Here is a 72089-nt window from a genome sequence, read left to right as displayed (position 1 = left end):
TCAGGCGAGTCAACTATAGCCCTCCAGGGAATCTGCAGGGTACGTCCTTTGCTTTTAGTTTTTTTTTTTAGTTATGACCATAACAGTAACAACAGATGTGGTCAACAAGTTGTACCTCATACTGAGTGTATCACTAAAAAGTACTTTTAGAAAATTGTGCTGTTTTCCTAACCCCACAATATATAAACTAAATGAAACTCAAATGCTAATTTGCAAATTTAAATTCAAGGCAAGTTCTCAGGTCTTCTCTTGTAACTAGATGGCCAACCTAATTTTCTTCCTATATAAAAAGGCCAGCTGGGTGTCATGGCATATGCCTTTAGTTCCAGCACTCGGGAGGCAGAGGTAGGAGGATAGCCGTGAGTTCGAGGCCACCCTGAGATTACAGACAGAGAGAGAGAAGAGGAATAAAAGAAAGACAGAAAGAAAGATAGAGAGATAGATAGACAGATAAATAGAAAGAAAGAAGGAAGGAACAAAGGGAGTGAGGGAGGGAGGAAGGAAGATAGAAAGAGAACAGTCAAGCAACGCAGTAGAACACAGGGGCCCAGGTGAAGAGAAATCTCTTGACTACTATTAATACCAATTTACAATGTTTTAAAATTGTCTAGAATTTTGTCATATCAGAGAAGTCACTAAAAGTGTGAAAGATCTGGCGAGGAAATAAAGAGAGGCACGAAGGCTATGCATAATTCATTTTCTTAAAAAGGCAAAGGTTGAAATTCTTCAATCAGAGTGTCAATGGAAAGTTAGATGGCATTTTAACAGAGAGCAGATGAGTCGCTGTAGCACACCCTATCTCACTCAGCAGCTGTGGTTGTTACCTCCTATACAGCTCCTGTGCTCCAGCCTCTGAAGCACTTTCTGACTCTGTTTAGAAACCAACTGCAGCTAAGTTAGACACAGGGCCTATGGACAATTTTTCAGCGACCTTTACTTCGGCTAAACTTGTCCTCACCTAAGGCATTACATGGCACACTCAATGAGCAAATATCTAGAGCGCCACCTCTATGCTGGGCACTTCTCACTGTGACTGTAGACAATCAAGATTTTCGAGAACTTAATATTGGAAATTTCAGAAAATAAGTTCCAAGTAACTGCAAATATGTAAAGAAAAAATAAATTTTAAGACTATATTGCATAAATTAAGGAATAAATTATAAAAAGCAAAATTGATAATAAAGGAATTGAAAAGGGCTACAAAATTTGGAAGAGTCAGGAAAAGTCTCTCTGATAAGTTCCAATGTGGCTGAGGACAAGGGGGCGACAGGCAACCAACCGTATGTGAAAGAAAGAGGCCATGTGGTCCAAAGATCACAGGCCACCATGAGCTGGATCATAGCAAAGAGCTTGTAGGAGGGTAATATACTTCAGAAGGACGAAATGATGTGGAAAGGAGCACTAGATAAGGGCAAAGAAAAGACAGGAAATCATTTTTTAAATATACTTTACTTATTTATTTATGAGAGAGAAAGAGGCAGAGAGAGAGACAGAGAGGGTGAGAGGGAGAGAATGGGCGCACCAGGGCCTCCAGCCACTGCAAACGAATTCCAGACGCATGCGCCCCCTTGTGCAACTGGCGTGCGTGGGTCCTAGAGAATCGAACTCAGGTCCTTTGGCTTTGAAGGCAGATGTCTTAACCACTAAGCCACCCCTCCAGCCCCATATTTTGAAAGGCTGTTCAAGCTATGATAAGTGGTCTGAATACTATCCTACCTGAAATGGGAAGCTGCTAAAGGGTTTCAGCAGAGGTGTGACATAGTCAGATTTCTATGTCAGACTTTGACTTTGACTTGAGACAAAGTGACTCGGGGAAGAAAAAGGGAAGCTATTCTTAGTCCAAAAGAGAGCTCTATTGTCTAAAAATGGTAAGTGGACCGAAGTGGATGAGCGAAAATTGTTTCCAGAGAAAAAATTGACAGGACTCCGATACTATTGAGATGTGGGTAGGAAAGAAAATGAGAAAGCCCCTGCCACTGCAAAGTAACTTCAAATTCATACATACACTGCCTTGCTCATCTTGGTTTCTGTGGGTACTGGGGAATTGAACTTGGGCCATTGGGCTTTTTGCAAGCAAGTGCTGTTAACCAGTGATCCATCTCTCCAGCCCAGGTGCATAGTGTTGGTGAGCAGAATGTTGATCCAGTTAAGTCAGGGAATTGTTGAATGCAAAGAGCAACTTGCTGACACTGATTGTGCCAGCTGTGATTGTGAACCAAACCCTTTTCACAGTGTCCTCCAGTGCCCCTTATCCCAGGGGCAGGACCTAGCTCGTGGCTGCATATCATCCATGCCACCTCCTTTTGTCACTGACCAATCCAATATCTCCCCTCAGATTTTATTTGAAAAATATCTTTTTTTTATTTTTAGAGTGAGTGAGAGAACAGAGAGAGAATTGGCGTGCCAGGGCCTCAGCCACTGCAATTGAACTCCAGATGCTTGCACCTTGCACTTACCTTTGTGCACCTGGCTAACCTGGGATCTGGAGAGTCGAACATGGGTCCTTCGGCTTCACAGACAAATGCCTTAACTGCTAATCTATCTTTTAGAATATAAATTCCCTTCTATATTGCCACTGATGTCATGCAGGTCCTTCAAGTCTTGTTTGCACCATTGCTTAGCACTTTCAACATCTTCTGTGCTTCTGTTTACTTTTCTCTGCACATAAGTTACAAACTACAATTTATTGTAAGAGTCAAGCTTTATAAATCAAAGCTTGGATGTATATATACATTATATAGAACAAGGGCCAGGTAAAAGTTGTGATGACCCCTAACACACGGTGAGTTATGAGTAAATTCCTAAGCACCACTGATAAATGTTACCACTGCTGGGGAGATGGCTCAGTGGTTAGGAACACTTGCTGCACAAGCCTAGGGACCTTGAGTTCAGTCTTCAGAACCCAGGTACAAAGCCATGTGTGGCTGTGACATCTGCACTCATAGCACTGAGTGATGTGGAAGATTGTAGGTAAAAAAATAAACAAAAGGCTTCAAGTCAGTGGAGAGATTCGTCGTAAGGAAATATGATGGGTGAGTGATGGACTAGGCCCCCTGACGTCCCCTCCTGGCCTTCATTCACCCATCTGCCCCCAATCATGCATACACCTCATATCTATACTGTACATACTACGAAAACAAAACACACAAACAAAATTTACCAAAGCTACATGTGTAACAGAGTATTAGTCTTTGATAGATTTTAACTGGCCTGACACAGAGTGAGAAGAACAGGATAATACTCTTTTGATAGAAACATCTATGTGTGCTACAGATTGTCTAGCTCTATTTTTTTCTTGAAATGAACTGAACGTGATTTTGTTATTATGTCCTTTGAATCAACTCAAGGTTTCTAGTTACTGGACAGAATATACTATCTATTCATATCCAAGGTGGTTTTAAGTATGGATGGCTGGTCAGAGATCTGATGATAGATCCGACTCCAAACACAAGTTGTATAGGACAGAGTGACTTCAATGCTGAAAAGGATTCATTATGACAAACTCAAAGACTACGGGACTCTCGAACATTGTGTGTGTCAGCTTCAGAGATCAAATACCAAGTGACACACTGTTTTAAGAGGGATTTCTTTTATTTAGGGGTGTGTGTATGTTCACGTGAGGCTGAAGGTTGAAGCTTGTGTGTAGAGGTCAGAGGACAGCATTTAGGTCTCTCCGTGCCTTTCCACTTCATCTGAAGCAGGCTTTCCCCTCTGGATCTAGCTTTGCTATTTTTACCTTTGCTGAACTTCCTGCAAGTGTCCCAGAAACTCTCCCGTTTCTTACTCCCATCTTGACATCCATGTCAGTGTGCTGGGGTTATAGGATCCTGCCATGCCTTCCAGCTTTGCCTGTGGGGTCTGGAGAGGATCAGACTCAGTGCTCAGGCTTATGGGTTGAGCATTTTTTCCACTAAGCCATCCCCACACATGTTTATTTAACTACAGTCTAGTGAATCATTTTACTCATCGTAGGATACTTGAAGGTTCTGGTGGATATTTGAATTACTGTAAATAATGAATGTATGTTGTATATAACATATGTAAGTTGAATCCTTTTGTTATACTCAATCATATTCTTACATTTTCATGTGAACTGCTTTACATTTGCAATGTACTTCTCCAAAAAGTTTATAGTTTTGATTATAGGGCACAGATTTTATGTACCATTCATCTATTTTCCATAAACATCAGGAAAGCAAGTAAATATATCTTTAAATATTTGGTGCATTTAAACTATCTATTTACAGCAAAGTTGGTAAGAATATTTTAAGGAGATAGAAGGAGGATTTCTGGGTTACAGCACAGGTTCTATTAAGAAGCAGGGGAAATAAAACATATCCAAAATTGGGGCTGGAGAGATGGATCAGCAGTTATAGGTACTTGCTTGTAAACCTTGACAGTCAAGGTTTGTTTCCCCAGAACCCACCAGATGTATAAAATGGCACATGCAAATGGAGTTCATTTACACTGACCAAGGAGGCATTGATGCATCCTCCCCACCCCACCCCCCTCTCTCATCTCAGATAAATAAAGATACTTTAAGAAACACAGAAGACATAAATTTACTAAAGTCAATAAGGTGGTAAGGGTTGAGCCTTGGGGCAGCCATGCTACCTTGTCTTTCTTAAAGGACAAAACATCAAGAAAAACTTAAAAATAATGAACTGATAAGAATTATATAAATGGCCTTCTGAAGGCAAAGTCCTCATGTGACTTGTTCTGAGTTCATCTCATAAAATTACCCCTTAAACTGGCAAGGCATGATGGCACATACCATTAACCCTGCACTCAGGAGGCTGAGGGAGGAGGATCCCTGTGAGTTTGAGGCCAGGTCAGCCCGGGTTAGAGTGAGACTCTACCTTGAAAAAAACAAACAATAACAACAACAATAAAAAACCCTCTTAACTGAAAATTTCACTTCACTCCCTCAAACAGTGCACCTTGGTGGTGCACAGGATTATTTCTGGTTGTGGCATTATATACAGTTGAGATGGAACCCAGACAATGTAGTGTGAATTACTATCTTGAACTTAACTTTAACTACAAAGCCTATCTCACCAATGCAGTTAGCAGGCTGAGAGAACCCATTATCTACAGGAGAGTTTTTTTCCAAATACCACTTCACTCATCATATATTGACTAAAAAGCAATCTAGCCTTGGGCATGGACTCATTTTTCTAAAGTTAATCTTCAGATCAAGTAAATTCACTTAAAAACTTAGTGAAGCTGGCAATTATAAGCATCAAACACATGTTTCTTGGGCACAGCATGGCATGATGGTCCAGAAAACATCTATTTCAGTATCTTGGTGGCAGCCAATATTGCAATGGTATATTTGCATTCAGAATGTGCAGTCAGAAGCCGTGATCTAAAGGCTTGTCATGTGTTAAAAGGCTCATAGTGTCTTGCAGATTCACTTGTACAAAGAACGAGAATTAATGTATTGAGTAGATGACGCGTCTTAAACTGATACATCAGGAAACTGAGCCCTCATAACTGACTTGTCATACTTGATTAGGCCCTGAGAAAATGCCCCACATGCAAATGTGACTTTGTTTATTAAATCTATCATACTAAATGCAGCCTGCTGCTAGAAATTACTCCCATTTTATATATAGGAGGATGTATTTTCATAAACTACATAATGGAGAATAATTTAAGCAACATTAAGTATAAAGAGTTTGGAGAAAATATTGTTATAAGTTGTATTAAAATGTCATGAGGTCAGAAAAGGCTTAAAACAAATGATTTGATGGCATCTTATTTTCTTGTAAGTCCATTATATTAGAAGCAGGATAAACACTCCCTTATAATATTCTGTCTCATAAACAGACCAACTCAATATCAAGGTGTCTTAATGCAGACATTCTGAAACTGTTCATTTGGAACAGAGGCAGAAAAACAAGAAGGGAAAGGGAACCATGTGTTGCTGAGGCAGAAGAAATTGCCAACTGCTTCCTCTGTGAGTGCTTAAGTTGTTGCAACCAGTGTGACAGTGAGATCTTGCCAAGGTTTAGAGGATGGCGCATGTTTGCACAAGAGGATTAGCAAACCCCCTTGAGAGTGCATGCATTGTGTCAGCATTAGGTCTAAGGGCCCAGTGACCCATCCAAAGTGTTTCAGTGGTTGTTGACCGGTGAACACTGAGTAAATGGTTCATGTTGGGTCCAGTATTGGGACACCATTTAAGTGTAGAACGTGAAGACCAAGCAGTCCTAATGTAGCCAAGCCTGAAACTAGACAGGTTCAAGTGGGAGTGAATGTGCAGTGTGAGAAGTCAGAAGGAACCACAGACCTGTGATTTCCAGCTAGTTACTTTTCAAAGTACCCTTGCATAGTGACGACTGATACTCACAAATGCAGGGTCGATTCAGTGTGCAGTGAGAGAAGAGGTTTAAGAATCACAGGGGTGGTACTCTGCTATGCATCACAAATGCAGAGTCAATTCAGTATGCAGTGAGAGGAGAAGAGCTTCAAGAATGAATATATATATATATATATATATATATATATATACACACATACATATATATATATATATATATATATATATATATATATATATATATATAGTACTTATTCATTGCTGTTAACAAATACGTTACCACAAGCAAGTTCAGAAGGGTTTAATCTGGCTTGCAGTTTGGCATTACCGTCCTTCATGACAGGAGAGGCCAGTGAGCATCACACGAAGCAGCTGTTACTGTGCTTCCACAGTCAGGCATCAAAGACCGCACTAAAAAATGAAAATTAAAATAAAAAAGGCTGGAGAGGTGGCTTAGCAGTTAAGCACTTGCTTGTGAAGCCTAATTACCCTGGTTCAAGGCTCAATTCCCCAGGACCCATGTTAGCCAGATGCACAAGGGGGCACATGCATCTGGAGTTCATTTGCAGTGGCTGGAAGCCCTGGTGTGCCCATTCTCTGTATCTCTCTCCCTCTCTCTCTCTCTCTGCCTTTTTCTGTCGTCTGTTGCTGTCAACTAAATAAATAAAAATAAACAAAAAATATTTTTAAAAAGACTAGTACTCAGCCAATTCTCCCCTTTCCAGGATTTCTAGGATGCCCGGCGCATAGGACACTGCTACGATATTTAGGATGAGACTTCTCACCTCAGTGAGACGAATCTAGAAAACTGCTCACAGATATGCCCAGAGATTTGCTTCCATGGTGATTCCAAATTCCACCAAGTTGAAAAGATTGACCATTACAATATGCAATTTTATTTTTATTTATTTATTTATTATTATTATTATATTTTTGCTAGTGCTTGGAGCTCCTTACATTGCCCTATATCATAGGGAATGAGGATAGGGCCAATGCCTTCTCCCTGGATTCTGCCTGGCTCTGTGTCTCTTAAGGGCATGCAGAATGCCTTATGGAACTGTAAGCTATAAAGTCTTTCTACCAATAAGGTCCTCTCTCTTGGCTGTACTTTGAAGAGACATGAATAACTATAAAAATTGATTACTTTATGAGGCATATCATAATTTTGAAAGCTCTATACATGTGATTTCATGGCCTAATGTGATAGTATGATGACACTATCTTGGTATATAGCCAATGAATGGAAGGCATCTAAATGATTATGGATTTCTGTAAAAGAGATTTAGTTGTATAAGCAATGAGTTATGATAGCCCAGACAGGAAGATATCCTTACAAGAAGAAAATCAGTTATATAACACCTGAAAGTTATATTTTCTATGAATACGTGAGAAGTTGTACACTGAGAGATAGATATTAAGGATAGAGATACCAGTAACATGCCACAGAGAAACATTCTGCTATGGCTGTGGGTTGAAGTATGGACGCAGCAGTGCCTGTGGATAGAGCTGTGGTAAGGTTGTGCTTGAGGCTATGGCTTAGGTTGTGGATGGACATGGGGCCATAATTGTGGAGGTAGTTGCAGATGTGACGTGACGTGGATGCAGATGATAGCAGAGATGGTGTAAGGCAATACGTTTGTAAGAACAGTCTTAGGAATGTGTAATTTCAGAGTGCACCAAGCACTTTAATCCACATTTCTTAGGAATTATCTATAATCCTGAATATCTCTGAGTTTGGGTGGGAATTTGACTATAAATCACTTCATGCAGAAAAAAGTAAAGAAATACAAAAGACATTCAGAAACAACATAAACTCCAATCATATCAGCAAGCATCACACAGGAGATAGTTAGATACGCTAAGCAACATGGATGAAGGAATGGAACTAGAACATAAAAGGTGGAGTTCTTACTGTATATGAATTAAAAAAAAAAAAAAAAAACAAGGAGGGAAAAGAGTAAGGGGTGTCTTGTGCCGAAATCATTCTCTGTGCTCTGGGAGGAGGTTATGGTTAGGATGAAAACCTCCCCTCCAGCGTTAGGAACGTAAGTGTTTCTTTTCTTAGCAGCTTCAGAGGGATTAGAAGTCCTTCCAAGCACATTTGTCTTTGAGAATCCACCCTAAAGCAACCGTTCTGCAGGGATAAGTCAACAGAGCAGATGGGTGTGTTATAGGTGGTGTCCAGGTGTCCCAAGTTCTTGGATTCTGGTCAAGGAACTGAAAAAGCTGGACGTAAATAGTGAAGCCCTGAGAAAGTTTACCACAGAGCTACAAGTTTTGAACATACCGCCAAGCAAGGCAGCGGCCCACCTGAGTACCCAAGGGCGGTGGGTCGTCATTGTTCTAGCTTCTCTTGGTAGGGTGTAGGGGAGCTGGTGACCAGGTGGAGTGGGTTGGGTGGTACCCCGTTTTGATCAACAGGTTTGGTTATGTAAGTGTTTATGTACTGTGAATACATCCCTTCCTATGATGCCTCTGATCTGAGTCATATGTATGCCCAGCCATGCATAGGCATAAAATTGTAAACACAGGATTTTCCCTAAAAATTCACTCAGCTTGCCTTACTATGCCTATACCCAAAACCAGGCCAGGCCAGATCAGCCTCGTCTCTCAATCACAGATATGTCCCCTACTCCTGAGTCTGTGTGAGTAGAATACATTAACAAGGAGGTGCGAAGGGGAGTGATTCCACTGTTCAAAGGAGGTGCACATGCAGCTTGAAGCAAGAAAGTGTGTAAGGTCGCCAACAGGTTGCTCTGTGCGCTGTGGGGTAGGAAGAGGTGTGTCTGCTGCCAAGCCCAAGCGGTGTCCTAGACCGTTAAAAAATTTGGCATGTGTGTCTGCCTCAGGTGCACGTTCCTCCAAAAGCAACTTGGAGGGCTCGATCTGTGCCTCAGTTTTTAACGAAAAAGGAAGTATTCACTGCTTAATCTATGATTTTAGCAGCCAAGATTTCTTCTATTGATAGATTGTTCTGCAGTCCCTAGAGTTTTAAATCTAAATTGCAAACAATAACCTTGCCTCTGTGGTCCATCTCACTGCCCCAAGGTCATTTGAGATTTGCATAATTAACAGTTTTAATTTATTTTTTTCCCTTCAAAAATCAAATTGTGATAAAAATAGAAGTAATAATATTCCTGTTCTTCAAATAGATTTTCATTCTGGTTTGCAATTGTTTTTAGGTACTGGAGGAGTACAATAATTAGTATCTATTATCAGGATGATTGGAACACTGAATCACTATAATGGTGTCTGTCTATGTAAATCATAGTGGCGTGTTCATAGAAATGATAGTTTTATAGCCATTTCTGTATTATAAACTCAAGGAAGCAAAATAATGCGATCTTGCTGAGACAGCTTCCACCTCAAAGAATATTAAGTGGACTTGGCATTTCTAGGGAGAAAATTCCAAGTATTTTCAAGTGGCAAGCGTAGGGTGTTCACACTCAAACAGGGTCAGCAGATGGCAGAGCCCACCCCTATCAGTTGCTCCAATATCCTAGGCACCTAGTGAGAAAGGAGTTGAGGGGCTTCATACATCATTTGCCAACTTCTCCACTCAATCATTAACTTTTCAAAGCTCAACGCCCATTCTCTATCTCTCTCCTCTCTCTCAGAAGAAGCCCAATGTAAGGAGTGATTTTTCTTCCCCCTCTTTTATAGAGTTGATGCATGGTAACATGAGACATTATGCATGAATGTTTTTCAACTTAATTTTCTTTCCCAGCCACTTTTCTTAGAAGACTTTCCTTTAGGACACTTTGGAAAGGTGGCGGAAAGTGAGCAAGAGCAAGAGGTCAACATTGATCGCCACTTCATTCCATCTCACTGCCACTGCCTTTTGCTGAACCTCAGCTTCTTTCTTCACAGCTGGTCATTGACTAGAGTGCACAGACGCGGTGCTATCACGTGACAACGGTCTCTGCGAGGATGGCCTTAGTCCAAACAGGCTGGCCTCATTTCCCAGAAGTCTGAGCATACTAGCCTGGGGGAAAATCTAGTTTTTGCCACTTGCCCTGGAACATTTACTCATTATTGCACTCCTTTTCGCTCTGTGAAGGTGTTCTGCTTAGACACAAAGTATACGTGACTCTACTTTGCAATTTATCTTTACAATACCATCCTACTCCCAGCGCCAGTGTTCAAACCTGCCCTGCACTGTCAGGCTTTACGGACGAATTTGAAGAACTTTAAAAGAGTAAAGTGCAGGTTACAAAACTAAAAATAAAACACTGCGTAACTTTACATTATAGCCTGTGGGGAATGTTGGATTTTCTTGGCAATACATTGAATTCCTATTTTTGCTTCTAAGTTCTTAGGACAGCACTGTATGGCACAGAACCAGGGTCTGTGTGGTATTTTATGTACCTGGGAGTTTGGTCAGTCTCCGTCAACTTCTCTTACCAATATAAAAAGAGTCATTATGGAAATGCTTACATATCATATATGATGCATAGGTAAGGCTTTATGATATGTCCCTTGGGCTCTTGCAAAAAATTTGCCAGAATGTGATCTTATAATGCAGCAACGCCCTGGACCCTTTGCCTTTGGCATTCCTCCAAGAGCGTCTTGCATTCTCGCCAGTGCTTTATGCGACACGTCTACTCACCAGAGAGTCTTACGCCAGTGTTCATCTCTCTTTCCTCAGAACCACACAGGCTTCTTGTGCACTTTTCCAAGTTTGATCTTACAAGTTTTCACTTTAGAGGGAAACAGAGTGTGTGCTCTGGGGCACCGGCTGAAGAAACAGTCCAGCATGGATCTCAGTGTGCTCAATCCAGTCTTCTTTGAAGATTTCGTATCAGATGAATTTATCATTTTTATATGCTCCCAGAAAATAATTATGAGAATATATGTCCAGAGGCACATGCATACAAAAGCATCCCACCAGTTTTCAAAATAGCACCATCAAAAATCAAAAGAAGAGACAGAGAAAAAAAAAAAACAAAACAATTTTCCAACTTTCCTGTTATTGGCAAAGTCCAGAATGCTCATAGCAGAAGAAGCAGGCTGTATATTTTATACTGTGTGATGCCATTTATGCTTCCTGTATTGCCTGTTTGGGGATTTTGCATTGTATTTTGTTGAATTGAAATCTCATTATTTTCCAGGCTGTTGTCAAATTCACTATGTAGCTGAGACCTGTCTGTTTTTGCAATGTGTTCTTTGAAGGCTGCACAGGATGAGCAGCAGACAGAAACACAAACAAAACCCCATTAGACTCTGAGTCTCTTCTCTAAGAGACTCACAAAGACACAGATAAAGACTGCAGCTAACCTTGGAAGGACTCTTCCTCTCCTGTTTCTGTGAAGGTATAATTATTTCTGTCCAGTGCTAATGTATTCTTTTTTTTTTTTTTAGTAGCAGAGGGAGAGTAAAAATCTTATTGTTCTCTTCCTCTATTTTATTCTTTTATTTTTGCACATTGGGTTCCATTTAAACAGTTACCACCTTTTCACAAAATCTTAGGTATAGACAAGAGGCAATGCTATGAAAAATAAAAAAAACTTCCCAAGTTAATGGTGTCATTTGTACAGAAATACAATGATATAAAGCACATGTCCAAACAGATGAGTCAGCCAATATTTTAACAGAATTTTTTTTCTGCTAAAAACATGATTCAATATGACAGAGTAAATAAGGTAGAATAAAATCAGGATGTCATGGAATTAAAACCCTAGGTCGGTTACTTCCTCTGTTATATTGTATATGTTATTTTAAGATACCTAGGCATTATAAGTGAACAGGGATATGTGAATGATTATTCATAGGACAATGAATAGAGAAAACAAGTGAGTATGTGATATCTGTTACTTTTATTGGCAAGGAAGTCACTGCCAAACACTAAAAGGATATTGTAGTCCTTTTTTCCTAGCCACATCTTTAAACTCAACACAGCCAAAATTTAGTTTGGCAGCTTTGTTCCAACCTACCTCTCCCTGAGAAAATACCTCATGACCAAGATTTATTATTCCTCTCTTACATTGCATTCAATCGTCAAACCCTCTGGAATTTTGAAGATTCAGAAAGGTTCCAAACAACTTTCACGTTTTTTTTTTTTTTCTCTCCTTTGGTTTCCATGGTTACTGCTTTAGCTGCAGGCTGGATGATAATCTGTTCTGGATTATTGCAATTTTCATTGGTCTTTCACCCTCCAGTCTACCAGCTTCAATTCACCTTACCCCCACCCAAACTTCCTTGATTGATATTTTTGAACTATAAATGTGATCCTCTTTTCAGCCTCCTTGAGAAAATTCAGTGATTCTCTGGTGTCCAGTTCCTTTGCATGCTGGACACAGATTCTGTCTGATGTTTATTTTCCTGCTGTTTCTGAACTGAAGTCTCCAGGCATCTCCTAGCTTTTTGCATGCATATGTTATACTAGCTCAAGCCTCTGGACCCTCTCTGCATCCTTTACAAAGCCTTTACAAAGCTATGCATTTGGTTTCACAGTGGTAGAGCCTAAGGTCCTCATTGAATTCAGCTGAAGAAATGTCACCAGAGTTAATTGCTCAGTACCTTGTAATCATAACCCACTTACAAATACGTTAACCATACCAGGATGCAATGATATATTTAAGCACTGCCCTCCTAATTGAAGAAAATGTTTGTGCCATACAAACCTCAGATTGTTGCAAAGTCTGCCACCTCAGGCTCTCACCTCTGCTGGATGAACATGTGAGTGGATGAGTGGGTGGAAATGGAAACACTCATTTATCTTAAATGATTAAAAATGATGTGTGTCATAGGCATTAACGGTAACAGAAGGGATAGTAGTAGTAAGCTGAAAATGCTGTGGACACTTAAGCTTGACAAGTGGGACGAAGGATAACTACCGTCACCGAAAAGAAACGTCAACAGGAGTTTGCAGTGGCAGTGTTTATTTTTAAATGTGTCCAACCTGTCTCGGTTCTGGGAGATACTGGTATCAAAAATATATATATCTACCAAAGAATACATAGGACTGCACCAATTTTTCTGGATGATGTTCTAGAGAGCCATTTGTTAGTGGAGAAACACACCAATGACCCAAAGGCCAGGTTAATCATCATTCATTCAACAGATACTTATCTGAGAACCTAATGCATACTAAATTCTGAGTTCTGTAAGGATAGCATTTGATGGGACCAATGGGAGTTGATAGAAAGCTACAGCGAAAACATCCCAAAGGGCTGGAGAGATGGCTTAGCAGTTAAGGTGTTTGTCTGCAAAGCCAAAAGACCCAGGTTCTACCCCCCAGTACCCACGTAACACAGATACACAATGGGGAGCATGCATCTGGAATTCGTTCGCAGTGGCTGGAGGCCCTGGCATGGCCATTCTCAATCTTTCCCTACCTGTTTATTTCTGTTTCTTTCTCTCTCTTTCAAATAAATACATAAAAATACAAAAAAATAATCCCAAAAGTAATATATCCACAGATTATTTTAAAAGTGTTTACATTTGTATAAATTAATTTTCCTACTGATCTGAGCATAAATCATCTTTCCTCTAATTTATCCTCATGGGTAAAGAAAACATGGGATATCAAAGTGGACTTGTGTGTTGTGATTCCCAAGGCCAGCCTCTCATAAAGGCGATAGTACAACCTGTTCTCCTCTTAGAAAAAGCTAAATTTTATACAAATTTTACTTCCCATGATTAGGGAGCTGCTAGGCAACAGATACAATAGATTCAGCAATATCTTAAAGCGATTAACTTCTAACAACTTTAACAGGAGTGAACAAATGAGAGCCTGAAGAATAAATCTGACTCAAAGCCTACTTCAATAAGTAAATTTTCCTGGACTGCAATGCACACCAATTCACGTATACATCATCTATGGTTGCTTGTTTTCCTCAGTAGCAGAATGGTAGCCCCGGAAGTAAGGTTTTGTGACACCTAACACTTTTATTATCTGAGAATTTACAAAGGTTTGCCCATCTGTTATTCTAGGAGCCAAACTACAAGTTGAGATTTCTTTCTAAAATACCATTTCAGAAAGGAAAAGTACTACAATGTGGAATATATCAATAGATTAAAGAAAATATGAATATGCATTAAAGCTTTACCTAACTTCAAAATTGCATACTATATTAAAATGACAGCAAGAGCTCTCACTTTGGGGTAGCACATTTCTTTTTTAAAATTTATTTTTGTTTTTTATTTATTTGAGAGTGAAGAACAGAGAGAGAATGAAGCAGATACATAGAGAATGGGCGTGCCAGAGCTTCCAGCCACTGCAAACTAACTCCAGACGTGTGCGCCCCCTTGTGCATCTGGCTAACGTGGATCCTGGGGAGTCAATCCTCGAACCCTGGTCCTTAGGCTTCCAGGCAAGCACTTAACCGCTGAGCCATCTTTCCAGCCTGGGCAACACATTTCTTAGCACAAGTGGACCCAGTTCTATGAGAGAAGAGCCAGTAAATCTGAACTCACCTGCTGGAACCACACACCAAGAAGAACCTTTTCTCATGCCCCAGGAATTATAGGGTACATTAAAATAAATATATATTTTAAAATATAGTTATTATAAAAATTGATATCCATTAATTGCCTCACAAATATTTTAGGTACCAAATTCAGGAGAGACAGCTTCTCTTGTGTTCTTCAACTGCTCCTTGGTAGAAGCATGGTAGAATACGGTCCTCGGTTAGCTCAGTGCATGTAGTGACACTCTGTGAACTTTGTGGATATTATCATAGTGCTAGTAATTTTTTCAGGTTTCATCAACGTGTGTACATTTAAGAACTCAAGAAACAAATCCACGGGCTGGAGAGATGGCTTAGTGGTTAAGCGCTTGCCTGAGAAGCCTAAGGACCCCGGTTCGAGGCTCGGTTCCCCAGGACCCACGTTAGCCAGATGCACAAGGGGGCGCACGCGTCTGGAGTTCGTTTGCAGTGGCTGGAAGCCCTGGCGCGCCGATTCTCTCTCTCTCCCTCTATCTGTCTTTCTCTCTGTGTCTGTCACTCTCAAATAAATAAATAAAAAATTAAAAAAAAAAAAGAAACAAATCCACGAGTCCCGTGAGGGAGATCTCATGATGCGCTGCTGCATTCATGTGCTCACAGCCACCACGGTTTTCCACACAAGGTTTGCACAATATCAGCTTGTCAACGTGGCAGCATGGATGGCAGAGGAGGGCCAAGAAAGAAAAGTAACATCAAAAAGCAAAGTTTCTGGGCGTGGCGGTGCACACCTTTCATCCCAGCACTTGGGAGACAGAGGAAGGAGGAGCACTGTGAGTTCGAGGCCACCCTGAGAATACAGAGTGAATTCCAGGTCAGCCTAGAGTGAAACCATACTTCAAAACAACAACAGAAAAGTGCACAAAATTGTTAATAAAATGTTCTTAAAAACTGAGTCATCCTCATCCTGGAACTCCCCTTGAGAATGGGCTTATCACATAGCATGGCTAACATTTCCAGGATCCCTGTCTATGACTCACATCTTTCTACTAGAGCCAGGCTTTCATATCTGTCTCCTATATCCTGTTAATTTTTTTTTATTGTTATAGCTGCACATCAAAAATGCTGTGTCATGAAACAGACACTAGAGGAAATTTTTCTGTCCTAAAGCATAATTCAGACATGGTGCTAACCCACTTTTGCCGTTGCGCACACCTTGTCTCCCCGTGTCTGTCTCGGGAGTGAGATACTCCATCACTCGCACGCTGCTGCTCTGTCTTCTCGCTGGCAGATCTGGGTCAGCAGTTCTGGGTTTGGGCTTCGCTTACTCACACGAGGCTAGAAAACAGCCGCTTTGCTGACACATTCAGAACTCTGACCATGGGCAAGTGCTAAGTGGAGACCTTTCTCTCAGGGATCTACAGAACATCTACAACTGCTGCCGAGCCCTTTACCCTTGAAATGGGCACACTGTTTCCCCAGAATGCTTCACAGTGCCTAAGAGAGAGCATGCACGGACATGAGCAAACATCTCCTGCAGTTGATGGGGGCCATCTTAGTAGACAACCTCAAGGAAACCAGTGAAAATTTAATTGTTTAAAGAAAAAAATGTTGAAATATTTTTTAAAAGAACATAATAAGTCTGGGGAGATTGCTCATTGGTTAGCAGTGATTGTCACCTATGCCTAAGGGCCTGAAATCACTCCAGTTCAATCCCCTGAGCACCTGGGTAAGAAGTTGAGCATAGTCACACGTGTCTGTAAGCCCGGCCCATGGGAGGTGGGAGATGCGCTGCTGGTGAATGGCTAGGGGTCACTGGCTGGAAACAGGAGCTCTGGGTCGAGGACAACACTCTATCTCAAGGAAGGACAAGTCTGGGTGAGAGAGAGGGGAGCGGAAGAGTTTCTCTGGTCACAGCATGCATACACACATGCATATTGCATCTGCACCTGAACACACATGTGCATACACCACACATAACACACCATACCACGCACACTCTGCACACACACTTACAAAACAGACAAATAACAATATTATAAACCGTGATGGTGACAGTGTCCAGGATGTCCCTACGCTTTGCCAAGCACTCTGAACAGTGAACTGCATCCACATGGCTGCCCTCTATGTTTTGTCGATAAAATTCAATCAAAACCCAGTAGCTATTTGCAGGTGGCTTGTGACTGTTCCGCTTGTACAATGGTATGCACGCAGTACCTGCAACAAAGATGGTATGACTCGCAAAGCCTAAAATACTGACTCTGCAGAAACAATTAAAATAAAATAAAAAGCTGACCAATGGTGTAGATTAGCTCAGCTCTTATGGGAACTTTGTGTAAATATCATAATTACTCTCATACAATGGAGGAACATGAAATTCAAAATTTTCTTATGTTCACAATGATGGTAGCAAGGGCAAGACTTTGAAATGTATCCATGCTACAACCCAGAGAGTCATCTCAAGGTTCAATAGTAACTTTAGGTAAATAATTTCACCTCTGTGACACTCGTCGCCCTCCCATGCCAAAGAGGGATTTGCGTTGAGCAATGGCCATGTTTCCCGTCTACGATGTCGGGAAGGTCCAGCCTGCCTTACCATTTCATATAGAAGGGCACGTTCCCAGTTGGCTACAGGACAGATGAGATCCATTGATGACAACAGAGATTTTTCCAAAGGCCTCAGGAAAGGTATTTCTCAGATTAACTGAAAGAGTGTTTTAACAAAGAAGCAAAGCCAAAGACTACAATGTAAATATCTCGTTCTCCATAGCTCCAGGAATAAAACTCAAATACTAGGACCACAATCTCAAATCCTACCTAGAAATACACAAGTTAGCTTTGAATACCATAGACTATATTATTAGAAAAGCTTCTTTGCGGCTGCAAACCATGTGATCCTCCTTGACGTGGTGACTACTGGCCCTGCACGGCACCTCTGTGACGGCTGTGTCCCATCCGCACGTTCCCGCCAGTCTCTCCGGAGTCACAAAGGTGGCAAGCTCGGCACCTTTCCGCAGATGTTTCCTATATCCAGCGTGACTGTTCCTGCAGGCTCCCCCACTGGTGGCTTCCTGGGTTCACTCCAAGCCTCCTCTCCTCCTGCCCTTTGTTCCGCCCCCATCTCTCTGCCTGAGGCAACATCTCTGGAAGTGATTGTTTCTTCAGCTCAGCTTCCACCAGTAAATGACCCTGACGTCAGTCCTGGACTCGGGGAGCCCATTCCCTCCTGTTTCTACACTGGGTTGCCTCATTAACAAGAAGGTTGAGCTTCACTAATTACATCCCTCGTGCAACTAAGTCACTGCATCCCATGTTTTAAACATTTAAAAGCTCTTAGGTTTTACTGGATTTCACAAAACAATTCACAACATATTTGTCAACTTCAAATTAACCTAGCTCTGTCACAGACAGCCTCAGCAGATACACTTTTTCTGGTGCTATAATAAGCATATATAATATATCACTCTCTGCTGTCAGTGATATTTTGTTTGATATGAGGAGCTAAAATATAAGCAAAACATAATGGCCTCCCCCTGTCTCTCTCTCTCTCTCTCTCTCTCTGTGTGTGTGTGTGTGTGTGTGTGTGGCTATAATGCGGATGCCAGGAAGTGCTATACTGATACAGAGTCATGACCGCATTGTGTTGGACAGGGAGTATGTGAACACAAAGGACTAGGTCCAAATCCAAGCTGTGGTAGAGAACTCTTAAAGAGCCATGTGGATCATAGTCTGCGATGTGATTAAGAACTTAGGTCAGGCATGAGTTACCACATGGAAGGCTGCTGGGTAAGAGGACGGTTGTTATGTTGCTGAGAATGAGTTTGTGCACAAATGTGGTTGGTTCAAAGGATTGGGGTGGAAGTGATTGAAAGCACCGGGCCTGTGGGGGGGACATTTACCAAAGAATGTAAAAAAAGGATTTCATTGTGGGGGGTGGGGAGGAATGCTGTTACAAGTTGATATTCACACAGATGATTTTAGATGAGCTCTGGGGCTCTGAATATTCCACTTTTAAGCCTCCTTCTCAGGGGACAAACATAAGGGGCTTAGAAATCAGTTGTGAAGCCGGGCGTGGTGGCACAGGTCTTTAATCCCAGCACTTGGGAGGTATGCGTAGGAGGATCGCCGTGAGTTCAAGGCAACCCTGAGACTACGTGGTAAATTCCAGGTCAGTCTGAGCTAGAGTGAGACTCTAATTCACCCCCCCCCAAAAAAGAAATAAATCAGTTGCGAATATAAAGCAAAGCCAAGAGCCTGAATTGGAAGGTCTATTCCAGCCTCTGTAAGACTAACCCCTCAGTAGAGCCAAGTGGACTTTAGCTCTACATTGTTACTCCTGCCAAGAGAAAAAAATTATTAGCAATTATGTCTTGCCTTTTGTCCTTTAACCGTACCTAAATGCCCCTTGTGTTATAACTACTTTCATTTTTTGATTAGGCCAGTTACTGTGACGCCATCACTGCAGCTAAGAACAAGATAACACTACTTCATCAAAGACGTCTATTTCTAAGAATTAATGGAGTCAATTCCTGTGCATGCCAAATCTAGCAGTATACATAACTTCAACATGAGAATATTTCTTATTTTTTTTTTAATATTTTACCTGGGCTGGGGAGATGGCTTAGCGGTTAAGTGCTTGCCTGTGAAGCCTAAGGACCCCGGTTCGAGGTTCGGTTCCCCAGGACCCACGTTAGCCAGATGCACAAGGGGGCGCACGCGTCTGGAGTTCGTTTGCAGTGGCTGGAGGCCCTGGCGTGCCCATTCTCTCTCTCTATGTTTCTCTGTCCCTTTCTCTGTCTGTCGCTCTCAAATAAATAAACCAAAAATTAAAAAAAATAAAATAAAATATTTTATCTGTTTATGAAACAGACAAAGAAAGAGGGAGACAGAGATAGAGAGAGGATGGGCACCCAAGGGCTTCTAGCCACTGCAAACAAACTCTGGGTATATATTCCACCTTGTGCATCTGGCTTTACATGGATACTGATGAATCAAACATGGGTCCCTTGGCTTTGCTGGCAAGAGCCTTAATGGCTGAGCCATCTCTCAAGCCCCAACATGAGAACATGAGAATATTTTTTTTTTTAAACTTCATGTGTTCTATCTATTTAGGAATAAGCTGGTTTGTCTGGTTTTCTTTCCTGTTTTAAAAATTATTTTCTGATTTATTATTTATTTATTAGAGACAGAGAGAAAAACACACAGAGAGAGACAGAGAATGGGCATGCCAGGGCCTCTAGTCACTGCAAACAAACTCTAGATGCATGTGCCACCATGTGCTTTATGTGGGACCTGGAGAATCGAACCTGGGTCCTTGGGCTTTGCAGGCAAGTGCCTTAACTGCTAAGCCATCTCTCCAGCCCTCTTTTCTTTTTAAATTGTTTTATTTTATTGAATTTTTAAAATAAGAACTTTGATATATGAACATACTATGATCTGATCATGTTCCATACTCTCCCACCGTAAGTCCACTGAGAACTCCCCTCTTTCAAGGTAACTCTGCCTCTCTTTACTCATTCCTTTTGTCCTCCATCCACTAATCAAAATGTTTATGGGCTCAGAACAGTTCAGGTCTTATAGACATATTGGTAACCACTGTGGGATCATGAATTCATCAAATGGATCCTGTCAGGAGCACCGTGCTCCGAAGGACTCCTTCCTCATGTATGACTGTTACACCCTTTCTATCTCCTCTTCCGAAACTTTTTCAGGTCCTTGAAGAGCATAATAGTGACGTCTCATTTAGTGCTGAGTTCTCCAAGGCCTCTTGTTTTTTATTTTGAGTTTTAAGACTCCTCAGCATCTATTTCCAGCTCCATAGAGAAGATTTCTCTGGCTAGCAGGGAGAGCAATGCTCGTATTCAATACACCCCTTCCTCTGAAATGTTAGCTGAGCCCTCGTGGGCATGGTAGAGATGACTTGTCCAGGGATCAGCAATGGGGTTTCTCTTATTCTTATCATGTTCATGAGTCTTAGGTCTTCTCAGTACTTGTCACCACCTGTAAAAGAAGGTTTGCAGACCAAAACTGAGAAGAACATTAATCAAAGGGCATAAGCATAAACATTTAGAAGGCTTCTTATGGGCATAAGGTCTCCAGTTAGCCAAAGAAGCTTCTCTGTAGGGTCTATAGGTTTGGCCTCAGTTTTCAGGCATAAGTTCCCTCACACTGATCAGGCTTCATATCTAATCAAAAAGCAACTGGTTCCTTCAACAACTTAAGTGTCAGTTTTGCACCTACGGGTACATCTTGCATAGATAGTTGATTTTGTAGCTCAGACTGTTGATGACTTTTGTCCCTCAGCAGGCCATGGTTGACTTTTCTCACCTTGCACATCTAGTCACCAAATGATGGCTTCCATGTCAGGTCCTGCTGAATTCTCAATTTCCTACAGTCACAGCCTGAGGGCCTGAGGTATCTTCAGCAATGTGGTCTTCCCATGTAGTTATGATGGGTAAAGAAGCACTTTGGCAATTGACTGCGTTATTATGGGGGCCTTGAGGCCTTCCATGTGGGAGTGAAGGGTGACCCATCTCCAGTTCTGGGATTTATCGGCAGGAACTTATGGCTTCAAGGTAAAATTCTGACCACTCCAGCAACGTCTGCTAAAAGTGTCTCTCTCAAACACACTCTTTCTCTCTCTCTCCAAAAAAAAAAACAAAAGAAAACAAAAACCTCAATTAGCCAATGAAAAATGTGGTTTCCTTATTAATTATAAACCATATTTTTTATTTAATTTTAATTTATTTATTAGAGAGAGAGAGAGAGAATGAGAATGGGCATGCCAGGGTTTCCCTCCACTGCAAACAAACTCGATATATTTATGTCACTTTGTGCATCTGGCTTTACATGGTTACTGGGGAACCAAACTAGGACCATAAGATTTTTCCATCAAGCACCTTTAACTGCTGAGTCATCTCACCAGACCCCCTTTTCCTCTGTACATCTCTCTCCCTCCGTTACCCTTAAACCCTTACATCTTTTCACCCCCTGAGTTATGTCCGTCTATTTCCCTATCTACTATGCCCAACCCTAATTCTTCCAGGCTTCTCCTCTACCCAAATCTCATTTTACCTGTGTGACCACTTCTACTGACACACACTACAACTTGAGAACAAATAGAAGAATCCCAAGCCTACGTCCACATACTAGAGAGAACATGTGTTATTTGTCTTTTTGTGCCAGAGTTACTTCAGTTAGTATAATTCTTTCCAGATCCATTTATTTACCTAAGGATTTTGTAATTTCATTTTTCTCTGTAGCTTTGTATATATGTACCATATCTTCATTATCTATTTATCAGTTGGTGGACATCTGGGCTAATTAAAATTCCTAGCTATTATGAATAAGCAACAACAAACATGGCTGAATGACGATCTCTATAATGAAATGTAGAATCACTAGGATCTTTTGTGCAGATTGAAAGAAGAAGGCATAGACCCCTGCTTCTACATGTGGTCATCCACTTTCCCAGCACCATTTGTGGAATATGGGGTCTTTTATCCAGTGTGTGCTTTTTTCCTCTTTGTCAAAATTCAGTTAACTGTACTTACAGGAAATTACACCTGAATTATTCTATCCTAGTCTATTGTTTAATGTGTCTATTTTTGTGCCAGTACCATGCTGTTTTTATTACTATGGTTTTGCAGTATATCTTGAAAACAGGCATGTTGGTAATGCTGTTAGTTGCATGGTTTTTGTTAAGGACATTTTTCACTATCCTAGCCTTTTTATGCTTCCATGGGAATTTTAAGATTACTTTTTTCTATTACTGTGAAGAATGGTACTGAAGTTTTAATTGGAATTGCATTGAATATGTATATTTTGGGTAGAATATCCATTTCATGATATTAATTTTTCAAATCCATGAGCATGGGAGAGCTTTCCATCTTCTCATGTCTTCCTCAAATCTTTCTTCACTGTTTTAATGTTTAATGTTTTCATTGTAACGGTATTTCCCTTCCTTGGCTAGGGCTATTTCCAGATATTTACATTTTTTTGACATTGTAAATCAAAGTGTTTTCTTGATTTCTTTCTCAGTATATTTATCACTGGTATATAAAAAAGATATTAATTTTTATGTGTTAATTTTATATCCATCCACATTGCTCAAATTTATCAGGTCTAAGAGTTTTCCTTTTTTGCTTTGCTTTGTTTTGTTTTAAAGTTGGCTCTCCCTTTAGCCCAGGCTAACCTGGAACTCACTATTTAGTCCCAGGCTGGCCTCAAACTCATAGTGATTCTTCTGCTTCTGCCTCCTCCTTGCTGGGATTAAAGTTGTGTGCCACCATACCCAGCTATAAGAGGGGTATTTTATGGAGGCGTTAGGGTCTCTTAAAAACATAAATGGTCTGCAAATAAGGGCAGTTTGACTTCTTCCTTTCCAATTTGTATTCCTTTTACTTATTTCTTCTGTCATCATTCTAGCTAAGACTTCAAGTACTATGTTAAATAGAAGGTGGGAGAGTAGACATCCTTGACTTATTCCAGATCAAAGTTTGAATGCTTCAAGATTTTTCCCGTTTAGTATATTGGCTGTAGGTTTGTCATATGTAACCATTATTAGGTTGGGTTGAGATATGATTCCTCTATCTCTAGTATCTCCAATGTTTTATTTTTTATTCATGAGGGGACATTATATTTCATCAAAGGTCTTTGCTTTGCATATCATGAAATAATCATATGATTTCTATCCTTAAGTATATTTATATGATGTATTATTATTAATAATAATTGTATGTTTTACCATTCCTGCATCTCTGGAATGAAACCTACTTGATAAAATATTATGAATGATGTTTTTAATGTGTTTTTGAATTCAATTTGAAAGAATTATATTGAGAAATTCTACATCTAATTTGATCAGGGATATTGTTTTATAATTTTCATTTTTTGCTACTGGTGTAATGCTAGCTTAATAGTGGGTGTTAAGAAAGAGTCCTTCCTTTTCAATTTTATGAAACAACTTGAAAAACAGGGCTTTAGTTCTTCTATAAAGGTCTGGCATAATTCAATAGTGAGTCTAAGTCTGGGATTTTTTTTCTGGTAGTTGGGAGACTTTCAGTTACTGATCAGTCTCCTTACTTGATATAATTTTACATTACTTTTTGTTGTCTGGGTCAATTTTAGTAGATCATTTGAGTTAGAAAATCCATTTGTTTGCATGTCTGGCTTTTTCTTAATTCAAGTATCACCTCCTCCCAATCTACAACCAACTGCAGTGCCTCTGAGTACTAGGAATTACCTACGACATTACTTTCCACTTTTTCCTTCATATATCTTAATATAACCAGTAATGGCCTTGTTATTTTGCCAGTGTGTAATTCCTTCTGAGAAAGTACCTTGTCTGTCTTACGTAGCTAGCTGTTTATGGAACAATCTATGTTCTCAGATTTTAGAATGACAGCATAAAGATACAAGTTTAACAAATATGTGTTAAATGTATATTCAGTGTAAACATAATGTATGCACAGTTACCTAGAGTGTCCCAAATGAAGATGTGGAACTCACTGCTACATCTATCTGTTCTAAGCATGTAGTAAGGGGATCTATGTGGTCTTGTTTTGAGAACTATGCTCTAGATTGTGAGAGCAGTTTTACTCTATAGTGGTAATTGCTTTGTTGATGTCGCACACCTGTGACAGAAGTCTCATGGGTAACTTGTTCTTAGAGTGCTCAGAAATATCTTTATAATTCTGCATTTTGTACCTTCCTCCCATTTTCATTTCAATATTATTTCTACTCTGCATTAAACCACATTTTCCTCTCTAGCCTCAGTTTAAATTTATGCTATCTTGTCTTATTTTATAAATTTTTGTAATCCATCTTAAAACCTTCCTGGAATACAAGAAGTTTGCATTGAAAAAGAAATTCAATATTCTGGTTAATATTCAGTTAACATAAACTGAATGTGAATGTGAATGTGGAAATACAGCAAGAATTCTGAAAATCTAATCTAACTAATGTCATACACAAAATAGACATTGGAAATTATGTTTATTTGATTTGATCAAATCCTGTAGGACATATGATTTAAAAGGCCTTACATTCATTCTAACCTGATTTAATGCATGTGCATGAAACCTACAAGATAACTTGTTAAATGCTAAGTGTAAAAAATCGTAAATTAGCCCTCTTGCCCCTCTTATTTGAATCTAACATTCAGCAAAATGATGAGACATAAAATCAAATACTTCACTACGGTATACCGATTGCTCTGACAGCCCAATCATAATATATTTGCCACCAGAAGAGCTTGTCTCTAATGGGTGATTCCCAACTAGTAGCTATGCTAATTGGTCTGGGTTGGTTTTGATTCAAAGGCAGTCTATCTAAGTCTGACAGTTCACTGTAAGGTGCTCTGTTGAGGAAAGCTTTGGTTGAGTTATTAAATGGCAATTAGCTGAGTCATTAAGGCCTCCTTTCTAAGGAGTCTGAATTTGAGATAGAGAATATAAAGCAGTAGTGGCCATAACAAGCAAACAAACAGACAGAGAGGACTGACGTTAGTCAGCGAGAGCATCCAGCCGGCCAAGGCCTCAAAGAGAGAGGCCAGACTGAGGAGCAGAAAGGGCATGAGAAATCTTCCATAAACACCATGAGAATAATGTTCTTTAAAGTTCTCAAGGCATCTCCTCTCCTTGAGATGATGGAGTGACTTCTGGGTGGGCATAAAAGTTTGCTACATATAGAAGATATCTTTATAGCAATAAATCTCTGTTTCTTCAGGATCCAAGTAAGCTTCTTTTTCTTGCAGCCAATAGGTTAACCCAAAGAAGGATAGTCTATCCAGTTGGTATGCACAGAAGTAGAGATGTAATTTGACAAAATGGTATGCATTAATCAGAACCTACCAACTCCAACAGAAGAATAAATTCCATTCTTGGAAAGGTATTTTCCTTCTCCAAAGTCAGGAAATTTCTGCAGACACAAAGTGTGTGTGCAAAACCAAATTGTAAAACTAGAAGGAAGCATTAGTTATCTATCTGATCACCCCCATAATCGACCAGTCCTGTCTTAAACCAGATACTTTTGAAGCCTTGTCACTGATTTACGGTACTAGGAGGTACAGCCTGGGAGATGACTGGATTGTTAGAACACCGTTATCACAATGGGATCCATGCGTTAAGGAAAGACACCACAGACCTTTCCACCAAATGAGGCCTCTGCAATAAGGCAATTCCTAGAAACCAAGAAATTGGCTCTCACCACACAAAAATTGAATACTTACTTGATTGTGGACTTCCCCAGACTTCAGATGTGGAAGGAACAAATTTGTGTATATAAGCCACCCAGCCTGTGGCATTTTGCTATATCATTTCAAATAAAGGCATAGAAAGATGACTGTATCTTGTTTAAATATTAAGCTTTTACAAGAAGTTTTCCTATGTTTTGTGTGATTTTTCTTGGATTTATATGAACAAGTACACATTTGATCCAGAGACAGGTCAATAAACAAAATTATTCTACCCAAGTCTAGCTTGGAGAACCAGTGATTTTTAATAGGACCATTAAAGGAAAATGTGTGAGGCAAGTGCTTTCCCAAAAGCCCACCCCAGCAAAGCTGTATGGTCAATGCAGGCAGCTCCACTGGAAATGCTCCTCTTTCCCCAGCTCAAATATTAATATATGCATATTATTAGTATTAATCTATATCTTACATTAATATATATTACTGCTACTATATTAATATATAGTATATAATATATAATATAATAAACATATAATATATTAAGGAGTGTCCTTGTGAGTCTTTCTGATCTTCCTGAAACCCAAGATGAGTTTCCTGAACCTTATGATAGCTTCCGTTCTCTATCCAGGAGCTAATACTTCCTTTTGGAAATATATAAAAGTACCACATACTGCTCGCATTGTCTTGAAATAAAAAAGCATAGCCATGTGCTAATTGTGAGAAAGTTTTTTCTATATTGTGTTAAATCCTGTCTTACTAAATTTTATATCTAATCCTTCTCTGCTACACCAAGCAGACTGTTCCATTCCTTCACGAGAATATTTTTAATTATTGAAAACATCTACAAATAACTCCAAATTCCTTATTTTTAGGAAAACAGCTTTATTTTTCCCACAATCCTTTGAAATAGCAATTTTCTAATCCCTCATCAGTTACATAGTGCTGGTAATTTATTGGTTTATCACTAAGTAGAGTTAAACAAAATTGAGATAATTGTATTTTTATGTCCCTACCAGTATGCTTCAATCACACTAATTAATTCATAAAAGATAGACTTTCTGAATGCTTTCAGAAAATGTATCCTACATCTATGTACTCCTTGATGGGTGTATGGAATAAATTAAGTGTATGTGTGTGGGCACGGAAGTTACATCAAGTTTAAAAGCAATAAATATTTTATTTTAGCATCATCGGATCTGTCTATGGATTTTACAGATATGTGAGTTTTATTATTTTACTTGAAAGAGAGTCAGCAGTAAATCAATCAGTAACAAAGCAGCCAAGGTCAAGAAGCACATGGGTTTTTATAAAGCTATAATAGAAGCCCTCCAAATTTCTCCTGATGGATTAGTGAGTGTATTGAACATTACCCTCAATTTTAATTTAGCAACATTCCCATTAGGTAGCCTACATAATTAAGGTATCTGTTAAAAGTCCAGAATGTTAGCTCAGTGAAAATAATTCCAACAGAAGCCTAGTATATTTTTTCTATTAACAATACACATTTTAAAGAAATGTGTTATATACTATTATTAAACATTTTAACTATCATGAGATTACTTTTGTTTTTAATTATCTAATGTAAAGTTACAATAGAAATGTACAGTTAATGTAGTATTACTGATCATGCTGTGTGCTTGGATGCTGCCACAGAAGAATTTAATTCAAAAAGAAATGAAAGTATTGTTTGGTTTTTAGCTTGGTAACTAAGAGGTGAGTATTTCATCTCTTTTGATCTTCTTTGATCTCCTTTACTATGGTGTCAAATGTACAAACTTTTGGTGGTAGTTTATGTAATGCCAAACTACTAGAAAATTTCCAAATATGCATGTTTAAGATCCTGTCAAGAATAATTATTTAAATACCTGATATTATAAATGTTGTTTTTAGAAATACTTGTACTTATTTATGTGAAAGTAAAAGAGAGAGGCAGAGAAAGGGTATGCCAGGGCTTTTGAGCCACTCCAGATGCATGTACCTCCTTGTGCCTTTGGCTTTACTTGGGTACTGGGGAATTGAACCTGAGTCCTTTGGCTTTGCAGGCAAGTAACTTAAGTGTTAAGCTATCTCTCCAGCCCCCTGTAAATAATGTTTTATATGAATGTTTTGATACTATGGTAGGTCATAAGACAACTAACTACTTGGTCTAAGGCTTTCCTTATGTCTCAATTAAATTGATTCAGATTAAAGAAGTCATCTTCCCATTCTTATTTATAAATCACATGCATTTATTCCTCAATTACTATTCCATTATAAGAAGTACCAGCACCATTTCCATTCTCTCTCCCCCACTCTCTTCTTATAAATAAATAACTAATTTTTTTTTTAAAGAAGAGACAACAAAAGTTTTTAAATACTAAGAAAAGGGGAGGATCAACTAAAGCACACTGTATTTGAAAATGTTAGGATTCCTAAACTGCATGCTAACTCGAAATTAAAAAGCAGACTATGGAATATGTCAGCACATGTGCTTGATGTTTATATATGAATGGTACGTAGGATTTGCTCTGCCCACTGGTGAGAAGACTCTGGGTGTACACTGGGATTACGTCACATCTGCTCAGTGCAGCATCTCTTTCCCTTTCACCCAGTTTCAAAAGCCCCCAACTCACGGTAGAGTGCAGTCTCTGCTCTCCCCTGGCTTACTTCTGTGTACATAGTTCTTCCTTTTCCAATAAGGCTTTCTTACACAAACGTATCTGTGGAGAGTTAGTGCAATTAAATCCTGATAGTATAATCCATAAATCTATTCTGCCAGCCTGATTTCTGCCCTCAGATGCAGAAAATAAACAGAGGGGTGAAGGCAGGTACAGGCTGTCATTCATGAACCTATATTTTTTAAATTAAAAGGATGCTTCTTGGTTTTCAGATATTTCAAAATGAAATAAATCATGGTCTTCAAAGTTTAAATTGATTGTGTGAGTTTCTTGGCACCAAGGAAAGTTTGCTTGTTATGTTCTGTTGATTTTACTTGCTATTGATAACAAATGGGCATCTTTTCATTTCCACAAAAAGCCAAAATCAGCCTAACAAGCAACTTTCCCTTAATGTTTCTTACCTTTTGTCAGCCTTCCAGATGTGAGCCATGGCCTGTGTGCACACTCTCTGCTGCTTACTTGGTCTCTCTGTGCTCTGCCCTCTTACTGATTCCCACACGCTAAAATAGCAAAACAACTGACATGACCTCACTGTCTCATATGTGTGAGGCATAGTTTTAGGGAATTACACTGATTATCTAAAGTAATCCATATGGTTAAATTTCCTAAGAGTTGAGTTCTCATCCCTGTTTAACACAGGAATTATTAACGTCAAAGAGCTCCAATAACTCTGGAGGATGACACCACCATTAGCAATCATCTTCCTGAGTAAAGACTCTGCTGTTCCTGAGGCATGATCCTGCTTGCCCCTTCTAGGGCCTGACACACTTCTAATCATTAAAAAAAAAAACCACATTATTTATTTATTTATGAGAGAGAAGGAGACAGACAGACAGACAGACAGACAGAGAGAGAGAGAGAATGGGGTGCCAGTGCGTCCATCCACTGCAAACAAATTCCAGATGCCTGCACCACCTTGTGCATCTTGCTTATGTGGGTACTGGAAAATCAAACCTAGGTCTTTAGGCTTTGCAGGCAAGCGCCTTAACCGCTAAGCCATCTCTCCAGAGTCCTTCTGTTGTTTGTTTCTTTGTTTGTTTGTTTTAACAAGAGCACAAATACACCTTTACTTACTGTCCTTAAATCCTTGAAGGGTCCAGCATCACACGGATTCGGTGTCCACTGGCCTTGGCAGGAAGGTTGCTTCAGAATTGGCTGGAACCATGCCACTGTTTCCAGGAGTCCTAGTTACCTTCCCCCAGATGGCTCTTGTATTGCTACATTTGCAACCAGGAATCACTGTGTTGTTTTATGATTTGTCCATATAAGCCCAACTCTTGCCCAGTAGAATTCATTTTCATCTTGGGCATAAACACCTTCGGTTTTAAGAAGAGCCATGTGCTCCCTTTGGTTCAGGAGACCCAGCTACTAGCCAGCAAAACCGGCCTTGCCCCAGAGCCTTCCAGACACTTCTCCCTTTTAGAAAGGCTGTTCCCAGCAGGCCTGCACAGGAGCCAAGGTGGCCGACAAGAGGCCCACAAGGCTCCATCTTCTAATCCTTTAAAGAATGGATAAATGCTCTTTTCTAATGCCATTATGCTATAAAACATTGTTAATAGAGAAATATTCTATGAGTGCATATTTTTCTCCAGCTTAATATAAACTTAATATAATGCATTTACTTCCACTTTTGCCAATCTATAAATGAATTTAAAAGAAGATATTCCAAATGCTTACTTTTCACAAAATTACATTTAATCAGATCATTTATTTTCATTTATGTCACTCTCATTTCAAACTTTATCTTTGTTCTGTTACCTGTAATATGTGAATAAGTTGATTGAGCTCTATGCCAGGCTTTTTGGTACAGGATGAATTTATGTTTTTCAGGCAAGCACTTTAACCACCAGGCACTCTCTCCAGCCCAGGACTTATATTTTATAGTCAATGCTTAGTATGACTCTAGATATAATTGATTTCTTTTTTCCTCACTTTAAAAAAAATACATATTTATTTATTTATTTGAGAGGGAGAAAGAAGCAGAGAGAGAAAGAGAGAGAGAAAGGACGCGCAAGCATGCCAGGGTCTCCAGCCACTGCAGTCGAACAGCAGATGCATGTGGCCCCTGGTGCATCTGGCTTATGGGTCCTGGAGAGAGTCAAACCAGGATACTCTAGCTTTGCAGGCAAGCACCTTAACAGCTAAGCCATCTCTCCAGCCTTTCCCCCTCACTTCTATTTATAAAGAAATAATCTAAAAGAGACTTCTTGACTTATCCAATCACACGAGCTAGCAGCATATGATAGGCTTTCTGTCAACATTTTTAAACTATATTATTTTTATTTATTTATTTGAGAGAAAGAGAGAAAGAGAGGTGGATAGACAGAAAGACAATGGGTACACTAGGGTCTCTAGCCACTGTGAACAAACTCCAGATGCATGAGCCACCATGTGCATCTGGCTTATGTGGCTTCTAGGGAATTGAACCTGGGTCCACAGGCTTCACAGGCAAGCACCTTCACCACTAAGCCATGTCTCTAGTACCCTGTCAATATTTTACACTACTTTATTATATTGGCATAAAGAACAATGCATATTTATTATAAGATATCTGTCAATCAGGGTGACCATCCAATAGGGTTACTTCTTAGACTGAATGGGTTCTAGTATAACACTAAACTACAAGAAAGTCAAGAAAAACTCTTAAAATCATGACAGAAGAGAACAAGAACAGATTATTTCCAGAATTGTGACACCATGCTCGCCCTTCTTCCTGCCAGTCCTCTTCAGAGTTCATCTCTGTCACGACTGCTGTCATTTCTCCCTCTCCTTGATTCAGTCTGACTATGACTTGCTTTAACTCAAAATTGGGAACAAAATTAAACTATAGGATGTTTGATTCTTGGACATAGAAGAATTTATGGCTTCTGTTTGGGCCATCTGGGATGGCAGTTACAAAATAATGACGTTTTCACTATCTAACTGGAAATAAAAATGCCAAAAGATAAGAAAAGAGAGTCCTTGTGTAATATTTCTAAAGCCCCAGGCATTAATGAGCCCATCTAGCACCTTGTGAAGAGACAGTCCCAGCCTGCTCAGCCCGCCTTGCCTTTTAACTACACAAGCCGTGGCTCTCCAGGTATCATCATCTATACAGAGATGAGCAATTCCTACTAGCCTATGTCTAGATTGCTAATGTCAGAATCATAAATATTATAGTTTTTAAAGACATCATATTTTAGGATCCTACTGTTTTGGCTGATTCAGATGACATCTACTTGATGTCTTCCAGAACCACTCCAACTTCTTATAAACAGCTCTTTATGTCCACTAACCATATTAAGACATTTATCTTATCATATTTAATGTGTATATGCTTATCCATGTACAGTTACTCCTCAGTATCCCTGGTGGAATGGTTCTAGAATCCTCCATGGATAGTAAAAGTCATGGATGTTCAAGTCCCTTACATAAAATGATATAATGCAATTTTGGATATCATCTATGCATATACTCCTATATTCATTGAATGATTATTATATATAATATAAATGTTAAGTAAATGGTTGTTTTATTATATTGCATAGGGAATAATGACCAGGAAAAGTATACATGGTCTGTATAGCAGTATTTTGTTTTTTAATTTTATTCTTATTGGGAACTTTAATATATGACCATATTATATTCGATCATGTTACCGTCCCCTTTGGCTCACCAACCACTGAAGCAATTTACAGATTCAACACAATAGCAGTAAAAAATCCCAGCATCATTCTTCACAGAGATAGAGAAACATAGTATAAAAATTTATATGGAATGGCAGAAGGCCTCAGTCAGATATCCAAAAATACTTCAGCAAAAGAAACACCTCTGGAGGTATCACCATCCTCGGTCCACAGCTATACTACAAAGCCATAGTGACAAAAATATGGCACTGACAGAAAAACAGACATACAGACCAATGGGACAGAAGACCCAGCCCTGATTTCAAGCAACCACAAATACTTGATCTTTGACAAAAGAGCCAACAATGTACATTGGAGAAAGGACAAGCATCTTCAACAAATGATACTAATCAAATTGGATAACCACATGTAGAAAAGTGAAAATAGACCCACTCTTCTCACATTCACAAAAAAATCAACTGCAGATAAAGACCTCAACCTAAGACCTGAAACTTTTATTTATTTATTTTTTATTGACAACTTCCATAATTGTAAACAATATCCCATGGTAATTCCGTCCCTCCCCCCAGCTTTCCCTTTGACACTCCACTCTCCATCATATCCTCTCTCCCTCTCAATCAATAAGTCTCTTTTTTTGTTTATTTTTATTTATTTATTTGAGACTAATAGACAGACAGAGAAAGAGGCAGATAGAGAATGTGCACACCAGGGCCTCCAGCCACCGCAAATGAACTCCAGATGCATGTGTGCAACCTTGTGCATCTGATTTACATGGGTCCTATGGAATCAAGCCGTGAACCAGGGTCCTTGCTTCATAGGCAAGCACTTAACTGCTAAGCCATCTCTCAAGTCCCAGTTTCTTGTACTTTAGTTTTTTTTTTTTGTTTTTGGTTTTTCGAGGTAGGGTCTCATTCTAGCCCAGGCTGACCTGGAATTCACTATGGAGATTCAGGGTGGCCTCGAACTCACAGCGATCCTCCTACCTCTGCCTCCCGAGTGCTGGGATTAAAGGCGTGCACCACCACCCCCGGCTAGTTTCTTGTACTTTAATGTCATGATCTTTTGATCTTTTCTTCCTGTTATGATGATCTTGTATAGGTAGTGTCAGGCACTGTGAGGTCATGGATATCCAGGCCATTTTGTGTGTGGAGGAGCACTTTGTAATGAGTCCTACCCTTCCTTTGACTCTTACAGTCTTTCTGCCACCTCTTCTGCAATGGACCCTGAACCATGGAAGTTGTGATTGAGATATTTTAGTGCTGAGCACTCCTCAGTCACTTCTTCTCAGTACCACGATACCTTCTGAGTCATCCCAAAGTCATTGCAATGTGAAAAGAGAAAGTTTTCTAACCAAAGGTGAGAGTAGCATTAATATATAGATATAAACACTAAGAGAAGTGCTTATTGGGCAGTTTGATGAGCATAGCATATACATTTAGCCAGGCAGCAGCAGACATTATACCCCTAGGCTTCATGAATACCCATGTTGTAGGTTTTCAGTATCAGGGTTGTATTCCCTCCCATGGAGTAGGCCTCCAGTCAAATTAGAGGGTGGTTGTTTTCCCTCATAAAAGATGTGCCACTACTATACCCGTTGGCTCATTTGGCCTGGCTGGCCAAATATAAGGCTTGCAGTGTTCACTTTTGGATATCTTCACTCATGAATTCTCTCTCTCCCATTGAACTGCATGCAGCATGGCTTTTTCCAGCTTTCTGTCAGCTGGTCTTCATGGAGGAGGTTTTCAGCTTAGCTCCAGCAAGGTTTCTCAGTGTCCTTACAGCCCAAGTATGTGGAGTCTTTAGCAGTAGGGTCTTACTATATATTCCTGGTGGAAAAACAAGGGCCTCAGCAATGGCCTGTAATGTTTTGGGGGCATCAGGGACTTCCCTGGCCAACAACTCACTGGAAGATATAGCATCCTTGGCACTGAAAATTTTCTACTAACAATATATGGCTCCTGTGTGTTCCATCATCCAAAAAAAGCAGGTTTTCATATGACTTATTTATATTCTCATAGATTTTTATTAACTCTCCCTCCACCTTTCCTTTACTCAATCTCTTCCCCTGACCTCAGTTAGGCCTTTTCACCCCCCTTAATCTGTTCTTCTACTTACCATCCTATCTTAATTGCCAGGAAGAACTAAAAGGTGGAACCCTCTATGATATAAGACTGATGAAAGGCTACCCTAGTAGCCCAGGAAATTAAGCAATCACTCAACAAGTGGGATCTCATGATGTTTAAAAGCTTTCGTGCAGCCAAACATGTCATATCAACAGACTACACACAGAATGGGAGAAATCTTCACTAACTATACCACAGACAGAGGACTAATATCTAAAATCTACGAAGAACCCACCTTCAAGGGCATGATACAAATGTCTCATTTAGTGTTGAGCTTTACACAGCCTCACATTTTCTACTTTGCAGAGTTTGAGTCTCCTCAGAATCTACCACCAGCTTTGATAGAGCAGGCTAACTAGCTCACGGGGACAATAGCAATCCATCATTTCTTCTGTAATGTTCCCTGATCATTGATGGGTGTGATAGAGATAGCTCATCCAATTCAAATCACTAGGATTTCTGATAGAGATAGCTCATCCAATTCAAATCACTAGGATTTCTCGTATTCTCATCATTTACATGAATCTTGGGTCTCCAAGATATTTCTGGTATTAGTCAACATCTGCAAAAAGAAGGTTCTCTAACCAGGATTGGTGAAGAACATTAAACAATAAGTGTAAATATAAATATTTAGAAGGCTATTGTTTTTTTGATGTTCTTTTTTCTGAGGTAGGGTCTCACTCTACCCCAGGCTGACTTGGATCTCATTCTGTAGTCTCGGGCTGGCCTTGAACTCACAGCAACTCTCCTACCTCTGCCTACCATGTCCTAGAATTAAAGACATGTGCCACGATCCCCAGCTAGAAGGTTGTTTGATGGTAAAATATCCCTAACAGTTCACTTAGTGCTTTTAGCACTTTTAAGTTAGCTGGCAGGGAAATGGCCTCCATCTCAGTTCTAGCTTGATTTCGCAGTGTGCTGTGACCACAGCTTGCGGTGTCTTCAGTAATCAGGTCTTAACCTCTAGATCAGTACAGAAATATTTTAAAAGGTATTACTTTTATAGTTATCTTTTCATAAATTCTGTCATCATTAATAGCTTTATTTCAACTCTTCTAATTATAATCCATATACATATATATATATATATATATATATATATATATATATATCCTATTGACTCATTTTTCTATAAAAATTAAAAGCACACTTTTCCTAATAACTATTTTGATAAAATTTATCTTCAATTTTTACTAAAGTAGAAATAGATGATACAATACATAGGTAGATAGATTATATACATGAATATATACAGAGATATCTTTTTAGAAATGGCTAACAATGGCTAGTCCTATAGTAAAATAGTTTAATAAAAAATACTAGCAGTTTTCAATAGACTATTTTTTTCCTTTGAGAATAGAAAGTCTATGGTTTCCAAGTATACTAAATAATAAGAAATGAGACAACATAATCAAACTGGGTGATAGAACTAAACAGAGAGTTCTCAAAGAAGAAATACAAATAGCCAACAAATAAAGTGTGCAACATCCTTAGCCACCATGGAAAATCAAATAAAAAATACTTTGTGATTCCACTCCACTCCATCTCACTCCATTCAGAAAAAGAGCTGTCACCAAGAAATCAAATACTGTCGGGCATAGTGGTACATGCCTTTAATCCTAGCACTTGGGAGGCAGAGGTAGGATTGTTGTGAGTTTGAGGCCACCCTGAGACTCCATAATGAATACCAGGTCAGCCTGGCTAAAATGAGACCCTACCTCAAGAAAGAAGAAAGAAAGAAAGAAAGAAAGAAAGAAAGAAAGAAAGAAAGAAAGAAAGAAAGAAAGAAAGAAAGAAAGAAAGAAGCAAAGAAACAAAGAACGAAACAAAGAGACAAAGAAACAAAGAAAGAAATCAAATACTAATAAATTCAAAAGAAGTTATGAGGAAAGAAGAGCCCTTATTGATTGTTGTTGGGAGTGCAGCCATTATTACAGTCAGTGTGGATAGTTCTCAAAAAGCTAAAGCTAGAAGTACAACATGACCCACCTATAGCATTTACAGGCAGATACGCTGAGGACCTTCTGCTTTACTACGGAGATACTTGCCATGTTTATTGTAGCACTGTCCATAGCAGCTAATGCATGGAATCAACCAAGATGACCATTTATTGATTACTGAATAGTAAAAATGTAGAACATGTACACAATGGGCTTTTATTAAGCTATAAATAAAGATAAAATTATAAGTTTCAGAAAAGTAGAAAGATCTGAAAAACATTATGCTGAGATAAGTCAGGTTCAGAAAGACAAACATCAGGGCTGGAGAGATGGCTTAGCGGTTAAGCGCTTGCCTGTGAAGCCTAAGGACCCTGGTTCAAGGCTTGGTTCCCCAGGTCCCACGTTAGCCAGATGCACAAGGGGGCGCACGCGTCTGGAGTTTGTTTGCAGAGGCTGGAAGCCCTGGCGCGCCCATTCTCTCTCTCTCCCTCTATCTGTCTTTCTCTCTGTGTCTGTCGCTCTCAAATAAATAAATAAAAAATTTAAAAAAAAAAAAGAAAGACAAACATCACATGTTCTCTCTTATGTGGACCATAGCTTTGGATTATTAAATTTGTATGTAAATTGGAGCAAGAGTGTTTGAAAGGCTCTATGAGCAGTGTCAGGGTAAGTCTAAAGAAGAGGGGATAATAAACTGGGATAGTTAAATTTTAGTATGGGTAAGAGCTTGAGGTGCAGGAGAAAATGGAGTCAAGAAGAGTTAGCAAAATCTAAAGATTTATGAAAAGCCATATAAAAACCTAATTTTTGTTAGCTAGTTAAAACTATGGAAGTTTTAAAGAAGTCAGTTTGAGTAAAAGTACCCTATATGGGTCAATGATGCCTCTCTCTAGGTTATTGTAGAAAAATTCTAGTGATGGGAGTGGTATAATTCCCAGTTTAGTTGTTGGCCAGGGAAGTCCCAGCATCTCCCGCAACAATAGAGGCTATTGCCACTGCTTTTGGTTGATGATCTTATTGGCAAAGACACCACATACTTTGGTTGCAGGACACTGAGAACTCATGTGGAATTGAACTGGAAGCCCACTAACTGCTGGATAACTGTCACAGTGGTTAAAAGTGGTTCTGGCGCCGGGCGTGGTGGCACACGCCTTTAATCTGAGCACTCAGGAGGCAGAGGTAGGAGAATCACTGTGAGTTTGAGGCCACCCTGAGACTGCATAGTGAATTCCAGGTCAGCCTGGGTTAGAGTGAGACCCTATCTTTGAAAATACCAAAAAAAAAAAAAAAAAAAAAGTGGTACTAGCTAACTACTGTGAGAGAAAAATCATCAACAGTCACCCAGCAATGGATCCTGCAAACTAGCTATACAACTGACCAGCCAGGCAAGATATGCCGCTCATGCAATAGTGTGGGGGTAACCAGCTGCTCTCTGTTTTGATTTGATGACCATTACATGGGAGGAAATTCATGGCTGAGACTAGCAACCTTGTGTAAAGCCTATGGTTTAGGAGGTCATTTGCCTTAGGAGGAAAGCTACTGTTCTTTAAATGAATAGGTTGTACTCATCAAATTTCTCTTTAAATATTTCTGTTTAATTTCCATTAATTAGTGCTACTCACACTTTTGGTCAGAGAAGCATCTTTTTGAGGTCTGCACTAATTACTGGAAAGATTCAAAACTCATCATAGGGCTGAGAATATGTTGTCATTGAAATAGGACTCCCTCTTCAAGGCTCAGCAAACAATATAGAAGAGGAGACAGAAAGAACATATGAGCCAGAAAACCGGGAGGAGTGCTTTGTCAGGCTCTTTCAGACATGAAGGGGTTGTTGTATGTATGACCACATAGCAACTCTTTTTACCTGCACAATATTTGGCCTATCAACCTTCCATCATGAGTAGTGGAGAAAAGAGAAAAAGACACCAAAGTTAAAAAGGGCCTACTTTGAAATAAGTGGTTCAGTGGGATAGCAATAGAGACAATAGGATGTTATGGGAAGGAATTATGATCAAAATATAATATATAAAGGTATCAAAATTGTCAGTAAAACATTTTTAACAAGAAAATCTGTGATTTCTTTATTTGAAATTAATTCTACTTGTTGAAAATTTACACTGCAGTCAAAGAAATTCACATTTTGCCACTAATTAGGAAACTTAATTATAACACAAGTGCTATCATTGCAGTAATGTCTTCTCTTAAATGGCAACAAATCTCTAATATATTTGGTTGGATTATTTGTCCCTTGAGTTATTTAGGTTTGAAATCATTACATTAGAATTAAGTTCTCAGCCTCGATGTCTGTATTTATAAAATAACATCTACAAAGCATGTATCTTAGTCTAGAATAAAAATAAAAATTAGAGGGGTATTTTATCAACTTTATAATATGTACAATGCTGATAGAAATGTTATCCATTCTGGTACTATCATATAACTTTATTTTTCCATAGTTTTTTAACAATGTTGAATGAATTAATAACCTAATTTTTTTCACCAGGTCTCTTGTTTATTTTCCAATGGAGGGTGTAACATTGAGAGTGACAAGTGTGGCATTCATATTTTGTTTCTGGACTTTTCTTTCCAAAGAGTCTGGAAAGAAGGTTTGAGAAGCTCAAATGGGATTTCATTTTTTTTAGTATTTTTATTATTTTTAATGTTTATTATTATCATTGTTATTATTATTAACACACACATTATCCTTAAAGCAATTTCTAATATTAGACAGGGAGGAGATGTTACATGTTGGGAAATTTAAGGACTCAGAGCAATGGGGGAGAGCAGGGCCAGGATCTGGGCTGAATCCTGTGGTTATTTGACATTATAATCTAATAGACACGAGTACCAAAGTGTGTCGTTGGTCTTAATGCAGTAATCTATGAGGCCAAATAAGACTTGAACATAGAGTTGGGGGAAGCTCATCTTTACATTGATATGGGAAAATGCTACAATTACCTGAGCCTCATCGTTAGCTAAATGTCGAAAGGAAAGCAATAGTAGGAAAATAATGAGAGCCCATTCTCTGGGATAATACAGAGAAATTCAAGAAATAAGATTTTGTTTTGGCTATGCTTTCAGCCTAACTTCTGATTTGCTTCAAGCTTCAAAGCCAGTTTCATAAACTGAGACCTAGACTTTAAGCCAAGATCAATACTGTGACCTCCAATATTTCAAATTTGTAGATGGGAAACTAAGACTTGCAGGTACTAAATCACTTTTCAAATGTGAATAGCAGTGTGTTGTATTGACGTAGGGTGATGTTTTTTCCTGAGTTCTGGTCATTTAATGTTAAGCTAATCTAATACAGCATTTTGAAATGCATTGCACTTAACAAATAAATGATTGAACTGAGACAGACAGCACTATAATAGCTGAATATTTTCTTTAAGATCATTTCCAATGCCAACTCCAATCATCTGAATGAGGTAGATAACTAGAAGAGTGAAAATATAATGAAAATGGTGATGTGGAAGGGATGGATTGACCACACATATCTATATTCATTAAATAGAATGAAAATGATAAGTTTTAGTAAGAATATCCCAGAAATCGCTACCAGGACCATTACACTGTATTGTTAAACGCAGGTTCAAAGGCAAGAGTCCATGTATAGAGTGGGTAAGACAAGGTACTAATGATGTGTAGGCTATGTGAATGTCACTCAGGATGAATTCTAGATTGCTCTTTCTAGTTATCACTGAGTTATCTTTCCTTTCATAACTGTGTCTTCTATTGATTCAATCTTCATATTATTAAGCACTGTGCTTCCTTAATAAATCAAGAAATATAATTGTGTAAAAAATAATTTGAACAACCTAGAAGGTGCATTTTCCATGTCTTCTCCCAGGTAAGGACACCGCAGCACGGGTGCTATTCCCTGCAGACAATGGAGCTATTTGTCATGTCTGCACACCCTGCTGAGTGGAAGTCACTTGAAATACCGGACATCTACAACCATGTCCCTCGGCAACTAGAAACTTAATAGCTGGAACCGCACTAAGTAATAATTTAAATTTATTATTTGTAGGCTTAGTGTTGGTGTTTCGGTCCTAGGTCTGTCCAAGACCACAAAAACATAAAGTCTTGCTTGTGATTTAATTCAGCAAAATTTCTGATTTTTTTTTCAACACAACCCATATAGAAAAATACATAAACTTTTTACTGAAAATTTTAACAATTCCATTACTATGCTACTTCAAAGAATACCAATACAGGTACTCAATACTCATTGAAAAAAAAATACTGTTTGTCCCTTCCTGAGTTAGTAAATAATTTTATAAGCATATCTGGCATGGAACAGATCTATCTCAGTATGATTAAAGAGTGTTATAAAACAGAAAAATTTAGAAAAAAAGAGATCAATTATATATGTTCTTACAATATTTATTTGTCCAAAAATCTGTTATTCTTTGTCCTTGCTCATTTCTAATTTTCTTTGGATAAGTAACTATTGAAAAGGCAATCTGAATTATGTTTTCTACAACATATTGTGAATATTCTTTAAGCAGTTCTATTTTTCACTTAAAAATTAATGCACAAACCCCCAAAAGGCAACTGTCCTGGATCTAATAGGTAATTATGTTTTAAAATATTAATTTATTTATTTGAGGAGAGAGAAAGAAAGAATGAATGAATAGGCATGTCAGGGCCTCTTACCACATCAAATGAACTCCAGATGCACATGACACTTTTTGCATCTGGATTTATGTGGGCATTGGGGAATTGAGCCCAGGCCATCAGACTTTGCAAGCTGGCACCTTTAACCACTAGGCAATCTCTAGCCTGTAGTAGGTAATTATTGAATCTGTTGCAATCACAAATGGAAACACAGTAGATGTATATCCACCTCTTACTATTGCACAATCTAAAGATATCATCTCTTGCAGTAGATTATAGAAACAGAACATTTCTTTTCTCTTTGGTTGCCAAGTAGCTGAGTCAAGCCATATGATGTCAATTGTTGCTATGACAACACATGAAACAGAGAAAAGATAACATGTCTGAATACAGAGAACTCAAGCAACTGTGATCCATTTCTTGTCTGATAATATGCGTATGCTTACTTATGGAGAAGAGATATGCATCTCTAATCACCAGATATGCATTTTAATTTTATTCATGAGATGAGTGTTTATCCTTTTCACTTAAATAACCTCCTTTCATTCCAAGTAGTTGTTTTTCACTTCTTCATTTATTTTGCTTCCTGATTAAAAATGACAGGGGTAAATACATCTTTATGTGTTCTCTTTCTCCTGACTTTATGTGAACTAGAGCCATATGTTATGAATATAAAATGTTTTCATCATGGAATATTGTAATAAACATTTTACTATTGAGTAGTTACAGGAAGAAGAAACATAGCGATATAAGCTAGAGAAAATAAAAATGACAAAAATCCATAATTCCTAAGTGTTATAATTCAACCATACAAAATATTTTACATTAAATTGTACACAATGGGGCTGGAAGTATTGCTTAGTGGTTAAAGCATTTGCCTGCAAAGCCAAAGGACCCAGGTTTGATTTCCCAGGACCCATGTAAGCAAGATGCACAAGGGGGTACATGCGTCTGGAGTTCACTTGCAGTGGCTGGTGGCCCTGATGCACCCATTCTCTCTCTCTCTCCTTCTTTCTCTGTCAAATAAATAAGTAAAACAAAATACCTTAAAGAATGTGCACAGTGTACACGTGTGCACAGAAATCTGTCAATCAAATTGTCTGCCATTATGTTTAGGTGTGCTTTGCTTTTATGACTAAACATAACCCATTCATCTGACAGTAATTACTTCCCTCTCTACTCATACAGCACCTTTTTATCATGGAATTTCCTAAAGTGTAGGGGTGGCTACTGGTGAATTCAAAAGTGGAAATTTGAGAAAATATTCCCACAGTTTCAGTCAGTTCACAATAAGACCTCTAAACAATAATGCCTCTGAAAATGGAAGATTTAATTCTCTCCTGTCTTAGAAATCAGTAAACCCCAAAATGTAAGACACAACCAACAAAATAACAGCAAATCATTAAATAAAACGTGTCAAGCAATGATGATAGTCACTGGCCAAATCTATATGAAACAAATAAAACAGGATCTTTTGCCAGCCATAGAGAACAAAAAATTAAATTTGTAGTTTTGAATTTTAGTTCTAATAATTATTTAACATGATAAATTGGGGACAAAAGACTTGACTTGCGGAATGAACAGTGGTCTCCTCAGTGAAGCAGGGATAATGGTAAAAGCAAATAAATACACACACACTAGCACAATGGCTGATAAAACTTTCAAACAAAATAAGATAACAAACATTGTATAGCCTAATGTACTATTTTTTAATGCCAGATTGAATGCTTCAACTAAGAAGAGCAGGAAACCAGGAAGAGGAAGAGAAAGAAGACGAGGGAGAGCAGTGAGTTTTAGACCCGATGAAACTTATTCTCAGTGAAACTACAAGAAAATCATTTCAAAAGATAATCAGGTAAGATTTCATTTAGGTAAATATGTCATCAAAATTAGATCTATTATCAATCAATTACCTTCAATCATTTAACAGTAAACATAAAAGCACATCCCAAATTTTACCAAAGAATTAAGTGAATATGACTTATTGAAGCTTAAAATATTCTCAATACAGGTATTATTTTCTTACATCAAATATAAGAGAAAGTAATTCAAGATTTTGAAGTTGGAAAAATAACCCTTGGTGGAATGAAAAAACTTTCAGATACACTGACAAACCTCAATACAAATTGGAATTTTTTTGGACATTATGTTAAAAATTAGCTATACCCACAAAGAAAAATGTTTCATGTTATTGTAGGTGGAATCCATAGAAGTCTAGCTCAAATAAGGAAAGTACAGCAGTGCTTACCAAAGGCTGGGGAAGCAGGGAAGTGGGGAGATGTTAGTTCAGGTAAGTATTTAGTCGTGGGTAGAGTCTGGAGACCCGATGTTACTACAGTTACAGAAAATACATGGAATGTGTGATAACAAATACTAAATGTGCTCAGAGATTTAATCATAAGTATCTCACCAGAAACAAATTGTAACTAGGTGAAGGGATGGATTTGTCAGTTAGCCTGACTATAGGAATCATTCCACAATGTCTACGTGTACAAAAACATCATACTGCATACCTTAAATGCATTTATATTTTTTTCAGTCATGGTTTAATAAAGTTGATTGGTTATAAGGAAGGAGGGTGAGAGCTACTAAATAGAAACAATGAAATGTAGGATTACAGGAAGTTGCAATGATCCCAATGAGATGCACCAGAGAAGAAAAGGGAACCCTGAGCTGGATGGTCAGTAAGACAACTGGTTAAGAGTCTGAACAACAGTTGTAACAGCCTCACTCTAGTGCAAGCTCAGACGGTTTCCTGTGAATTAAGCACACAGGCATTAGTTTCTGAATAAAGTCAACATCATTTACAAGATCAACATGCCTGTCTCCAGGCAACTGCTGAAGCATCACTAACAGGATAGTCCTACAGGATGGCATTTTTGCTTACATGCTGCTTTCTGGATTTCCTGACTCATAGCCAATGGTGTGAAAGTCTAGAAGGTATGATTTTTGATTATGAGCAATAAGAAAAGTAGTAAACTGCTATTCTATGTCGGCCATATAAACTCCTTACATAGTTCAGTCTTCCTTTACCATTTAGCTCAATGTCCTTCAGGGTAAGAAAAGTTGAGAGGCCAGGAGACAGGGAATCTTAGAAGAGGAGCAATCACTGACCACTTTCTTTCATCCTGGAGGTGACCGTGACATCATCAGTCTATGCTATATAGCCTGGAAAGAGAACAAGAGCTGAATTCCTTGCTTTGTTTTCACAAGTGTGAGGGGTGCACATGCACATGCATGCATGTGGGGGCCAGAGGACAATCTCAAGGGGCATCCTCAGGCACACCATCATCCATCTCTCTTTGAAGCACAGTCCTGCCTTGCCCTGAAACTCACCAGAGAGCTCCAGCAGTGATCCTCCTATCTCTGTCTCCCCAGTGCTGGTATTATAGGTGCGTGCCCCACCCATGGGATTTACATGGGTATTGGGGATCAAACTCAAGTCCTCTTGCTAACATGGTAAGCCTTCTAGTGACTAAGCTATCACCCAGATCCAGAGTTGACTATCTTGATACCCAAACAGTATTTCTCCTTCTACCCCATGAATTTTTTTTTATTTATTAAAGATTTGGGGATAGTGTTTAAATATGACTTAAGAGAGAGAAAGAGAGAGAAAAGAGGCACACCAGGGCTTCCAGCCACTGAAAACAAACTCCAGACTCATGTGCCGCCATGAGCATCTGGCTAATGTGGGTACTGGAGATTTGAACCTGGGTCCTTAGACTTCACAGGCAAGCAACTTAACTGCTAAGCCATCTCTCCAAATAACATAATGTCAGCTAACAGAATAACCTACCGTTGCTCACAAAATAATGATGGGATTTAATTTTCCCTATAGAACCAAGGGGCTTATGAAAATGGGGAACTGAGAATAAAGGAGAGCTGTAAGGCTGGCACTGAGCTTTGTACTGCATAGAACAGCTGCTGGTGTTTGGGTACTTCAGAAACTACACAGAGAATGGAAGGAAATCAGCCATTGTTTGAGCTTGCATGACTGGAAAAAATACACAGATGGATGTGTTTCTGCCTGCTCACCTTTATGGGTGCCTAACTCAGACAACCCTCAGTCCTCTATCAAATCTTAAACATTTTTTTTTTTTTAAGAGCCGCCTATTGGTTTTAGCTCAGGAAACAATAAAGTGCAACGTTTGTGAAAATGGTCCCAAGGACATAGATACTGCTAAAAAATCCATGAAAAAATAAGACAAATTACCAGTTCTCATTATTCATTTGGCTTCCACTAAAGAATAATAGCTAAGTAATTTTCCATAAATCACACTACCCAAGTATAATACAATGTTAGTAGTCTATTGACAAAAAATGTTATTTCTGTAACTTTTCCTCTAAGTCCGAGGAATGATCAGGCATTAAAAGTGACAGGACAATATTTTTCACTATATGTTGCCATAATTTAAGCCTAATATTGCCTGGATATGAGAAGGAGAAAGATAAATACTTTTAGAAAAAATAAATTAGGTTATCTACACACTTTCTTAACAAAATGGCACATACTTTGGGAGGTAAAAAAAATAATGTTATTATTATAAATAGGTTGTGTGAAGTATATTTAAATAAGAAATCAGACTACCGATGTAAAATTTGTGGATGGGGTCATGGTATCTGGCATCTCTAAAACTACTTTTCTGGAATCAAAATGAAGAATGGAAGACTCCTAGGAGTTTCAATAAGTAGGTCAAAGGGTTCTCTCCATTGCCCATCTTCTTTGCCTCATTGATGCCTGTTATGTGAATCCACAAACAGCTGTAAGAGGACTCCAGGAATCTGGACCTCAGACCAGCAGGGTAAGAAAACCTCATGAGCTATTCTTACCCACCAAAGTATTCTCCTTCTTGTGCATACCTTGAGAGAGCCTGCCAACATAGGGGCAGAGACAATTACTTGGCAAGGAAGTGTGGACAGTTATGATGCTTTCATTGACATTCACTATGCCGCCCTTTCCCTGGGCTAGAACTGTGCATCGTTATCATTTGTTGTGTGAGCTTGCTACACCTCTCAGTACAGGGACCAAACTTTCCCATCCCACTGACACGAAGCAGGCCAAGGAGCATTCCTGAGACTATGTCCATCTCAAAGAGGTTTTGATTTCCTTGTCCACAATGACTTACGTTCCTTTACCAAGAGCCATCAGAAGAAAATGCAAAATCAAAGTAATTAAGACTAAAATGTTTCTTTTTAACAGTAAATAAGATTGCAAGATATTTGCTTATCACACTAAAGTTCAATGACACAAAATCTTACCATCCATTCATTTAACAAATGTAGACTGTTAGCTATATCATTTTATTAGGTTACATATTGAGACCAAAAGAGTAAACAAAAGATACGTGGTCCCATTCCCATTTTCACAAAGCTTAAAGTTCTATGCTATGTCCCTTCCCTCCTCTACCATGCTGCTTGATTATCTCAAAAGGCCCATCCCAATAGGAAAATTAATCTATCCTGTCACTAGATTTCTCTCAGCCAGAGATGACTAGTGAGCAGAACTTTAGGAAACCCTCTCAATGATCTGCCCCAGGTATGACTCCTCCAATTATGTTATCTACATAAATTATTACATAATATCTACATAAAAAGGATTTTTTTCATATATAATTTAGGTAATTACCTGACCTTAATTTAAGGAGATAATCTTAGCAAATCTAATCACATAAATCCTCTAAAAGCACAGCAATTTCTCTGGATGGTAGTAGAAGGAGAAATCAAAATTGAAGCCAAAGGAGAGTCACACTGGCTTTAAGGTAGAAGTGACCAGCTGACAAGGACCTAAGAACGGCCTCCAAGTCCAAGGGCTAAGCAGCAGCCAGGATGACAGTGCAGCCCTCAGTCCTTCAGCCCAGGAAGTGATTCCTGTCGACAACCAGTGAAGAATGCATCCAGGTTAATATTTTAACTTTAGCCTTATAAAACCCTAAGCAGAGAACCCAGGCAAGCCCACAATATACTTTTCTGTTATTTCAAGTTAATAAATTTATGGTAATATTTTAATAGCAATAGAACTCTAATATCATGATGTAATATAGATTGAACATCTGGGTCATTGAAAGGGATGACTTGACACTAAGCCTCTGGATTTGCTCAACGGGGCCTAAAGTTCCTCACATTGTGGGCAAAGCCTTTCATTGTAGCACAAACTTTCAAATGGAATTCTTCAAAACAGAGTTCAAGATTACTCACAATTGACACCAATGTTAAGCCACACGGACAGCCAATGCTCTTCTGAGCATTGACACAGAGCAGCAAATCAGATAGGGTCAGTGTGACAACGCAGAGAAGGAAATGAAATAGTAGAAACCCTAAGCTCTACAACTGTGTTTACTGTTGTCCCCAGCTGCTCCCCTGAACCAGAAGCAGACTAAAACTAAGCAAATTCATAAAGTTAACATTCCCTGATTCTTGTTTGTCTCTCTTTCTTATCCCTAGGGCATAGTTTCTACTTTACATAAAACATAATCATCCTCTAAACTTCTAACTTCCAAAAACAACTAAATTTTGTTCAAGGACACAGAGTGCCAAATCCCAGGCAATGGACAATGAGCTGAATTAAACATAGAAAATTGGTTGTCACCTTCCTAGATCGGCAGTGGGTACCAAAGAGATGCATTCAGAAATGGTCGTGTGTTTCTCCTCTGGGCAGTGAGACTGCTGACAAGCGGGGCTCCTGCCACGGATACCCAGGTTGCTGTAGGGGTTTTGGTGTCATGGGCTGGACTGTTTCCCCTTGAAGTTCTGCTGGTGAAGCTCGACGTCTGGTATATCAAAGTCTGGCTACACTTGAAGATATTGCCTGAAGAGTAAAATCAGGCCACTGGGGCACACTCTAGTAAATATAAGAATATGAAGAGAAAGACACATTCATAGCAAAGATAATATAAAGACACAAAGACAATGGTCATTCCAAGACATAAAGAGAGGCTTTTGAAGAAACCAGTCTTGCTGATATCTTCACTTTAGACTTCTACACTCCAAAATTTTGAGAAAACAATTGATGGTAAGCTAACAGTCTTCAATGCCAGCTGTCATTAGTGTCTGCATAACACATCACGGGATAAAAATGGAAACATATTTTCTTTAATCACCATGGTTGGGGTTTTGTTATTTCTAACAAAATGCATTTCTACTTGATCCAAAGCCTCGTGCATTTAATCTTTTTCTACTTATCAAAGGATATCCCACCATGATAGTTCCGTGAGTTCAGGTAGGAGATACAATAGCAATGTAAGACAATATTTCAAAACGTATCCACTGAGGTAAAGAGTCAGTAAAATGGTCTATTTGGTGCAGTGCACATGAGAGTATTTTACAAAGTTGGTCCTCTTTTATATGAATTCTACTGTGCAGTCTCTTACTTTACTAGTTACACTCATTAAACAAAGGCTGGACATGGGACGAGTGAAGGACTTCATTTAGACAGTTTACAAATGTCCAGGGATTATCATGCGTGGCATCTTAGAATAAATTCCTCCCCAGTTTTGCCAGTGGTCCGTGAGCAGCCAGTGGTTCATACATATCAGAAAACCAGGTATTTAACAGCTTGGCATTCCACAGTGAAAATGCTTATGGGCAGTTTACATAGGTTGATCTGGGTGTTGAAATCTCATAAGATGAATTGTCCCTGGGATATTACTTAGACTTTGAAGCTTGGGTTTAATGAATCCACTCATCCAGGAAAATTGAAAAAAGAGGCTTCTATGCCATCGCTTTGATAGGCTCGTTAAAGGGCCATTTTATCAGCCCCTGGCTATTTTTATTTCAGAGAGAAAATACCCCTGGGACCTTAGTTCAAGAGATAATCCCTTGGAAAGAACATACATTTGATTTTGGGGGGCGGTTCAGAATTCTCACTGATAGCCTTTATCAGAGGGTGATGGCCATTTGAAGATTGTTCATTAAAGCATGTTTGAAAGTGACTATAGGTTTTTAAATTGGATTTGCAGAAGGGAGGGCTTGTAAGTAGAATAGCCTTATATGTTTTGTTCAATTTTCATAAGAATATCATCACAAAAATGTAGTCCCTGGGCTGGAGAGATGACTTAGTGGTTAAGTGTTTGCCTGTGAAGCCTAAGAACCTCGGTTCGAGGCTCGATTTCCCAGGACCAACGTTTGCCAGATGCACAAGGGGCGCAGGCATCTGGAATTCATTTACATTGACTAGAAGCCCTGGCATGCCCATTCTCTCTCTCCCTCTCTCTCTCTCTCTCTTTCTCTCTCTCTCTCTCTCTCTCTCTCTCTGTCTCTCTCTCTCTCTCTCTCTTTATGTATCTGCCTCTTTCTCTCTTTGTCTGTCCTTCTCAAATAAATAAAAATAAACAAAAACATTAAAAAAATGTAGTCCCCACTATAGACTGTAAAAAGATGAGGGACTGTCAAGTCTTCCACATCACACCTGCACACCTGACTGCTGCTACTGAGACTTTGCCAGCTCACAGACAGAATGCTGAAATGCAGCTGAGGTGTTTGCCTGAAAATCCATCTGGCAGGAAGCTTAAAGGCACTCTCTCCACTCTTTTTCCAATTCTCCTGATTTATAGAGCAACATAATTGATAGAAATATAGCTCTCTAACCTTAGGTTTCTTCCCATTGACTCAGTTATCACATGATCAAAGCCTTTCCTAGCTGTCAAACCAACTCTTATTTCTGATGTGCTTGTCGGAGGCTTCGCCTCTGTCATTTACCAAAATAGCTATATAAGAGGCTCAAGGCTACAACAATTTGCTATTCAGGACTATAGAGAATCAGTCTAAATCCTATTCCAGGGATAAGAATAAGTGCTCATATTGTATCTATAGTGGAACAAAAACAAAAAACAAAAACTGGTAGCATCCATCGTATATCTTTCTCAAATGACAAAAGAATTACTTGTTTTAATCAATTAACCAATAGCCTAAGTGTTTCCATCTCCTGTGCTACCATAAAAAATTACCATTTACCTTGGCACTTGAATTATTAACAAAAAAAAAAATGGATCCATTACAACGCCCACACCATTTACAAGCCAAAAATCATTTTAAGCTCCTTTTCAATGACCCTCTTCAGCTCGCTCTGGCATAGCCACTACAGAAAGCATCAAATTTATCTTACTCTGCCTTGTCTGTGGCCATCCGCTTTCCCATCCACAAGTATGATCTTCTAATTAGGGAGCTCGATCAGTATTTGGAACTGCTATTACTGTAGAAAGAGAAGTGACTAATTGCTCTGCATCAAAATGCCAGGGGAATGCAATAAGGCTAAAAAGGTCAGAGCATTTTATCATTTCCTCAGTCCCTGGGAGGATCAATAAACAGCTGTGAGTGACCACTCTTCTGGTAGCACTTTCTCCTACAAAAACAATGTCTACTGTTGACCTGTGGAAAGTCAGAGGGTTTTGTTGTTATTGTAGTTCTCTCCATTGGGGTCGATAAGAAGAGCACATGATAGAATCTTTGATTCTAGACATGCTGGTCACATAATTTATGTTTTCAAAGGTTTGGGAGGAAAGTGAAGTTTTACATCTTTAGCTCTGCCTGTATAAGCCATCCCATCTTTCATGGCAGAAGCTAAGACAGCTCAATACCCATACTGCAGAGATGTGAAACGCTCCAAATGTCTTTATGCTAAGCTGCCCACCAACTCTCTGGTTCCCATTGTATAATCGTCATCCAGACTCTTGCTTTGCCCCTTAACAAGTCTCTCTGATTCAGCCTTGAGGAGCTAATGCAGGTGGCAAAGAGGGCAATCAGGAGCTGCCAGTCTTCTGCTTTGAACCACCCACTGACCCTTCCCTCACACACACTACCCTCTGCAGAAAGTCCAAACATGGTATTTGGAGCCTTTGTGAACCAGACTCTGCTTGTTGCCTAATTTCTCAACATATCCTCTGCAGCTACAGCTAGTATTTGAGAATTCACAAAATACACTGGGAGATTACTCTTCTCCAGACAAAACCTTTTCTTCCCTCTTTAGAATAATCCCTCCACTTTTCTTATACTGCTCTTACATTCATAGCTCAAACTACTAAACATCCCCTTTAAAAAAAATATTTTAGGCCTGGAGAGATGGCTTAGCAGTTAAGCACTTGCCTGTGAAGCCTAAGGACCCTGGTTTGAGGCTCAATTCCCCAGGACCCACATTAGCCAGATGCACAAGGGGGCACACATATCTGGAGTTCATTTGCAGTGGCTGGAGAACCTGGCATTCCCCTTCTGTCTCTCTTTCCCTTTTTCTCTCCCTATCTGTCTCTGTAAAATGAATAATTTTTTTTTAAATTTGAGCAAAAAATATTTTATTTATTTATTTGAGAGAGAGACAGGAAGAGAGAGAGAGAACAGTACTGTTCGGACCTTCAGCCACTGAAAATGAACTCCTTGTGCATCTGGCTTGCATGGGTACTGAGGAATGGAACCTGGGTCCTTTGCTCTTGCTGGTAAGTACCTTAGCCACTACACCATCTCTCCAGCCCTAAATGTTCTCCTTGTAAGCTTTGTCCTTCCCTGGAAAACTTTTCTTGCCCACACCAGGCAAATGATCTTCTCTTCTGACAATCTCTTTCTATTTTATTGTGGAAACACTCTGCATTAATGCTCCCTTTGATCTCTATACCATAAATGCAATAGGACAAAATTCAAATCTATATTCTTCACCATTTTAATCTTGATACATAGTCAACTACCTAGTAAGTTACATTCTATTTTTTTCCTGTGGAGTAAATCATAACAACCCATTTTACTTTGCAAAATCAGTCTTTCTTATTTAATAGTTTCAGCAGAGCAAGACATGGTACTGCTGGTTTCTCTGCTGGGGTCTTGTGGACCTCAGACAGAAGTACCAGGTGAGCTGTGCATTTAGTTAATTATTTATTTATTTGAGAGCGACAGACACAGAGAGAAAGACAGATAGAGGGAGAGAGAGAGAATGGGCGTGCCAGGGCTTCCAGCCTCTGCAAACCAACTCCAGACTCGTGCGCCCCCTTGTGCATCTAGCTAACGTGGGACCTGGGGAACCGAGCCTCGAACCGGGGTCCTTAGGCTTCACAGGCAAGCACTTAACCACTAGGCCATCTCTGCAGCCTGAGCTGTGCATTTAGAAGCAGGAATGTCTTCCTAGACCATTCACTGTGCTTAAGAATTCAACTCTTTGTTATTGCAGATTTTGAATTCTTATTTGTCAGTGAGTGACTAGCAAGGATCACTCTTGAAAACTAGATCATAACTTCAAGTCTTATCTATGTGGCATGTGGCCCTTTCACAACATAATAGTTGAGTCCCCCCAATCCAGCAGGAGATTCTCCCTCCAGCCTACTCTAATGGAGTCATACACAATGTAAACTAGTCAGTGAAGTGACTAGCTCATAAGCATGGCCACATTGTGGAGCCTAATGTAGTAAGTCCTTACCCCTGTGGTCATCCCACGCTCACTTAGGCAGAAGGTGGGGTAGCCATCAGGTACACAAGAAGAACATTTCTCAGTCTCCTCTTAGAATTTTGCCTGCCATATATATACATACTTAACCAATTCCCAAATGGAATAATGATTCAAGAAAAATCATTTTTAACTGTTCTGTCATTGCTAACATTCAGCAGGCAACTTGATCTCTGTCTAAGGAATGAGAAATAATACTTGTAGTGAGTCCCAGACCAGAAATGAACAGAAGACCACCAGAATAAAAATTAAAAATTAAAAAGGAGAAACTTGAGAGATTTCCAGGTAAGACGGCGGCTTAGGAGCCACACCAAACAGCCTAGGGAGGGATTTAAGCAAAACCCCAGCAAAATGCACTCTTCTTCTGGAAGGTGAAAGAGTACAGGTTATTATTGGACATAGCGGAGAAGCCGGAGAGACCAAGACCCATCAGATAGGAGGAAACCCGGCGGAGTCCCACTGAGGCTCTTGCTGCCGTGATCTGCGCACCGCCCTGGTGCCATCCCGCAAGGCACACCAGGCAGCTGCAGCAGAGACCAAGCAACACATGTTTCGACTCCATCAGCCTTCTTGCACAGTTAAGAAATCTGAAGGAAAGACAGCTGAGATCAACTGAAGAGCTACTGAAAGTGCAAGAAACTCCAGAAGTTCTGAACTCTCCCGTCCCCACCATCAGAAGGGCGAGCCTGCAGCATCCAGCCCCCAGTACTAGTGTGGCCAGCAGAGCAGATCAGAGGTACAGCTGCACAGCTCAGCAAAGAGGGACTGAGGCGGGCACTCAGCATTGTGAGATTGGAAGCCACCCCAAAAGATAACGAGGCTGACTCACAAAAAAATTAAAAATAGGACTGGAGAGATGGCTTAGCGGTTAAGCACTTGCCTGTGAAGCCTAAGGACCCCGGTTCGAGGCTCAGTTCCCCAGGTCCCACGTTCGCCAGATGCACAAGGGGGCGCACGCATCTGGAGTTCATTTGCAGTGGCTGGAGGCCCTGGCACACCCATTCTCTCTCTCTCCCTCTATCTGTCTTTCTCTCTGTGTCTGTCGCTCTCAAATAAATAAATAAATAAATAAATTTTAAAAAATTAAAAATAAATAAATAAATATATAAAAACAGGTACTCAGTCCTGCAAGAGCTAATCTCTTTCCTTGTCAGTTCAGGTTATGGGGTATATATTCTTGGTTGGCATTCCCATTTTCAAATAACCTGTATTTGGGGGTTGAATTTTATTGCCTTTGGTGCTTTCATATATATAGGGCCTTTGTCTTTTGCTTCTGTCATTATTGGGGGCAGGGTCTGATCCAGATTTAGGTTGACCTGGAACCCAATTCAAAACAGAAATCTCTACTTCCCAGCTGACAAGATTAAGGGTGTAGAACAATACACAGCCTTAGGGATTTTGGCTTTATATCACTATATGTTTGCTTTAATTCCCTCAATTGCATACTTTGTGCTTGTTTTTATTGATTGTGTATGTTTCTCTGTTGAAGTTTACAACTTGCCAGTAAATTACTCCACCCAGTCCATTAGAATACTTACTTGGCAAGCAAACCCAAACTCAACACATAGGATTACTTCTGTGTCTTGACTGAGGTACAAGAGCTACACCAATGTTTCTCAAACATTTCCATAAAGTAGAAAAGGAAGGAATTTTACTGAACTCTTTCTATGAAGCCAGCATCACCATCATAACAAAACCAGGCAAAGAGAGACAAAAAAAAAAAAAAAAAGAAAGAAAGAAAGAAAATTAAAAATCAATCTCCCTCATGAACATACATGCAAAAATTCTGAACAAAATATTGCCAAACAGGATACAAGAATATATCAAAAAGATTATTCACCCCAACCAAATTGGCTTTATCCCAGGGATGCAGGGATGGTTCAACATATGCAAATCAATAAATGTAATACATCATATAAATGGTCTGAAGGACAAAAATCACATGATCATCTCAATAGATGCAGAAAAGACATTCGACAAAATCCAACATCCTTTCATGGTAAAAGTATTACAGAAACTGGGACTAGAAGGAGCAAATCTCAACATAATAAAAGCTATGCATGACAAACCTGCAGCCAACATATTACTAAATGGTGAAAAACTCAAAGCTTTTCCACTAAATTCAGTAACAAAACAAGGGTGTCCACTGTCCCCAATTTTATTTAATATAGTACTGGAAGTTTTACGTATAGCAAAAAGGCAAGAGACACTCATAAAAAGAATACATATTGGAAAGGAAGAGATCAAATAATCTCTATTTGCAGATAATATGATTCTACACATAAAAGACCCTAAAAGCTCTACCAGCAAACTGTTAGAGCTCTAAGCATTTTTAGCGACAAAGCAGGATACAAAATAAATACACAGAACTCAGTAGCTTTCATATATACTAAAACCAAACATGCAGACAATGAAATCAGAGAATCTCTCCCATTCACAATTGCCTCAAAAAAAGAAAATAAAATAAAGTACCTTGGAATAAACTTAACTAAGGAAGTGAAGGAGATCTACAATGAGAACTTTAAAACACTCAAGCAAGAGGGGCTGAAGAGATGGCTTAGTGGCTAAGGCATTTGCCTGCAAATCCAAAGGACCTAGGTTAAATTCCCCAGGACCCACATTAGCCAGATGCACAAGGGGGTGCACAAATATGGAGTTCATTTGCAGTGGCTGGAGGCCCTGGCACACCCATTCTCTCTCTCTCCCTCTCTCTCTCTCTCTCTCATATATAAAATATTTTTAAAAATCCAAAATTTCACTTGGAAGCACAAAAGAAACCTTGAATAGGCAAAATGATTTTAAGCAACAAAAATAAGGCTGGTGATATCACAATACCTGATTAAGCTATATTACAAAGCCATAGTAACAAAAACACCATGGTACTGGCACAAAGACAGACACACAGATCAATGGAACAGAATAGAGGACCCAGATGTTAATCCAGGCAGCTACTGCCATCTGAAATTTGACAAAAATGCCAAAAAATATTCATTGGAGAAAACTCTTCAACAAGTGGTGCTGGGAAAACTGGATATCTATATGTAGAAAGATGAAAATAGATCCTTGTCTTTCTCCATGCACAAAAATCAAATTCCAGTGGATCAGAGACCTTATTATCAGACCTGAAACTCTGAAATTGCTAGAGGAAAAGGTAGGAGAAACCCTTCAATATATTGGCATAGGTAATAACTTTCTGAATATAACCCCAATTTCTCAGAAAATAAAACCACTAATGAACTAATAGGATCTCATGAAATTACAAAGCTTTTATACAGCAAAGGACACTGAGAATAGAGCAAAGAGACAACCTATAGAATGGGAGAAAATCTTTGCCAGTTACACATCTGACAGAGGATTAATATCCAGAATTTACAAAGAACTCAAAATAAAAAAACAAAACAAAACAGAACAATAGGAAATCAAACAACCCAATCAAAAAATGGGCTATGGAACTAAATAGAGAGTTCTCATCAGAAGAAATACAGATGGCATATAAATACCAAAAAATAGTGTACTACATCCTTAGCCATCAGGGAAATACAAATTAAAACCACCTAGAGATTCCACCTCTCTCTTGTCAGAATATCTGCAATCAAGAAAACAAATAACTATAAATGTTGGCGAGGATGTGGTAAAAGGGGAACCTTCTGCACTGTTGGTGGGAATGTAATCTGTACAGCCATTGTGGAAGTCAATGTGGAGGCTCTTGAGACAGCTGAAAATAGATTTGCCATATGATCCAGCTATAGCACTCCTAGGCACATATCCTAATGACTCTTCTCACTGCCTTAGAGACAATTGCACAGCCATGTTTATTGCTGCTCTATTCACAATAGCTAGGAAATGGAACCAGCCTGGATGCTCATCCACAGATGAATTGATAATAAAGATGTGGTACACATACAAAATGGAATTCTATTAAGAGGTAAAGAAAAATTAAATTGTGAAATTTGCAAGGAAATCTGGAAACGATTATACTAAGTGAGGTAACCCAGGCCCAGAAAGGCAAATATCGCATGTTCTTTCTTATATGTGGATCCTAGCTACAAATGCATAGACTTGTGAGTGATCTGGAACCAAAAATCAGTAGCAGAGGCCCATAAGCTAGAAAAAGGCTATAAGGAAGGCAGGAGAGGGAAGGGCTTAAGAGGACGGTAGTGTATATATGTAAGTAGAAGAACAGATTATAAGGAAGGGAAAGGCCTAAGTGAGGTCAGAGGAGGAGACTGTAGAAGCGCAGAGGGGAGGGTCAATCAAAATTCATGGTATTCTGAATAAGACATATGAAAATCTACTTTCTTAAATAATGGCACATCCAGAAGCCATAGATTGTTACTACAAAATGTTCAGTCCCTGGGTTGGGATAATTTCCAGTGAGTTATTCGTCAGGGTGTTTCCTATTGCCTCCAAAACATTATAGGCTATTGTCAAGCCTCTTAGTTCCCCATGAGAAAGAGATGGTAAGACCCTATTGCTGAAGACTTCACATGCCTGAGAGGCAAAGTCACTGAGCAATCAAGTTGGTGCTGAGCAGAAAACTTTCTCCTTGTAGCCCAGCCAACTGAAAGCTGGATAAAACTGCACTGTATGCAGTCATATGGGAGAAGAAGTCATCAGCAGTGAAAACAGAGGACACTGGCAACCTCAAGTTTGGCCAGACAGGCCAAATGACTGAACAAGTGCAATAGTGGCATGTCTGCTCTGGGGGAAACCAACTGCTCTCTAATTGGACAGAAGGCCCACTCTATGGGAGGGAATATGTGCCTGGTACCAAAAACCTAATCAAAAGGCTATGGTAGCCAGGTGTGGTGGCACACACCTTTAATCCCAGCACTGAGGAGGCAGAGGTAGGAGGATCACTGTGAGTTCAAGGCCATCCTGAGACTACATAGTGAATTCCAGGTCATCTTGAGCTAGAGTGAGACCCTACCTTGAAAGATAAAAACAAAAACAAACAAACAAAGCCTATGGCAGAGGAGGTCATAAGCCTTAGGTGTATAAGCCTGCTCTTGGCTAGATAAATGCATATATTATTCTCACCAAATTGCCCTGAAAGCACTACACTTAATGTTCATACTCACATATTAATGCTACTGTCACCTCTGGTTAGAGAAGCTTCTCTTTTCAGATGGTGATCACCACTGGGATTACCCAAAAGGCAACATGCTGCTAAGAAGAAGGGATGGAGGAGTGTCCAGCACTGAAACATCTCACACCCACTAAGGCTCAGGGTTAACTGTGGAAGAGGTGATGGAGAGAATGTAAGAGCCAAAGTAAGGGTACCACTCCTTACAAACAACTGTCTGGACAGAAATTGGCCTCAATATTCAGGACCTCGCAGTGCCTAGCAATACCCACATAAGACCCTCATAATAGGAGAAAAAGATGAATACGTCAAATTAAAAGAGAAACTTATGGGGAGAGGGAATGCATATGGCAAAGAGCAGAGTTATAAAGGAGAAATTGGGGGAGGGGAGAGGAGGGAAGGGAAATGCCATGGTTTATTGTCTGTAAGTATAGAAGCTGTCAAATATATATGTCTTTATTAAGCTGGCTGGCATTTGGCCCCTCACAGCAAGGAGAAGAGCAGCCCCATCCTACCTTTACAGTTAGTTTCTTTAAAGGCAAAAACCACATTTCTCTATAATTATCTGAAAAACTCCCAGCCATCCCCTCCACACACAGTTGTCTTTTGCAAGAGCAAGCAAGCATGATTACAGAAGGCGAATTTTTGCAATTAGCCCCAGGTATGAAGCAGATACCAAACATCAGGACATCTTGTCCTCACAGTGAGAGCAGACACCAGGTGCCTTTCTGGGACCCATGCTCATTGTTGTAATTAATGCTCTGTGCTGATCTTTAATCTCTTATTGCTCCTTGAGAATGTCAAGATGGCTGAGTGGCCTAAGATGGCTTCCCTTAGGTCTATTCACCAGAGGTTGTTTTCATTACCCACTGCTTTTAGTAACTTAGTCAAATCTTAGAATCATCAGTTACCATAACCTCATACTTGAATCATTAATTTTACTGAGGAAATTCTCTGTTGGATAAACTTGATTAGAGCAATTTAAATGCAGGGGCCTATAATCAATCTTAAAAGTAACAGAATTGGGCTGGAGAGATGGCTTAACGGTTAAGCGCTTGCCTGTGAAGCCTAAGGACCCCGGTTCGAGGCTCGGTTCCCCAGGTCCCATGTTAGCCAGATGCACAGGGGGGGCGCACGCGTCTGGAGTTCGTTTGCAGAAGCTGGAAGCCCTGGCGCACCCATTCTCTGTTTCTCCCTCTATCTGTCTTTCTCTCTGTGTCTGTCGCTCTCAAATAAATAAATAACAAATTTAAAAAAAAAAAAGTAACAGAATTATCAGTCTGGAGACGACAGTAATCAGAGTGGTGAACCAGGGTGACCAAAAATACAAATTCTCATATGAACAAATGGACAGCTGGTTTACAGAAGCAGGACATGACCATTAGCATGTGCAATCTATATGAATCAAAACAATTTTTCAAAACATACCTATGAGCCAACATGCATATGAGTCATGTAGTTGGGTCACCCTAACCATAGATCTGTTGCATTCTACTTTAGTCTTACAGTGTCCTTCCTTCTTATCATCCCTTTGAGTCCCCCTAGACAGGTCTCTCTTTGGGATTCCTTCAGCTACCCAACAGAGTTAACTTCAGCTCCTCAGCAGTTAACTCTTGCAGTGACTTAGTGCATCAGTCCAGCTTTCAGTTTTTCCATTACATTTCCCTCATTTTCCCAGTCATAATCCCTCATGATCTAACATGTAACTTTCCCAACCAGGCATAATGTACATCATATCCATTTTTTGATCTCTCACATTGAATTTTTCAAACTTTTGTCATGCACAGAGACATTTTGATAGACACAACGTAACTTCTTTTTTTCTCAATTTTTATTAACATTTTCCATGATTATAAAAAATATCCAATGGCAATACTCTCCCTTCCCCATTTTCCTCTTTGTAATTCCATTCTCGATCATATGCCCTCCCCATCTCAGTCTCACAACATAATTTCTTAAACAAGTATCTTTAACCACTGAACAATTTTGTAGCTTGACATAAAGAAATATTTATGACTATTAGAACGTATAAAGCTTAGACAAACTATATTAACATTGTTTGTATACAGTAGATTTCCATAAGACATGGGGAGCTTCCTCAGTTTTCCTAAAAACAAAGTCACAATGACTAAGTCACTTTTTGTAAGACTTAGCTTATAGCCTCAGTGATAACCATGCAGCAAAACCAGCATAAACAAGACAGGAACCATTTTAAAATTACAGGGTTTTGGCCAGGCTTAGTGGTGCATGCCTTTAATTCCAGCACTTGAGAGGCACAGGTAGAATCACTGTGAGTTTGAGGCCAACCTGGGACCACAGAGTGAGTTCCAGGTCAGCCTGGGCTGCAGTGGGACCCCCTACCTCGAAGAAAGTAAATAAATAGAAATTACCCTACCCTTTAACTTTTGTCAAGCCAAAAAAACAAAACAAAAAAAAAAAAAAACCTTTAGATAATTTTCAAGGTCTTTTCAATGATCTGATTGGTCAAAAATAATGTTAAAAAAAACATAAGATTTAATAGTTTTCATTTTCTTTTATATTTATTATTACTGAATGCTTCAGCTGAATAGTTTTGCTTATTGATAGCCAAACATCATGGACTTCAGATAAACCAAATTAAAATATACTGATATCTGAAAAAGCCTGATATAAACAAAACATAGAGTTCATATATTTGAGGTATATGAAGTTACAGAGAGAAAACTATGAACAGAAGACCTGCTAACAGAATTCAAAATAACATTTTTGGCTTAAATATGAAAACACAAAAATCTTTACAAATCTTTCACGCTCATCAGAATCAGGATACCTTTACACAATATTTTCATATATATATATATATGGAGATTTAAAAGCTAAAAAGATGTCCACCTAATCTATAAGTCAGTTTCTGAGATTTATTCAGCTATATCTAACATACCCAAAGAATAGGGGAACTGAACTAAACTGCCATGATCTAATGAAAAAGGAGACAAGTTTCATGAAAGAGAGGGAATTGGCATGCTAGGGTCACTTGCCACCAAAGACAATCTCCAAATGCAGGCTCCTCTATGTGCACCTAGCTTTATATGGACACTGGGGCTACACCTAGGCCATCTGACTTTGCACACGATGAACTTTAAGTGCACTGCTGTGCCAGAAGGAAATACTTTTAATCCAGAATGAAATATTTTCAGTCTCCTCCAAATCAATTTTATAGAACTATAGTGAATACAAACATACACAAAATTTTATGACACAATCTATAACTACTGAAATCTTAACCAACTCTATAATTTTGCCTGTGGTAGTTTAGTAAACTTGCTCAGTAATGAAGTAAATCAAATGTGAAATATTTAGACTATGATTGTTGGAGGAATTGAGGAATTACATCTTAAATCGCAACATAACTTTGTTTAGAATTTTCTCTTACTGCTCATCACAAAGTAGTTTTCAAGAATATGACAGATAAATGCTATTCAGTGTTTCCAAATGTAGTCTATTTGCCTTATAAAATGGGAAAAGAGAGTAAATAATTCTTCTGTGAGATTTGTTGTTGTTTTCTTTTGAGGCAAGGTTTTAAATATAACAACCTTAGGAGAGAATTAAATACTGATGAGCCATTTTAAACGTTAAGAATTAGTTAAAAGGTTGACAAATAGAGAAACATAGCTAACTTGGTTGAGTACTCTAAAGTCTAAAGTCGGTCTTTCAGAACCATTATCATGATCAGATTAACATCAAGGAGTTAAAGTTTTAAATTTACAAACTGAATACCATAGCAACCTGCTCTCAACCAGAGCCATTCCTTGTTAGTCTGCTGTAAGCCCTAGGCTAATAGTCATTTTATATCTCAAGAAGTCTGTAATCTGATCAAATACTTTAAGACTTAATCAACTTTGTCTTTAACCTTCTGTTTGAGCTTACTCATACCTTCATCTACATACTTTTATGTTACAATCTATGTAACCACTCTGTAACAATCTCTTTCATCAAACACTTAACATCTAGCATTTAAAGTTTCCTCCCCAATTTATCTTCCTTAGTCAGTTCATCTCTTAATTATCAACAAAAACTTTCATTGTCCTTACCATAAGACTTTTAATATGAACATTTAAGTTTGTTTCTTTTTATTCGTGGCAAAAGGCTTTATGAAATAACCTTTTTACTTAAAAAAAAAAAAAGTAGATCAAAGCTGGTCATGGTGGTATATATGCCTTTAATCCCAGCACTTGGGAGTCAGAGACAGGAGGACCATGCATGACTTTGAAGCCACCCTGAGATTAACTAGTGAATTCCAGGTCAGCTTGGGCTAGAGTGAAACCTTACCTCAAAAAACAAGCAAACAAAACAAACAAAAAAAGTAGACCAAACTTGACTCATACTATTTACCCAGAATATATATGTAGATGTTATCATTTGTTGATTTTGGAACATCTTTTCTTATAACATTTCTTTATTTTATTTTATTTTTATTTTTTGCTCATTTCTATTTATTTATTTGAGAGTGACATACAGAAAGAGAAAGAGGCAAATAGAGAGAAAGAATGGGCACGCCAGGGCTTCCAGCCACTGCAAATGAACTCCAGATGCATGTGCCCCCTTGTGCATCTGGCTAACATGGGTCCTGGGGAATCAAGCCTTGAACCAGGCTCCTTAGGCTTCACAGGCAAGTGCTTAACCATTAAGCCATCTCTCCAGCCCTTCTTATAACTTTTCTGAAACACAATTTTTTTTTAATAAGAAAGAGGATTTAAGCATTAAAAATTTTAGAAATTTTTTGACAAACTCTGTATTGAGTACTTCCAAATTTAAACATAAATTTGGAGGCTATTTATTGTCTGTTATTAGTTCTGTAGAAGATAAAGTAAATTTTAAAATAGTTACGAATTTCTTATAAGAAGTCCCCATCTGTTCACAGAAACTTGGGATCATCCATTATCATGTTGGGGCCAGGATCCTGAGATTCCCTAAGCCCACAGTCCCTCTGGCTCTGCAGGGCAGGAAAGACCAGAAAAAAGAGACATGAGGGATTCTCCTGGGGCAGCATAAACCCCAGAGAGGGCTGTGTCTTGTCTCCCTGACTAACAACGAGACTTGGATGTTAGGCTCCCCCTCTTACTTCCAGGGCCACCTGGCCATCTGCAGATCCCACCCTTCAGGGGAAAGCACTAAGTGACACATTGCAGGTGCCTCTGCCTGGGACTGGCCCAGGACTTAGCTATACCTGATCTACTTCTTGTCCTGGGGAACACAGCAGTACAGCATGCGCCCCTTTTGTTTGCTTCCTAAATTCCCAGGAGTTTTGGACTTCTCTCAGGGCTGCAAGGCAGCTTTCTGATCCTATCATTTTACAACTTTTTAAGAGTAGGATAATCTTACATTTTTCCCTGCCTATGAACTTAATTATCTTCAGTGTTCCTTCTCGGGGACACCCAACAGTAAAATTTGGCCATGCTATCTAGGACAGTTGGCTTGGTGGAGGACATCCCCCACAATGAAATGGCACTGCTCAGAACAGAAATCACTCTGCAGCCTCAAGGCTGTGAGCCACATACATACGCATACACACATTCAGTTCAAGTGCACTTTTCATCCAGACGCCAGACAACCATCTTCCCATCACACTGTTATTCATTCATTCAGAAGTTATGCATTCCCATTTTAAATTCCTATTGTATTTACAACTCTAGAGACCAAATCCAAACCTCAAAATCACTTAGAGTATAATTTCAGACCTCGCATTAAGAATTTTTGCCAAGTCAAAATTTGACTAGTCTCAATTATAATTTTTAATTTTCAATTTCCAGTTTCTCCTGGAGTGGTCACTGTGTACAAGTCACCCAAGGGTGACCTGTTCAACAGTTGGGAGGTCAAAGGTTCTCTCGGATGGTCATCCTACATCAAAGGATGAACAGTATAATTCATAGAACTTCCTCAAAGAAAAGGCAGCTCACATAGTACCTGAGTCAGACACTTGCTTTTGCAAGGAGAAGTTAGTAAGGCACATTGTTCCAAAGTTACAAAGACACATTGCAATGGGCTAGATGTGCTAGATGTGGACCTTGTCTGTTCCATGGTGGAGCTTTCAGATTCTGCAGCTGGTTTCCTAGGAGGATCCCAAAATGTTAAGCACAAAAGGATAAAACAAACACTAAAGAAAAAGACAAGGACATGTGGCCACACAGAACTCAAAATGACAGACCAGGGGTTAGGATGATGTTTGCCACCTCCCAGGATTCAGGAAGTAGTGCTGTGTCCAGCCTTCCCCTGAATCCCCCTTACTTCCAGAGGTTTTCAGACCAGATGACTCTCCACTCACGTTAATGTCCTCTGACTGCCACTCCCTTCTGCCAGTGTCTGGAGAATGTCCCTGGCACTGAGGAAGGTCTCTCAGCAGCTGCCCCCTAGGGTCTTCAACCCGCAGTCAGAGTAGAGTCCCAAGAGATCAAGACTGTGTGAGACCAGATTCAGGGGGCAGTTTAACAAGAAGAATATATTTCACTGGGACCTCCAAATGTAGTGAGTCCCAGACCAAAAATAAACTGAAGACCCTCTGAATAAAAATTTTAAAAAGAGAGTCTTTATTAAGCTGGCCAGCATCTGTGCCCTCACAGGAAGGAGGAGAGCAGCCCCACCCTACTTTGAGTTTTAAACCCTACAATGAGTTTTAAAGGCAAAAGCCATATTCCTTTACAATGATCTGAAAAACCCCCATCCACCTCTTCCATTCCCAATTGTCTTTAGCAAGAGCAAGAAGCATGATTACAAAAGAAGTTCTGCAGTTAGCACCAGGAACGAAGCAGATACCAAAGTGGGAGCCGACACCAGATGCCTTTGCTCGAACCACATCCTCTTGTAAGTACTGCTCCTTGCTAATCTTCAATCGCCTATGGCTCCTTGAGAATGTCAAGATGGCTGGGTGGCCTAAAATGGCTTCCCTTGTCTGTTCACCAGAGGTTGTTTCATTGTCATGGGAGAAATATATTTGTTTTATAACTCCCCAGCAAATTGTTGGAGCTACATTAAAATATCCAGAACTGCTATTCATTGTCCATCATGGTGTTATACACTATAGTTATATTTCCTAAGTAATTCTTCAAAACGGGAAGCTACTGCTACATAACATATCAGAAAACTGTGATGGGTGACTTTCCCAAGCCACAAAACGAGAAGGATGTGGGATCTGGCCGTGTACTGACTTGTCTGATGCTAAGTTACATGTCCTTATTCATCTATGTTATATCCAAAAGGATGCTGTGTAATTCAACGATGATTTGTTAATATTATAACCATTAGGTTAGAGATGAGTTCACATTAAGGTAGACTTTAGGATGTGGGTCAGAAGATAACATCTTCGGGGTTGAATCAGCCCACTGTTCATTTTAGTGAAGGATGTAAGCTAAAAATCTTGTTATAGATGAGTGTTTACAGTGGATGACAGACAACATTAATTTTGAGTCCCAAATTAATTGAAACCCCTTCCTTCAAAGAAGAATTTCACTTTCTCTTAATATACTATTTAAGAGAATAAATTTTATGTTTAACCCAAAAACTGAACACTGGAGGCATATGTACTTTCTGTTCTACAAATACCACATTATATTCTTGATTTTTCCTCCCGGCCTTTGTTTCAGACAGCTTCACGCTGCGGGAATGAACACCCAAGCCAGGTACAGCTCATGCGAGGCAGGAGCATTTCCAGCTTACAGATCAGGGTATGAGTCCCATCAGTTGCAGAAGAAGCTGCTCCCACGCATGCAAGCATAGGGCAGACAACCAAACAGCCTGCAAGAAGCCAAAACAAGGAGCCCAAACTGGCAGCAAGCAGCAGGGAACCAGGCAGCGTTCAGACCTGTCTGCGCTAGAACTCAGATCCACTCCCAAACAGACCTTAGGGCTGGACCCCAGGATCGGCCCCAGATACACCTCAGGCCACACAGCTGGAGACTCCAGTTATAAGTTTTAACAAAACACCTGAGTCCATGGGGGACATACATTTAAACTGCCAAAGCCTCAGAAGCTTAAACCATTTGTTAACTACTCTGCCCCCACTGTATATTTTTCTAATCCCTGCTTGGGTCTTACTGCACCAGGATAACAGGTATGCTTGTGTATCTGGCAAACTCTTTCACATAGGAAGGTAGCATAATGACAATAAGCATATAAAAATAAGGACTTCTAAATAGTCCAAGAAAGCCAGTTACAGTATGAAACAAAGTATGCCATAACTTTCCAGACAGAGCTACTAAACTTGGTCACAATTACTTCTAAGTAATTAGCACAATCGGAAGACAGGAATTGGCCTTTGAGTTCCTTTTCTAAGGCCCTGCCTGGCCTTTCTGTATGCAGCCGGCACTGTTGCATAATCACAGGGGCAGACACACAGGCAGCAGAGGTCAGTCCATTCATATTCACTAGCGAGAATTTCTCCTGCTTCCAGGATGGACTAACCTTTCTCTGTGACCTCAGCAGAGTCCTGAAACATAGCACCTTTCTCCTGACATTTAGCGCATCAATGTCCTCCAAAACCACAACAAGTGGGTCAGCTTCCAGGGTGTAAGAGTAAACAGCTGCTAGGAAGCAGCTGGAGGGGTAAAATCTACACCCTCATCCCACTCACCTTCCCATCTCCCAAACATGTCAGCCTGTCGCAGGTGCCCACAGTTTCACATTTAGCAGTCATTGCTTCCTGCCAGAGTTAGTTCCCTTCTGCAGAAGTGGACGTGTCTATGAAGCACTTGTCAGCAACTTATGATTTTCTGCCTGAATACTTTGTTCACACCATTCTCTCAGCACAGGAAGTTTCATGCATCATCACACTTCTCCATGAAATCATCCTGAATTCTCTAAGTAAGAGAAAGTAACTACACTATTCAATAATCATAGCTTAGTCTATAGTATTTAGGGCAACATCGTATCATGCAACTATTATAATTGTTTTATATTAGGTGTTTCCTCTTACTGAAAAACCATCTCTGGCATATCATGACAACTAGGTTAACATTCTAATTCAAAATAGAACCCATAAGTTATTCATTGAAAGTCCCTGCTCATCTCTTTGGCCACATTCTCTATCAAATCCTGCTGAGCTCCAACACAGGGCTGACTTGGAATTTCTGGAATGCTCTATATTTGTTCATGTTTCAAGCTGCATTTTTTTTTTATTGTTATGAAACTACACCACTCTCAGATGTCTTACATGGCTGAGCACAGGTATCCTTTCTGCTATGAGACCATTGAGGTAATATTCCATCTATAGTTAAATAGGTAACTAAGTTATTTTTATCCTTCCCCCCAAAGAAATAGCAATCTTCATGAGAGAGAAATCTCATCTATTTTCATGTCACTATGTCACCAAGGTCTAGCTCCATGCCCATTATGTAATTTTTGAAAGAAATTACAAGTATATAATCTCCATTGTTTTCAACTGATTTAACCTTCTTGGGACTATGTGATATGGGAATTTGGGGTGTATTTAGGAGCACAAAGCCCATCTCAGTTTTTGTCTGCTCAATAACTCAGGAGTTAGGGTGCCAGAAACTCACAGCCACACAAAACTTCCAGAGTCAGTGGCCTTGTCTTTTGAATGTGATGACTGTCATTCATAGACCATAGAGGGTTAAGTCTCACAAGATTTTATTATGGAGCTTACAAAGATAGAGCTTATTGAGAAGGAAAAATACAGAGCTCCTATATAGCAGGAGGAGTTCCCAGAAATGAGAAAGCCTGCCTACAGACCTAGATGGAGGTCTTCTGTGGGAGTTTACTGGGCGGGGTCTGAACTTGTTAAACCAGTCGAGATACAAGGTGTCTTAGATGGCACGAAATTTTTAGGTTATATTCCGTCTTGGAATGGTTAATTGGCTCTTTTAAGAAATACAGTGATATGAACACACCCATGCCATATGTTTAGCCTTCTATTCACATCCTCAGGTGAGGTTTTAGGGGAAAAGAAATAAGGAAAACAAATCCAGAAGCTGCTGAGAGCTCAACACTAAAGTAGACTTAAAGGACATTCATTGACCAAGGCTCAGGGAATTTTGCAGAAGAAGGGGAAGAAAGAATGTAAGAGCCACAGCATGGGAGGGAATATCCAGAGGCATTACCACCCTCCCCCCCCCCACCACCAATAACTAACTGCTGTTCTCACAACTCATAACCCACAACTCCATGGTGAATACCAGCAATCCCAGTAAGGGGGGCCTTTGGTGGAGTGAGAAAAGGGAGAAGGGAAATGATGATACCAATACTTGATATATCCATACAAAGTTTCTACATAAAAACAAAACAAAAAATTAAAAACAAGGCTGGAGAGATCACTTCGTGGTTAAAGCACTTGCCTGCAAAGCCAAAGGACCTCAATTCAATTTCCCAGGGCCCACATAAGCCAGATGCACAAGGTGGCACATGTGTCTGGAGTTCCATTTGCAGTGGCTGGAGCCCTGCTGTGCCCATCCACTCACTCTCTCTTTCTCACTCTGCCTCTTTCTCTTTCTCAAATTAATAAAAGTAAAAAACAAAATAACTAAAAAAAAAACAGATTCTGTCTGGAGAGATGGCTTTGCAGTTAAGCGCTTGCCTGTGAAGCCTAAGGACCCCGGTTCAAGGCTCGATTCCCCAGGATCCACATTAACCAGATGCACAAGGGGCACACGTGTCTGGAGTTCATTTGCAGTGGCTGGAAGACCTGGCGTGCCCATTCTCTACCTATCTGCCTCTTTCCCTCTCTCTCTCTCTCTCTCTCTCTCTCTCTCTCTCTCTCTCTCAAATAAATAAATAAAAATGAACTAAAAATATATTTAAAAAAAAACAGATTCTCTCTTACAAGCTGAAGGACATTTCTCACTTTTACTTTCATGGGGGGCACTGCCATGCCCTAAACTGATTATCTTATTAGATATTTATCCATTTTTCTTGCTTGACTTTTTCCATATGGCTACAGTGCAAAGATCCTTTGCACCTAGTGCATAATTAATAATCAGGTATTGAATATTGATTATCAAAGTGATTAGTATTAATAACTTTGATTGAGGTACTTTACTAATTTTTTTTCTAATTCCTGTGGACAACTCAAGAATGAAAGAATAATTTATTAACCCTTTGTGCAAGGCAAAAAGCCTGTAAGTAGCCTGGTGTGGTGGTGCATGCCTTTAATCCCAGTACTCAGGAGGCAGAGGTAGGAGGATCACTGTGAGTTAGATAGAGGCCAACCTAAGACTACATAGTTAGTTCCAGGTCAGCTTGGACCAGAGTGAGACCCTACCTTGAAAAACAAAAACAAAACAAAAAAGCCTATAAGTATTTTTACATTATTTTCTTACACTTGCTTGCCAGAAAAATACCCAGAACTTATGATTGTTTTGCCTGAACTTCATGATAATTAACCAGCCTTTATTAACACATACAGCTAAATACTACCAAATAGGAAAACATCACATAAATTTTATCAAAAATTGTATCTAGCTTATGAAGCTTTATTTATGAAATGAAAAATGTGTTGAAGCAAAATCAAATTAGTAATTTTGTTTTTTTAATTACCATTCCCTCAAAATGTAGCAGTGCATCCCTTACAAAACTAATTACGGGAATCATCAAGACAAACTAATCTTCCCCAACACCCCACACCCGCTGTTATAATACATTCCTATCCTTCAAAAGCCTGGACACTTGTTACAGTAATTTTCATTTTCTATGAAGCTATCCTTGGTACACCCCAAAGCCAAAATCTGTGTCTGTACACGCTATTAGAAATCTTGTAGAAGGGCTGGGGAAAAGGCTCAGAAGTCAAAAGCACTGGCTATGTAAGATCAACTAGAGTTTGCATCCCTGAAGCTCACATAAAGCTGGACACATTGATGTTCAAATCCGCAGTCCCAACATACCTACAGCATTGGGAGGCAGAGTTGGAAGAATCTCAAATCTCCGGGGCCAGCTAGTCTGGCATGAGCAGTGGAAAACAGTATCTCAAGCATGGAAGAAGGTGAAGACCAATGTCCAGAGTTTTCCTCTGGTCTCCACCTCCACATATGTGTGCCTGTACACACACACACACACACACACACACACACACACACACAACAAATAAGTACTGGAGAGAATGACTCTAACAAAATCCTTTAAGAAATCTCAAGTAGGTGACATACACCTTTAATCCCAGCACTTGGAAGGCAGAGGTATAGGTCACAGAGAGTTCAAGGCCACCCTGAGACTACATAGTGAATTCCATAGTGATTTCCATAGTGAATGGAGAGATGGCTCAGTGGTTAAAGAAACCCCAAGCGATGGGGCTGGGGGCTTGTTCTGTAGAGCATAAGGTCTGAAGCTCAGATCCAAGCATCCACATAAATGCAGGGTAAATAAGGCTGTGTGCCTGCAATCCCAACTCTGGTATCAGAGACAGGGGACTCTTGGGGCAAGCCGGCTAGTTACTATAGGCAAGCCTTGGAGGCAACCAAGAAACCCCACCTCATAAATAATTTGGAAAGTGTTCAAAGAAGGCACCTGATGTGAACCTCTGGCCTCCACATGCAGGTGCACACTCATGCACTCACACATACACACCACACCCACATGTAGATAAAAAAGAAAGCATCCAAAGAAAAATGCTGTGCAAAGTTGTTGAAGGTATTTCCTCCTAATAATTTTCTACTTACAGCCAGAATATATTTTAGATGAAGTGTTTAGTACAGGGTAGTATATGATGTAAGAATATAGAATAAACAGTATATATTTGTCCTTATAGATCCACTGGGAATTGGTCCAAGGACTCTCCACCAAGCTATATAATGGGTATTCGTGTTCTCTATATAAAATGGCACATCTTTCTGTGCATTTTAAATCATTTCTAGATTATTTACAATACCTAATGAAATTTAAATGCCATGTAAATTCTTGTAGACTCTCTTGCTTAGAGGAAAAATACAAAAAAAAATGTCTATACAGATTCAATACAGATGCTTTTATTTCCCCATTTGTAGTTGGTTAAATATGCAGTTGTGGAGCTTGAAAATAGAGACGCCATGCCACCTCTCATATGTCTGCCACCTCCACCAGGCCAGTACAATAATGAAAAAAGCCAGCATGGTGGGAAGACAGTCCTAGTATTAAAGAGCTCAGTTCTAAACCTGTCCTGTGCCATTGAATATCCCTGTAACAGCTAGGTGATGAAATTTAGTCAGTTGCTTTCACTCTCTACTGTTCTGGTGATAAAAACCAAAGCTAATTACACAAATTACATATGGTTATTTGTGAAAAGTTCATGCAATAATAATGAAGAGGAAATCCTCACTGTTCATCCTGACTTTCTCCACCATTACCACAAGATAATGAATAAAGAGTGTCAAGGGTGACATTGCTCTATGTTGGGCTCCTCCAAAGAGCCCACTCTATTCTGTGTTACATGCATTCTTACCACATGACATTTGCTTTAGGATACCCATTTATCCATGTGCTTATCATCTATTAAAGTGAACTTCTATAGGACAAAAATGTTCACTTACATTCTTTTCTCTGTAGCTAAGAGAGTGCATGGCGTCAATCAATACCAATAATCAGCTCCCTCGGGTTTCCTCAGTGAGCACACATCAACTGACGAAGGCCTGGTCCAGATCAGTGGTTGTATTCTGTTCTCCTTCAGGGAAATGAGAGTTTGGACTTCGGTTTTCTGTGACATGTAAGTTGAGGCACTTTTATGACCTTTCTGTGACTATCAACCCTGAGTTTTCAGGTCATAATCAACTTCACCAGTGTGGAGATGCATGGCAAGATGCCCACTTTTTTTTTTTTAATTAATTTGGGAGCTACAGACAGAGAGAGAGAGAGAGAGAGAATGGGCACGCCAGGACCTCCAGCCTCTGCAAATGAATTCCAGATGCACGCACTACCTTGTGCATGTGGCTTACATGGGTCCTGGGGAATCGAGCCTCCAACTGCAATTTTCAAATATATAGCACATTATTATCAATGCATCCCTTAGAAAGAAAGTGATTACATTCTTTTGAAAGTGGGACATCACCAGATGTGGGGAAATTATTTCAACTCCAGTATCCATTTATTCAACATAAAACAACTGTTGAATACTGGCAGCTCTCATTCAGAAGTTACTCAGGTCGAGTTCATCCCTTCAGAGAACTGAAAACCTTTCTCCTTTGTGGACTCCACTGGCTTAAACAGTTCTTTCTAGAATAAGGACATGTTTAGTTATTGATTTCTCTTAGACCTCAGGTTTCAACAGTATTTTCTAATACCTTTCTGAACATATGTTCTTCGCTTCACTGAGTCTAAATATGATAATTTTGAAAAATGTGCATTTAAATATGGACCAGATGGCACATTGGTGGCATCTTATGGGCAGGGGCATTTTAGCAGTTGCCTTGCTCTTGGCCCATGCTTTTCCTGCCCTTTCTGATTATCATGCAGTAGCAAAACAGGAAGGCTGGTCAGTTTCAGAGAAAATAAACACATATGAACATTACCTGAACTGGTTTTCTAGGCAGGTGCTTATCAAGCCAGCAGCAGTCCAGAGAGCAGACAGGGCTGGTAAGGCCAGAAGGCCACATTTAGGCTTTGTGCCAATTGTTAACAGCATAACCTTAAATAAGTAAGTAAATCTTAGTTCACTCAATACGTAAGGCCCTGTTTATGTCAGCTATTGTGTTAGACTTTAATGACAGAAAATTAGTACAACATTGATTTTTTATTGTATCTTTCTAGTCACTGGGGAAGATGACTAGAATA

The 72089-nt window shown here is 39.4% G+C and overlaps 1 pseudogene; it reads right to left on the bottom strand.

The window, feature by feature from the left end:
• Positions 1-29639: 29639 nt before the first annotated feature.
• On the bottom strand, positions 29640-66036 carry LOC105944121 (annotated as a pseudogene).
• Positions 66037-72089: the final 6053 nt, after the last annotated feature.

Source organism: Jaculus jaculus, chromosome 18 (assembly GCF_020740685.1).
Source record: "Jaculus jaculus isolate mJacJac1 chromosome 18, mJacJac1.mat.Y.cur, whole genome shotgun sequence".
Taxonomy (NCBI): domain Eukaryota; kingdom Metazoa; phylum Chordata; class Mammalia; order Rodentia; family Dipodidae; genus Jaculus; species Jaculus jaculus.
This window is presented reverse-complemented; position numbering and strand designations above follow the sequence as displayed.